This window comes from Coffea arabica, chromosome 8e (genome assembly GCF_036785885.1).
Source record: "Coffea arabica cultivar ET-39 chromosome 8e, Coffea Arabica ET-39 HiFi, whole genome shotgun sequence".
NCBI classification, from domain to species: Eukaryota; Viridiplantae; Streptophyta; class Magnoliopsida; order Gentianales; family Rubiaceae; genus Coffea; species Coffea arabica.
This window is the reverse complement of record NC_092324.1, coordinates 13,706,148-13,778,236: the sequence shown is the minus strand read 5'-3', so window position 1 is coordinate 13,778,236 and position 72,089 is coordinate 13,706,148. Positions and strand designations below refer to the sequence as shown.

Genomic DNA, 72,089 nt, shown 5'->3' with positions numbered 1-72,089 from the left:
CTTTCATTTCTACCAAAAGGCAAATCCAACTTAAAAGAACCAAACGGCCTAGAAAATCGGGCAGCACTTCCCCTAAATTTCTTACTTTTCCAGCCATTAAGGCTTCATTATTTCCTCAAATCAGCCCCAACATTTCACACCAAAGGTCATCTCATTTCCCAAAAGCCGTACAGGGCTCAAAGTGGTACAAGTACAAAAGTTAGCTAGGAAACAACCAAAATGAAAGCAAGCCCTAAGAGAGACTCGACGACGAGTCATAAAACAATGCTGAACACAACCCCAATAGGGTCTCATATGCAAAAATAAGCATGATAGCAAACCAGAAATTAGAAATAGCATTAGTCTTGGCCCCAAATAGAAAAACTGTTTTGCCCTTATTTTGCGGTAATGGCGTCAAATTCACTACGATTATCGGATGGGGGTGTAAGACCCACCGTTTCGAATCCAAGAAACAGAAATACGACAATGTAGAAGGTCACTCAATCCAGTTCCTAACACAACTAGGTCAAATATGCAAAATACTATACCAGAATTCCCAAAACAGGTTTGCAAATCACACAAAACTGTAATTACTATAACTCAGTCTATACAAGTCCAAATTCCAAAATTCCAAAGGCATATGATAGCTAAGACATCCAGTAACATTTCATCAGAAGACACCAACTTCAAAATCCAAACCCAATCCAGTCAAAATAGGCAATTACTATCGCAGTTCCGCACATTCTGTTCACCAAAAACAGCAACAGTAAAAACGGCATAACTCTCTCTATACTACTCCAAATGCCCTGAAATTTTGTAGACACTTCATACTCACCAATACCTACAACTTTCATGTTTTGAGTAAAGTCCAATTCGGCCGCTAGCTATGACCTAAAATTTCGGACAGAATAGGGGTTCATGAACCCTAACTTTTCACAATTCACTTCAAATCCAAAATTGGTTGCATTTATCAACAATTCACACCCACTAGAGTCAAAGCCCCTTATTACCAACCATCAAAAACAACCATACCATCAAAATCATATGAAACCAGAAAATTCATCATAAAATGGAAAACTTCACTAAATCAAGCCAAACCAAGAAATAAATCATATATTCCAACACTCAAGCCACTTCTAAGCATACTATAACCATCATTAGGTGTAGTAGAGGTTCAAGCATCACTTACCAAGTATCAAGAGATGTAGAGAGGTGTTGGCCACCTTAGAGCTTCAAACAAACTTCACTAATACCCTTACTATCACTAGAAGGAAAGATTGTATGGAGTAAAACCTAAGTTAAACACTTGATTTGGTGGATTTGGACAAGTTGGAAGCTTGAAATGTTGAAGAATTTTCTTCCTTCTTGCAAGTGAGAGGTTCGGCCACAATGAGAAGAAAAATGGTGAATTTTGTGATTTTTTTGAGATATATAATCCTTTGGTCAAAAAAGTCAAAAATGTGAATAGTATTTCTTAAGTCAACTCCAATGATCTTGTGACACTTGTCACTATCATAAATGCATTCCTATCCTTTCTTTTCTCTCTCTCATCAATCAAATCTCACTCTCTACTTATCTCTTAACACCCGATAAATTTTTCACAGTATCCGAAACTTAACCTTATTGGCCGAATTTTTCCGAACTTTTCGCACTAGTGGGTCCCACATCTAATAGATAATCTTAATTTTCTAAAAATTCACCAATGCTAGAAAAAAACATCTAAAAACTATAATTGCTCATAAAATTCACCAGGAAAATATTTCTAAGCCAGAAAATGCAAAAAAATTATGTAATTAAGGGGTAATAAACCCTAGGAAAAATATTAGGGTTTTACGGGTTCTCACATTATAGCTCAGATTGTCAACTAAAAGAACATTATGAACAAAGGTCTGACCATTCTTATCAGCATCACCAATTCCAACAGTTTTGGCTTTGTTATCATCTCCAAAGGTTACCTTTCCGCTTGCTTTTGGCTTGAACTTGATGAATTGTGATATATCACCAGTCATATGTCTTGAGCATCCACTATCTATGAACCATTTTAATTCCTTGATAATATTCACCAAGTTTACCTACACAAAAGTTCACAAGATAATATTTGGTACCCTTTACATTTTGGGTTCTTGAGAGTTAGCATTATGCCTAACTATCCACATGCATTTCATACAATTTCTCATATTCTTCCGCACATAACAATTACTCTTCATGTGACCAATTTGACAACAGAAACTGCACATAGTCAGTAAGTTGCTCGTATAGACAGGTTTAATAAATCTGATTTGCCTTCTTTTATAAATGGTAAATTCATTTGCACTAGAATTCAACCTTTTCTCATGAATGCCAAAATGAGGTTTTGTATCATTCTTTTGAAAGCAGTTTTGTTTCTTATGTTGAAGCAACTGATTAAGATCATCCATTTTTCTTTTTAAACTCCCTTGTTCATTTTTGAGCATGTCACAGAAGTTGGTTTTTCTATCGAGTTCAGCATGTAAATCATTTTCAATCCTTCTCAGGTTTTCATTTTCATTTTTCAGATTCTTGTTTTGTCGAAAAAGATTTGCAATGTCTTGAATCAGAAAATTGATCTTTTGTTTCAATTCCTTATTTCTAACATAGGATTCTTTCAAGCTATTATAAATTCTTTCCATAAAAGTATTAACATCATCATCAGATTCATTATCACTATCAGTTTGAGAGTTACAAGTAGTCACCTCTTCATCACCAATGGCCATGAAAGCCATTTGGGCAAATTCCTCTTCTTTTTCGACTTCACCTTCTGAGTTACAGTCATTCCAAGTGATCTGGAAGTTGTTAAACTTTGGTTTTCGTTCAGTTTTTCCTTCTTTCTTTTTCTTCATTGGACACTCGCTCGCATAGTGTACAGGTTGGCCGCACTCGAAGCATTTGTCAGTTTGCTTCTTATTGAACTCTTGCTTCCCTTTGTTCCTTGAGTTGTTGAATTGATTTGGGAATGAATTGCTAGGTCCTCCTTTTCTGAATCTTCTTTTGTTAAGAATTCTTTTGATGTTTCTTGTGATGAGTGCAATATCACTGTCATCACCTTCCATATCGTCTCCATCCAAGGAAGCTGAGTCATCTTCATCTTACGAGGCCTTTAGAGCAATGCTCTTTCTCATCTTTGCATCTTCTTCCTCCTGCACCTTGGACTTGAGTTTTAGTTCATAAGATGTTAGAGAATTAATGAGAGATTCAATAGGCATGGAATTTAGATCTCTAGTTTCTTCAATGGCAGTCACCTTACTCTCCCAATCCTTGGATAAGGCATTCAGAATTTTTCTATTTTTCTCACCTAGAGAGTATTCCTTTTCCAGCACTTCTAAGTCCTTAATAAGATCATTGAATCTATAATACATCTTATCAACGTTTTCATGAGGTTCTATCTTAAAAGATTTATACTTAGTGACCAGAATCGACTTCTTTTGTTCTCTTACATTCTCACTCCCTTCATGGATTTCTCTAAATTTATCCCAAATCGCTTTTGCAGATTTACAGCCTTTGACTCTAATAGACTCATTTGAATCTAGAGTACTGTATAACACATTCATAGCCTTGGTATTCAAAGTGAGGTGGGTTCTATCATCACCAGTCAATTCATTTCTAGTTTTTTATCTTGGTCTATGAGTGACTTCATCAACTATCGATGCATCATATGGACCTTCATTCACAATAAATCACAACTCGATATCAATAGACTGTAAGAAGATAATCATCTTTTCCTTCCAACTCACATAATTTGATCTACTGAACATTGGGGGTCTAGTGACGGATTGCCCTTCAAAGAATATGGCATTGTTGGTTGTCATTTTTACTCCAAAGCTGATTCAGTTTAATCTCTAGGAGACCAAGCTCTGATACCAATTGTAAGGATCGAAGACAACCTAAGAGGGGGGTGAATTAGGTAGGTTAAAAATTGGCCAAGTTATGAGTCACTTTTTGAGTACTTGCTCTCTTTTTCTAAAAGACCACACAATGGAGCAATGAATGAGAAAGCACAAGTGCTTATGAGTAGAAGAGATGAGCAATTTATATATCAAAATAGAAAATAAAAGAAATAAAGTATCAAACCAAATACCAAACTCCTCTTGAATTTGAATGTCACTTTATGGAGCAAGCTTCTTCAAGTTGATCAACTTACAACCAATCTCTTGTGTACAAGGGAAGGATCACTTCCTCCTTACCCCAAGTCACACTTGGTCAAGCAAGGAAGTTTTACTATCACTCAAATAACCCTCACAAAACAACACTATTGAAGTAACTGAAACACACTTGAAGAACTAATCGAAAATTACACAACTAAGAGTACAAATCTTCTTTTAAGAGTATTCTTGCACTTGAATCACTCTAGATATGATGTAGTCTCAATATGCAAAGTTGCCTGGAAGTGGTTGATTTTGTCCTATTTATATGGGACCAAAAAGTTCCTCAATTAATGCTTCCAACGGACAGAAGGCAGCTGAAGAATCAACTAGCTGTTAGTAGTGTCAGACGTCCGGTAGACCACTTTCTTGCGTCCGATCGTAGGCAGTGAGCTCAAGAATTGTTCTTGAATTATTTCGAACGTCCGGTACCTTCAATGTATGCGTCCGAGGGTAGGGGTGAAATTGAGAATTCTTCTTCAATTCTCTTCGGACGTCCGGTGCTTCCAAAGTTTTGCGTCCGAAGTGTCGCAACGTTTGTCGGATGTCCAGTGCTCTGATAATGTGTGTCCGATCGAGATCAGTGAGTTTAGAAGGAATGGCTCAATATCTTCAGACGTCCGAGGGTGAAGTTCTTCATGCGTCCGAAGTTGTACAAAGATTGTCGGACGGCCGATCCAGTCTTCTTGTACGTCCGATAGTAGCTTCAGCATCCTTTGTGCGTAATCTTTGACCCTATTTTGCTCCATTTCTGAAAAGGTCTATTTAGGGAACATTAGTAACATCCATTTGTTTTGTAATCATCAAAAGTTACTGACTGACATAAACAAGAAAAAACGTAACAAATTATGCAAAAATAAAAAAAATCCTAAAAATTGATCCTAACAGAAACCGTGATCGAATTCAAATGCAGATTCTAGGCAGAAAGTAATACAAGCAAAAAACAACACGAGTTACTTGAAGGGACCAGAGCCATGCACAGATCAACTCACGGATCCTCTCTGGATTGTTTTTCCTCAGTTTTGTCATGACTTGTAAAATCCCTTATTTTTTTTAAAAAAAATTCCCATTAATTTGAAATTTATTACTTTACAATAGCTTTACTACTCATTCACTTCCCCAATAGTTACAATTAATCATAGAGCCAAGGGTTTACCCTTTACTTTCATTGTTAAGGTAAACTAGAGTTTTTACGCATTTTCGTAGTGTGAGTAATCCGTGCGGAGTGTGTACTAAATTTGGTGATTAAGAGTGAGTTTTAGATAAGAAAAAGTGTGTGATTAGAAGTCATAATAATAAGTTAGTGAATTATAAGTGAAAACCTTAGTACGTGCGAGTTAAGGAAAAACGGTTGGAACCAATAGGTACCGTTTGTTACCGAGTGAGTGCACCACTTGAACACTACTTTATTACCTTAATAGCCTTGCTTTTATTTCAGTTAATTAACCCCAAAATATCTCTTAAGTTAGCCACAATATTTGACCAAAAGAAATAAGAGAAAAGTCTAGAAAAAGCCAAGTGTCATGAAACCTATGGAAGTTGGACTTTGACCAACTTGTTTTAACTTTCCTAAAACAAAAATTTGACCAAGATGTCTTCATTTTCTTCTTGTTTTGGCTGACCAAGATGCTCCATTTCTCCTTGTCTTGACCGAAAATGGTGAGAGGAAAAACAAGGTAGAGCACTTCATACTACAACTTCAACCCTTGCTTGAATCTTCAAGATTTCATCCTAAGCTTGTAATTCAAACCATAGAAAGGGACTATAAGGAAGGAAGAAGACTTTTGGTGGAGAAAGTTAGGGAGACAAGGAAGCTTATGGTTGCTCTTTTCATAGAGTTTAAAGGTAATCATGATTAGAAACCATCTCTTCACCTTTAACTTGCATTTTAGTAGATTTAATGCTTGTTTGTGGTAGATTCTATGGAAAATTTCATGGGTTGTGAAGTTGGTGGAACTTTTCTAGCTTTGTTTCATATTTTTCCAGCCATGAGATGGTTATATCCATCTTTGTTATAGACTTGAGAGAGCTGATATGAAGATTTCTAGCTTTAATATGCATTTTAGCTTCCAACTAAGAATTTTCCAACTTTAGTAGAGAATTCTGTCCTGCTTCTGGCCAGCTTCATTCGTCCATGTTAGAGGCCGAATTAGGCTTAGGTCAAAACATGAAAATTGTAGAAAATGGTGTTATATAGCTGCCTACAAAATTTAAGGTCAATCGGAGCACTGTATCATGTGAAATGACCGAAATACCCCTGACTGCCAAATGTTTTTTTCCGCGGGCAGTTTACAATTAAATTCTGGTTCTGTAATCTACAAATTCGACCTAGATAAACTATGAACTGGGTTGAGTTGTTTTCATAAAAGTTGTAACTCTTTGGCTTAGCTTCGAAATGGTATAAAGTACACCCCAATCCGATAAGCGTAACTTCGGTTGTGACCGAAACACTAAGAGACATCAAACCTGTTATTTTGTTATTTGTCTTATACATTAGTTCCGATCAATTTGCTAGCATTGTTTTGTAATTGAATGACACTGAACCTATTGAAAGGCTATTGTGGTAAGATTATTTGTGTAAGATTTTGGGGTTGAATTGAGAAAATAATGAAGGCATAAATGGCTGGATAATAGGTAAACACAAAGGGCGTGCTGCCCAAATTTTCACTCGAGAGCTAGGTAGATATACTCGCGACTTGAGTAAGGATTTGAGGACGAATCTAACTTGAATTGTCTAGGTTATTCGAGTCCTCTTTTGTAGAGGTATATAAGCAAGAGTTCGGTCGAAACTTGTACCCTTGGAAAAATGAAAGTAACGACTAATAGAAATACGTTTTTCTCGTCACTTCGACTCAAATGGAGATTTCAAAAGTTTTAAGAGCGAGTATGAGTTTTACAAATATTTTACTCATGTCCTTTGGTCTAAATGTACTCTTTTCACTCCAGAAATCATCTTTATACATTGTACTAGTAGTTATTCGGATTTTCTTTGATTCACTTAAACTTTGGATGGTTGAACCTTAATATTTTCTGTTGGGTATTCTTAGGGTTTGTCGGTAATTGAGGGTATTATTCAGAAGGAAATTTGGACGTTACTTTGCTTAAACGGGTGAGTGTTCTTTGTACGTTATGTTTCCAATGACATTGTGGATTGTTGTGAATGTTTGATTATATGTTAAATGTTTTCAGTGATTGTTAAAAATGAATTTTGCTAGGCGAGTGTGTACTTTATCGCACTCGACCTAAAGGAATGTGAAATTTTCAATGATTAAATGATTAAATGCTACTTGTGTATGAATGTAAGCCTTTTGGCTGAACTGGGCCCTTGCCCTTCATTGCCAATCGACTCGAGCCAGAAGCGGACTCGGTCGTCCGATTGGTGACCCTGGGATAATGTTTGGTATACTCGAGTATGTCCACGAAGATTGGTGGAGACTGGCCAGAGAATTGGCTAGTGGCGGGAAATGAAATGAATGAATGAATGTCAAGAATATTGGAGGAGTTTTCACTTGCAAATGTTTTCTAATGTTAGAGGAATAAGGAAAATGGTTGGGGAACGAATGAACAAATGGCTTCTCGTGAGCATGTATCCTTTTAATGAGTGGGTTATTATTACTTTTATATGTTAAATGTTTTCTGGATTATTTGCTATCAAATGATTAATGTCATGGATTTAATTGCTCGATTATGTGTATGGGAACCTCACTGGGCTTTTAACTCATTCCGTTAGTTTTGTTTTCCTTACAGGGGATGCGAGCGAGGGCGTGAGACTGGTACAGACTAGCCTAGTCTAGTTCTTTTGAATTTTGCGATTATACTCGCGCTAGTGCTTGGTTAGGGTGGAATGTATTAACTTTTGTTTTATTTGGGATTGTATTACTGTTTGAGATAGAAATGTATGTATGTATACGTTCCAAGTTTGGGAACTGTTATTTCCCTTATTCTCGAGGTTATACCTTATTTTGTCTGAAGCAAATGAACGAGTCCTGGCGAGAGTTGGGCAGGCAGTCTACTAAACCCTGGGGTACACCCTAGGGAGAGGTGGGGTCGTCACAGGTGGTATCAGAGCCACTTCGCGTGGTCTCTGCGCTGGGTGAACTTTGGCCAAGTGATATTATGGTCCCGATTACGTGAAAAGTGTAAATGATTAGATACTCTTCTTGAGTGTAAGCTGTGAATCACGAATTTATAGGTATAAACTCTTTATCTTGATACTTAGGGAAATTAGATAGGTATGTCGGGTAGGAATCTCAAATGTGGTGATTTACTCTTGGGACCGGCCGGCTCGAGTTGTGAATTATCTTATTTCGGATTCTTGTGCCCGAATGCTCAAAAGTTAAGGGCAACATTAAGGACTTGAGATCTCCATTGCGTGGAATAAGAACGGGCTAATGTTTTGCGAGAGCAAGTGGAAAGGGTCTAAGGACGGCTAGTTTGGGAAGTAAGAGAAGTGAGAGATCGGATGAAGAATATTTTAACCAATATAGGATAGCATGTTGTGTTTTCTTCTTGTTTTGCCCCTGTGTTGCCACTGTATGTATTTCTCTTTTGACATGTCGATGCTTACATGCATAGTACTTGCTGCACTTGATTTTGTTCAACTTGATATGTATCTTTGTGAATCTGATGTGTTATAGATGTGCTAAGCATGTTTCCTTATTCTTGATTTTATGGTTTAAAAATTGTTTTTATCTTGCCGCTTTAGTCAATTTATTTTGTTTATGTACAATAGTACCTTTTGGGAAAAAAAAGAGAAAAGGGTACGGAGGGGAGACGTAGTCGCGGACGTGGAGCTAGTCGTGCCCGTGGGGTTAGGCAAGCTCAAGAACCAAGAGAAGAAAGAGAAACTGCAGCTGAGCAAGATCGTGAACCGAGGGTTGAAACAGGGGACCAAGTGGCGACAGCGATACAACAGATGACTAATATCTTAGCGCGATTGGTAGACCAACAAGGCCAAATGCCAGTGAATCAACCCTAGAACCCCGAGATAGGAGAGGATAGGACCCTGGAGCAGTTTCAAAAGTTTGTCCCTCCGAAATTCCTTGGAGGGCCTGATCCGGAGATAGCTGAGCAGTGGCTGGAGGCGATTATTAACATCTTCGCAACTTTGAACTACACGGAGCAAAGACAGGTGAACTTTTCTGTATTTCAATTTGAAGGACTAGCCCGAGCATGGCGGAATGTTATTAGGGCAAAGTGGGAGAGAGAACAGACTGTATGGATTTGGGTGAACTTTATAAGGGAGTTTAATGAGAAATATCTCCCACCTTTGGTCCAAGAAAAGAGAGAGGATGAGTTCATTAGGTTGCGTCAGGGAACCCAGAATGTGGCCGAATATGAGATGCAGTTCACTAAACTGTCTAAATTTGCTTCCGAATTGGTGATTACGGAGCGGAGAAGAGTGAGACGGTTTATACAAGGATTAAATTTGGAAATCCAGGAAGCTTTAGCGGCGGTTCAAGTTAATACTTTTACAGAAACTCTTGAGAAAGCTCAAAGAATTGAGGATGCGAAGGCACAGGTAAAAGCTTTCCAAACATGAAAAAGAGCTACATCTTGTAGTATACATGAAGAACCTAGAGAAAAGATAATGCCTTTCAAAATGCAAAAGGTGAACCATTTACCTCACCCACCATGGACCTTAGGAGCACTAGATGAAGGGTTTACAAAAGGAAGTCAAATAGGACAAGAGGAAATTTTTTGAGAAGGCCAAAAAGTGTCTTCTCACTTGGCCTGTGGTATTGTGGGAAGGCAAATCACACTGACAATGATTGTTGGAGGAAGGGGCGAAAGTGTTTGATTTATGGGAGTAGCAATCATCAAATTAGCAATTGCTCGAAAAAACAAGCACGAGAGTATAGTGCACAACAAGTGGATGGAACCAAACCGAAACAAGCTAATGAAAGAGGGAACCGATCCAAAGTACCAGCACAGGTATATGCCTTAGACAAGTAACAAGTTTTGGAGTCATCTGTGGCGATGGAAGGTAAAAATTTCGAGGACGAAATTTTCTTAAGGGGGAGAGAGTATCATGACTTGTAAAATCTCTTATATTTTTTTAAAAAATTCCCTTTAATTTGAAATTTATTACTTTACAACAGCTTTACTACTCATTCACTTCCCCAATAGTTACAATTAATCATAGAACCAAGGGTTTCCCCTTTACTTTCATCGTTAAGGTAAACTAGGGTTTTTACGTCTTTTCGTAGTGTGAGTAATTCGTGCAGAGTGTGTACTAAATTTGGTGATTAAGAGTGAGTTTTAGATAATAAAAAGTGTGTGATTAGAAGTTATAATAATAAGTTAGTGAATTATAAGTGAAAACCTTAGTACGTGCGAGTTAAGGAAAAACGGTTGGAACCGACGGGTACCGTTTGTTACCGAGTGAGTGCACCACTTGAACACTACTTTATTACCTTAATAGCCTTGCTTTTATTTCAGTTAATTAACCCCAAAATATCTCTTATGTTAGCCACAATTTTTGACCAAAAGAAATAAGAGAAAAGTCTAGAAAAAGCCAAGTGTCATGAAACCTATGGAAGTTGGACTTTGACCAACTTGTTTTAACTTTCCTGAAACAAAAAATTGACCAAGATGTCTTCATTTTCTTCTTTTTTTGGCCAACCAAGATGCTTCATTTCTCCTTGTCTCTTGACCGAAAATGGTGAGAGGAAAAACAAGGAAGAGCACTTCATACTACAAATTCAACCCTTGCTTGAATCTTCAAGATTTCATCCTAAGCTTGTAATCCAAACCATAGAAAGTGACTATAAGGAAGGAAGAAGACTTTTGGTGGAGAAATTTGGGGAGACAAGGAAGCTTATGGTTGCTCTTTTCATAGAGTTTAAAGGTAATCATGTTTAGAAACCATCTCTTCACTTTTAACTTGCATTTTAGTAGATTTAATGCTTGTTTGTGGTAGATTCTATGGAAAATTTCATGGGTTGTGAAGTTGGTGGAACTTTTCTAGCTTTGATTCATATTTTTCCAGCCATGAGATGGTTATATCCAACTTTGTTATAGACTTGAGAGAGCTGATTTGAAGATTTATAGCTTTAATATGCCTTTTAGCTTCCAACTAAGAATTTTCCAGCTTTAGTAGAGAATTCTGCCCTGCTTCTGACCAGCTTCATTTGTCCATGTTAGAGGCTGAATTAGGCTTAGGTCAAAACATGAAAGTTGTAGGAAATGGTGTTATATAGCTTCCTGTAAAATTGCAGCTCAATCGGAGTACTGTATCATATGAAATAACTGAAATACCCCTAACTGCCAAATGTTCTTTTCCACGTGCAGTTTTGAGATTTCACATTTTTTGCTACATTTTTCACTTTGATCCGTATCAAATAAGCCTTTGATCAAAACACAAAAATTTTATCCCTACATTTTAACTTTCCAACACATCTAGAAACGCCTCAATCGGAATTTTACAGTTTGAGTTATTGCCATTTAAACCCACTGCTGATAACCAGACTGACAATGAAATTCTGGTTCTGTAATCTGCAAATTCGACCTGGATCAAATGTGAAATGGGTTGAGTTATCTTCATGAAAGTTGTAACCCTTTAGCTTAGCTTCGAAACGGTGTAACGTTCACCCCAATCCGATAAGCGTAACTTCAGTTGTGACCGAAACGCTAAGAGACGTCAAACCTGTTATTTTGTTATTTGTCTTATACATTAGTTCCGATCAATTTGCTAGCATTGTTTTGTAATTGAATGACATTAAGCCTATTGAAAGGCTATCGTGGTAAGATTATTTGTGTAAGATTTTGGGGTTGAATTGAGAAAATAATGAAGCCATAAATGGTTGGATAATAGGTAAATACAAAGGGCGTGCTGCCTAAATTTTCACTCGAGCGCTAGGTAGATATACTCGCGACTTGAGTAAGGATTTGAGGACGAATCTAACTCGAATTGTCTAGGTTATTCGAGTCCCCTTTTGCAGAGGTATATAAGCTAGAGTTCGGCTGAAACTTGTACCCTTGGAAAAATGAAAGTAATGACTAATAGAAATACGTTTTTCTCGTCACTTCGACTCAAATGGAGATTTCAAAAGTTTTAAGAGCGAGCATGAGTTTTACAAATATTTTACTCATGTCCTTTGGTCTAAATGTACTCTTTTCACTCCAGAAATTATCTTTATACATTGTACTAGTAGTTATTCGGATTTTCTTTGATTCACCAAAACTTTGGATGGTTGAACCTTAATATTTTCTGTTGGTTATTCTTAGGGTTTGTCGGTAATTGAGGGTATTATCCAGAAGGAAATTTGGACGTTACTTTGCTTAAACGGGTGAGTGTTCTTTATATGTTATGTTTCCAATGACATTGTGGATTGTTGTGAATGTTTGATTATATGTTAAATGTTTTTAGTGATTGCTAAAAATGAATTTTGCTAGGCGAGTGTGTACTTTATCGCACTCGACCTAAAGGAATGTGAAATTTTCAATGATTAAATGATTAAATGCTACTTGTGTATGAATGTAAGCCTTTTGGCTGAACTGGGCCCTTGCCCTTCATTGCCAATCGACTCGAGCCAGAAGCGGACTCGGTCGTCCGATTGGTGACCCTGGGATAATGTTTGGTATACTCGAGTATGTCCACGAAGATTGGTGGAGACTGGCCAGAGAATTGGCTAGTGGCGGGAAATGAAATGAATGAATGAATGTCAAGAATATTGGAGGAGTTTTCACTTGCAAATGTTTTCTAATGTTAGAGGAATAAGGAAAATGGTTGGGGAACGAATGAACAAATGGCTTCTCGTGAGCATGTATCCTTTTAATGAGTGGGTTATTATTACTTTTATATGTTAAATGTTTTCTGGATTATTTGCTATCAAATGATTAATGTCATGGATTTAATTGCTCGATTATGTGTATGGGAACCTCACTGGGCTTTTAACTCATTCCGTTAGTTTTGTTTTCCTTACAGGGGATGCGAGCGAGGGCGTGAGACTGGTACAGACTAGCCTAGTCTAGTTCTTTTGAATTTTGCGATTATACTCGCGCTAGTGCTTGGTTAGGGTGGAATGTATTAACTTTTGTTTTATTTGGGATTGTATTACTGTTTGAGATAGAAATGTATGTATGTATACGTTCCAAGTTTGGGAACTGTTATTTCCCTTATTCTCGAGGTTATATCTTATTTTGTCTGAGGCGAATGAATGAATCCTGGCCAGAGTTGGGCAGGCGGTCCGCTAAACCCTGGGGTACGCCCTAGGGGGAGGTGGGGTCATCACAAGTTTTCTCAACCCGACCAACGTGAACAACTCATCTTCACATGTTTCCACTTTTGGCTTGGACTCATACATTCCAATTTGCTCTTGTTTTGCATGAAACATAGCTTAAATTGAGCTTCTTCGTATCATATTTTGGCTTTTATTGTTAAATCTCTACTAATGTATTTTTGACATTCTTGGTAATATGTTATTGTTTTTGGCTTATTCATTGTTCATGTAAATGGTCATTTCCATGGTGGTCTGTAAATTCTTTATTTACTTGTTAATACTTATTATTTAATAAATATCTTTCATTTTCTAATTCTTTTAATTTTTTATATCTCTGGTGACAAGTAGAAGGTTACAATTATTTAAAGTAACATAAATCCATCTACCTTCATAATATAAAATTCTTTCTTTCAATTCTTATAATTGATAGGCATACTCTTTTATAAGGAATAACATAGCATCACATATTGAACATTCTTCCATCTTAAGGAGAAGGATAATGCCAATCCGAATCATCAAATTCTATTTCATTATCAAAATATCTAATAGAAGCTGGGTTTTCATCATATTCTTCATAAAAAATATAATTATCCTCATTATTTAAAGAAATATGTAGACCATTATTGGGCACCTAGCTACCAATGAGATTTTTCAACAAACTTCTTGAGTACTTTATTAACCCATACAATAATGGATTGAAAGTGGTTTTTTCAATTTTAAAGGATTTTCTAGTGGTTAATAGAAACAAGAAAGATGGTTCTTTTTTGCTGCCAAATCTTGATAGATTTACAAGGTAATTTCTAAAGTAATAAATGATTTTTGAAGTACATTTCTAAAGATAAAACATGATTTCAAAGTTTGAAGGAATTACTTTGAATCTAGATATTTTGAGGATTTATTGAAAAGTCTAGAAAGATTTTCACATATGTTTTGTTGAAAAATGGTTTTATGGGAAAAAAACCCCATAATAAACTGATGAACTTCTAAGCTTTGAAATGTCATAACTCACTCTAAGAATATCCAAATTGAATGTAGCTTCTACTTGCTATAAAATTTTCACGGTCGAAAAATGTCTGTGCAAATTATAGTGATTTTTCAAAAAAAATTCAAAATGTAAAGTAGGTTTTGGTGACAAAAAGAATTGCAACCCTAAACTTTAGTGATGATGGGTTGAAGAATTTTTGAAACAGTTTATTTATAAATGTTTTAACATTTTGAATGTAATTTCCATCAATATCTTTAGATTTTCAAATGATTTTCTATCTCAACTTATGGTCAATTTACTGAAGGTAGGTCTATCAATAAATTTTTTTGCTTCAATCTTAAGTCAAGATTTTGAGGTCAAAAACCCTTAAAGGCTTATGTGGATTTTGCATGAAATGCCTAAGGGATGTTTTATACTCAGTGATGGGCTAGGCATGGGTGTTTTTCTGATTATTGCATGTTTAAGGTTGTCTTAAAGTAACATTTCCAAGTATAGAGCTGTAAAATTTATTAAATTTTTTGCATGCATCATTTCCTAAATGTTTTCAAGGCTTATAAATGTATGCAAAAGGAATTGTCTTGCAAAAGTATATTTTCTCAAATGAAGATTTTGGTGTGCAAAAGTGGTCCATATATGAATTATTTTTACTACTGTTTTCTAGGGTTTGTTGTCTAGGGCTTCCTTGGTTTTATACCTTCATGGCTGCCCTCCAAGCTCCTGCTGTGGGGCCACATCCTTCCTCCCCTACATTCTAGTGCAAATCATTTTCAGAATTGTTTTCACTGAACTCGACTCAACTTGTTTTGTCCATTAAGGCTGCATCTTCCACCCACAAAGGGGAGCCTGCAGTTATCTTCTCTCAGGATGTGCTAGATACATTGTCTGCTCCATATCGATTTGCTTTGGTGGGTAAGTTTTCTAGAGGGCAGCCAAAAATGGAGGATTTGAGACCATTTTTCCTTTCATTGGATTTAAGAGAGCTAGCCTCTGTGGGTCTCCATGATGTGCGGCACGTTCTGATTAAGTTTCATAATCAGGTTGATATCCATCGGGGTTAAAAACAAAAAAGCCCCCTGTGATAAACCTAATACACAGAAAAGCTCCCCATGGTTTCAAAATATACAACACGACCCCTCATGCTTTGAACTAAATTGTAAAGGTGACGGAATCCGTTAAACTTAACGGAAATGACATATTGGAACCTAAAAAAAATTTTTTATACCTAATTTTTATCAAATATACCTATTCTACCCCTTAACTCTCAATTCTCTCTACTTAGAAAATAAAATAAATGATTTTTTGAGCTGTTTTTTTGTTGAATTATATCAGGGTATTTTGGTCATTTTGACCATTTTCGTTAAGTTTAACGGATTCCGTCACCTTTACAATTTAGTTCAAAGCATGAGGGGTCGTGTTGTATATTTTGAAACCATGGGGGGCTTTTCTGTGTATTAGGTTTATCACAGGGGGCTTTTTTGTTTTTTACCCATATCCATCGTGTGTGGTCTCGTAGTATTTGGTATGTCTATGGTTTCCCGATGAGAGTCTTCAAGTGGTCTCCAGCTTCTTACGCGGACAGAGAACCATCGGTTGTTCCAGTGTGGTTTCAATTGCCCAAGCTTCCATTGCACTTATTCAATAAGGAGGTGCTTTTTCAGATTGTTGCTATTTTGGGAGTTCTGTTATTTCTTGATGCTGCAACCTTGGCTATGTCGAGATCGACTATTGCTAGGGTTTGCATAGAAGTGGATTTGCTTAAACCATGCCCCACGAGGGTCTGGGTTGAGAATGAAAATCATGAAGGTTTTTGGCAGGAATTAGTCCCTGAAAATCTCCCTAAATATTGCTCCCATTGCTTTGTCAGGGTCATCAAGAGGGGAGCTGCCATGTTTTGAATCCTGAACTCCGGCCCTACAAGATGGAAGGGAAGAAAGCAGTGGAGCATGCTCAGAAGATGGAGTTTAGGCCCAAAGAGATTAGTAAACCTGACACTGCTTGTACTACCTCATTTGGTGCTACTGCGGAGGCACAGAAAGTTTCATTGGTTGCAGTAGTTGAGGAGGATCTTCGACGAAATCAGCCAACCACGTGTTTAGTTGTTGACATGCCTGTTGTGGCTTTTGTTAATGCAGTGGAGCGGGGGCATTCAAAGAAAAACCTCGCTACGACATCAGAACCTGAACAGTAGCAGAAGCAGTCGTCTACTGCTTTGAGTCTGGTTGCTAAAGATCTTGCTGCATCTACTTTTGAAGAAGTGTGTGAGCTTTTAGAAATACAGAATCCTGAGATGGTAAGGTTAGATGAGGGGAGGACAAACCCTACTGTACCTGATGCGAATAAGGTTGCGTCGGGTCTGCTAGTGGTGCCCGAAATGGATAGGAGCTTGAATGGTGGGGAAAACTCCTCAATTGCAGATGATCTTCGTGAGGTGTAGGGAAGTGTAGGCCATCTTTCTCCTAGGGGCGGAGTAAAGATACACCAGAATAGAGCCGAAGCACCTTCACTAGTCGCGCTAAATCTTGATCCAGTGATTGTTGCTGTTAACCATGCATAAACTGCTGAGAGTTTTCAAGATATTTCTAATGCTAAACAATGAGGTATCTGAGCCAAATTTCCATCATATCAAACTTTACGCTCGATGACTACTTCTTCAAAAAATTCATTCTCCATCTTGTCTGATGATTAATATGCTGTTTTGGAATATAAGAGGTGTCTCTCGCTCCCCTAATTTAAAAAGGCTTAGAAAGTTGATTAAATTATATTCTGTTCATTTGGTGGCAATTTGTGAACCAAAGATGGCTCTATGTGGTTTTGATTTGATTAGATTAAAATTTGGGATGGATTGTTGTTTAGCGAATCAGTGGGGTACTGTATGGATTTTTTATCAGTCTCCTTTTAGGTGCCAGAGTGTGGGAGAATCAGATCAACACTTAACACACTACATATACATTCTCAATTCTTTCCTGCATCAGTTTGTTTTTCCTTTGTTCATGCAAAATGCACAACTCAGGAGCAGGAGAGCATATGGACTGAATTATTACTGGATAAACCAAGTTCGATGCCCTGGTTTCTGGTTGGGGATTTCAACGTGATAGTGAATGGAGAGGAAAAGCGTGGTGGTTTGCCATTTAGACCTACTGAAGGGCTGGAATTCTTGAATTTCATGTCATTGGTAGAAGTTTGCGATGCTGGTTTTTCTGGCTCAAGATTTACATGGTGCAACAACAGGCAGGGCAGCGCTCAAGTTTGGAAGCGCTTAGATAGATTACTTCTTAATTCCATTGCAACGAGGATGGCTAATAGTGTCCTCATCCAACATCTGGGAAGAGATCCTTCGGATCATTCTCCTCTGTTGCTATCTACATCAACTAGGTTGGATAACAAGCCGAAACCATTTTGCTTTTTGAAAGTATGGACTTCCAAAGAGGGGTTTTTGGATGTCATTAACGATAGCTAGTCTCAGTCATTCTCTGGGTCCCCTTTGCGCATATTGGCAGATAAGTTGCAGAGTGTTAAGCAGGCTCTTAAGCAATGGTCCAAGAATTCTTTTGGTGATATTTTCTTGGCTATTTGAAATGCAGAGTGAGAGGTGTTGGAGATCAAGACTGCTTATGTGACGACCCCACCTTCCCCTAAGGCGTACCAAAGGGTTCGGTAGACCGCCTACCCAGCTCTCGCTAGGACTCACTCACTCGTATCACGTGCATACATCCGTGGACCATGAATAACATTGCAATTCAAGCTTATAATTTACATTGATGCACAATCAAGATACAAAACCTCAATATACACAAACTAGTTCAAAGTGTATACAATCCAGATACAAAACATTCTATTCGAGTAATAGCGCGAGTACAAGTCAAAAGTCAAAACAACTTGACTACGCTAGTCTTTACACGTCTCACGCCTCGCTCGTACCCCTGTAAGGAAAACAAAACTAACGGAGTGAGCCAAAGCTCAGTGAAGTTCCAAATATCAAATTGGCCATCAAACAAAGTAATAACAGTGTAATAGTGCAATAGCGAGCAAACAAGTCCAATCAAAGAAATAATACTTCAGGTAATCAAGAATATATGGATCATATTCACATGTAAGGATACAGTGGCTCATGTCTCGGCTCCATCCCAACTTGATCGATTGGTAGTTGACACTCCGTCAACTTTCAAGTGATAACTAGTCCAGAAAGAAAACCCCACTTCACGCCAGTCTCCGTCCACCGATCAACCCCCTTATCCGGGCCCGCACGCCACACGAAACACGGGTGGTAATACTCGAGTATACCGATTAGCCGAGGAGATAACACTCCACTCGACATTACTAGTTACCCAGGGTTCGTTATCTAATCGACCAGGCCCTTGCCGGCTCGACTCGATTAACTAGCCACAGGGTTTCTGGAATTTCAGGCAAGATATAATTCATACACATGTAAAGCAAGTCAATTGAAATTGATGAACAAGTACAAGACTCATTAGGGCAAGTGCGATAAAGTACACCCTTGCCCTGTCAAATCACTTATATATCATGTAATCACATTTGTCAAAGAGAAATCACAAATATCAAGTTCAATCAGATATTTGGAAGCACTCACCAAAAGTAGTGCCTCTAGTGTTCACGTCTGGGTGGTACTCCGGGTTTGGAGTCCAAATCTGCGATAAAACTTGATTTAAGAACTCTGAAAATCAACTAAGGTTCGAAACTTAGACGTTTCGTTCAATAAGAATCAAGAAATTGAAATTCACTTGGAGAATAGTCGTGAAACAGTTGCTCGCTTTTCAAACTGAAAAATTTTGTAACATGTATACTTGGAAATAACTTTTGAGTCGAAAGTGCAAGGAAAATGGATTTATAGTGATTATTACCGCTTTTCCTAAGGGTACAAGTTCGACTAGGTTCTAACGTATAAACCTCGATGACCAAAGTAGCAAAAGTCCTAGACGGTTCACGTGATATTCATTTATCAACTTTACCCAAGTCGCAAGTGTAATTCTCTAGTCCTCGAGCGTAAATTTGGGCAGCATGCCCTTTGTATTTTCTTATTTCCAGCCATTTATGGCTTCATTATTTTCCTCATTCAAACCCAAAGACACACACACAACAATCTAATTTCAATAGCCGTTCAATAGGCTCAAGACAATACAAGGGCAAAATCAAGCTAACAACAAGTGCGGAAATGAAGTTTAACAAGAGACAGATTTGATAGAGTTTTCCGTAACGGACACAACCGAAGCTACACTTATCAGATTGCTGTAAAATTTATATTTTTTCGAAGCTAAGACAAGGGTCTACAACTTTTATGAAGATCACTTAGTCAAATTTCCAGTATAACCTAGTCAAATTCCCAATTCACAGAACCAACTTCCAACTAACCGGCTAGTTAACTGTACTACATTTAAATGGCCATATCTCAAGCTATCAAAGTCTGTTTAAGGCGTTCTTTGAGGCGTTGAAAAGATAAGACAGAGTACTAAAACTTTCATGTTTTGGAAAATGGCTAAATCAGCACGGATCATAGAGAATAGACATGGTCAACTAGATGAACTGTCTAAAACGGATCACTGGATACATCCTAGGGCAGCGAGGGTATTTTGGTCTTTTCACAGGTTACGTTGCTCTGATTGAACTAAAATTTTGTAGGCATCTATAAAACATTATTCTCTACAACTTTTATGTTTTATGCCAAGCCTAATTCGACCTCTAACATAGTGCACTGAAACCGGACAGAACTGAAGCATACAATTCCAGAAATCTGAAAATTTTCATTTTCAAAGGAAACTTTCTTCATTTCTTGCCTCAATCACCACCACAACCTCTTATATGAGCTTAGATACAACATATACTATCCATAGAGCAAGTATAGGCAGAAATTCCTTCAAACCCTAACTCATATAACTCAAGAAAACATACACTATATCCATCCAAATCATTATAATAGCTATCATCCACCACAAATTTAAGGTGCTATGCCAAGTTAAGCAAGATTGAGAGTAAGAAATGGGGAAATCAGCATTATTACCTTGCTAAAGTGACTACCAAGAGCAGCCCTAGCTTTTCCTTCCAAAATTTCACCAACACACCACTAGCTAAACACTCAAGGAAGGTTTTAATCGGTTTAGCTTCTTGTTTCCTCACTTAATACACTCAAACTCAAGATGAAATGGTGCAGCTCTCCCTTGGTTTTTTCTCTCCCTCTCTCTCGGCCAAAGCAGCAGAAAAATGAAGAAGAAAGGCAGCTCCAAGGTGATAAGAAGGCAAGACAATTGGTCTTGGTCAAGGCCCTTAGTTGGCCAACAAGTGTCACTCCAATTTCCACATATTTTTTTTTGTTTCTTCTCCTTGCAATTTTGGTCAACATTTTCGGCCAAAGAAAGCTGGAAATGAGGGGATATTTTGCTCAAATACTACTGAAAGAGGGTTCCATAAGCATACATAAGCATTAGAGGAAACCAGAAAAATCCGGAAAAGATTTAGCTTTAGCCCTGAAAAAAAAAGTTTTTGACCTCATTTTACGGTAATGGCACCTAAGACACTACGATTATCGGATGAGGGTACAAGACCCACTGTTTCGATGCTAAGAGATAGGGCTACAATATTGCAGAAGGCAACTCTGTCTAGTTTCGCGTGTAACCAGGTAAAAAATGCAAGATACTACACCAGAACCGGAAAAACAGATTCACAAAACGCGTTCTGGTGTACACATCATAAAACAGGCTACCTAAGTCCAAATCCAGAAATTCCAAATCCATCCGAAAGCTTAGAAACAGGGCTACAATTCATCAGAAGACCTCAACATCCAATTCGGAAGCATTCCTAACCAAAGCAACCAATTACAAAAGCAATTCTCAATTTCGGGTAAAACCAGGACAGCAAGGGTAATTTCGACTTTTCTCATTCTACGCTACTCCGATTGACCTGAAATTTTGTAGGCGCCTCTAAAATGTCATTGCCTACAACTTACATGTTTTAATCTAAGGCCAATTCGGCCTCTAACTAGGAGCTACAAATTCGGGCAGAATGAAGAACAACAAACCCTAACTTTTTCAAATTTCTTCCAAACCAGAAATTGGTTGCAATTAATCACTTTTTCCACCTCCTAGAGTCATTACACATCATTTCCAATCATCATAGATAGCCACACAATCATGTTCATAATAAAACAGAAAAATCACCAATAAATAGAAAACTTCACCAATTCAACCAAAACTCAAGATGTAATCCATAAAGTTTCATCTTCTACCACCACTAATCATAAATTAGGCATCATTAGAGGAAGGAAAGTGGTTCTTCTCAACTCACCTTAGAAACAAGAGAGAGGGAGCAATTGGTCCTCTTAGCTTTCCAAATAACTCCACACAACACCTCACTAACACTTACTTAATGTTTTCTATGGAGCAAAACCAAATTCCAATGGTTGATTTAGAAGATTGGAGCAAAGATTGAAGCAACTTGGAGAGCTTTCTTTCTTCCTTTCTTGAGAGAGAGAGCCAGCCAAAGAGGAGAGAAAAATGAGGAATTTTTGGTGAATTTTTAGTTATTTAAGTCAATTGGTAAGACATGGAATAGTAGTCAAATGGTCCACCCAATAGCCAAGTGACACTTGTCACTTAATTTAATGCTTGCCTAACTTTTGTCTCTCTTATACCAATCCACTTAGTATCCTCTACTTATCTCTTAACACCCGATAAATTAATTCCAGTATCCAAAACTTAACCTAGTTGGCCGAATTTTTCCGAACTTTTCGCACTAGTGGGTCCCACGTCCAATATATGCTCTTAATTTCTCAGAAACTAACCGATACTAGAAAAATCATCTAAAGACTATATTTACTCATAAAATTTATTTTCACAATTTTTGAATAAATAAAATGTGGAAAAGCGTGCAATTAAAAGAAAAATAAAACCTAGTACTTAAGAAAGCTACGGGCTCTCGCACTCTGGGCACCTCCTCTCGGTGCACCTCCCCTAGATGCACTCGAAAACCGTCCATCTCCAGCCCCACGATCGGATTTAGCGGGTGGCATGTTCCGATCACTCCGCACTGACTCTTGGGCTCCATAGGTACCCCTTTCTGTTTTGCGTGGAAATTTCTCACTTGTGCCCTGGCAGTCTCTATCCTTTGGGCCTTCTCCAGAACCTCCGTAAACGTATTAATCTGAGCTGCTGCCAAGGCCTCTTGTATCTCCACGTTGAGCCCTTGCACAAATCTCCGTACTCTTCTTTGCTCCGTAGCTATCAGTTCAGGAGCAAATTTTGATAATTTCGTAAACTGAGTCTCATACTCAGCTACACTAGAAGTTCCCTGCCGGAGCTTAATAAAATCGTCCTCTCTCTTCTCCTGGACGATAGGCGGAAGGTATTTCTCGTTAAATTCTCGTACAAAGTTTAACCAGGTCCATGCAGTTCCTTCTCTCTCCCACTTGGCCCTAATTACATTCCACCAAGCCCTGGCTGGACCTTCAAACTGGAAAACAGCGAATTGTACTTGCCTATCCTTTGTATAATTTAAAGCGGCAAAGATGTTGATCATGGCCTCTAGCCATTTCTCAGCTCCTTCCGGGTCTGGTCCTCCCAAGAGCTTAGGTGGGGATAACTTCTGGAATCTCTCTAAGGTCCTATCTTGCCCCATATCGGGGTCTCTAGGTTGATTTACGGGGACTTGACCCTGTTGTTCCACTAGACGGGCCAAAATATTAGTCATTTGTTGGATTGCGGTCGCCACTTGATCTCCCCCTACAGCCTGGGGTTCAAGTTGTGGCTCAATCGTTGCCTCTCTCTCCTCTCTCGGTTCTTGCACCGGCTCCTGTGCTTGTCTACCCCCACGGCCCCAACTAGGCCCGCGTCCTCGGTTAGTTCCCCTGGCTTGACTTCTTCTACCCTCCATGTTTTGGATTTAACCAACTATGGACATATAAACAAAGTAAGGTATGGCTCGTATCGCACGTTGCAAAAGGATAAATAGAGGTAATAAAATGCATAATAAACAAGTACTTTATATACATAGCAAACAAGTCACATATACATGCCAACCTAGGCAAGTCAAAGGCTATACTAGCCAAGGAACATAGAACAGAAGAAACCCTATTTACATCCACCGTGATACGTCAAAGTCAAAAACAAAAGAAAACGTATCGTCCAACTATATTCCTAACTACCCCACAAAAATCTCCTCAATCCCCGATCCTAACAAGTCGTCTGGCTAGACGCCGACCCAACAGACTCTGAGGATGCACTCGGCTCCTCCTCCGGGTCCTCCTCAGGATCCTCCTCAGGAGCACCAGGAACGTCAGGGGCTACAGGCACTTGACCCTCCTCTGCCAAGTCCTGTATCACATCATCCACCAATGCCTCGCACTCAGTCAGGATATGGCCGGTCCGGTCTCTGATATCCTCAACTACTCGCATAAGGCGTCCAGTCGTCACCTGAGCCTGCTCACGGAAAGCATCAGTCTGCTGCTGCTTCTCCAAAACCGAGGCCTCCAGCTCTCGGATCCGAGCTCCCTGGTCTCGGAGAGTAGCCTGGAGACGCTCTATCTCCGAATAGCACCTACGATTGGCGCTACCCAATCGTCTCCGCTCGTCGTCCACTGCGAGTACTACTCAATCAGGGTAGGAGTAGGTCTTCCAGCAGTCGCAGCGTCGGATCTTGCGCGTTGGGGACCACTGCTGCACTGGCCCACCGGGGCTCTCCTGATACGTGATCAAGCGACAGACGGGTCCCTCCAGATGTGGCTCGTCAATAGGAGCGTCAGTAGGTACGGGCTGAGACGGCCCAGCACTCCCAGATGCATCAGTACCCGCCATCACCTAGGTTTGCAAATAACATTGCAAGGTAAGTACAGGAGACGTAGAAAACAAGGCTAAAGGCTAAACTCAAGGATAAAACTCTAGCCTATCGTGTCAAGCACTCAATCTATCCAGATCAATTCACAACCTAGGCTCTGATACCACTTGTGACGACCCCACATTCCCCTAATGCGTACCAAAGGGTTCGGCGGACCGCCTGCCCAGCTCTCGCCAGGACTCACTCACTCGTATCACGTGCATACATCTGTGGACCATGAATAACATTGCAATTGAAGCTTATAATTAACATTGATGCACAATCAAGATACAAAACCTCAATATACCCAAACTGGTTCAAAGTGTATACAATCCAGATACAAAACATTCTATTCGAGTAATAGCGCGAGTACGAGTCAAAAGTCAAAACAACTAGACTACGCTAGTCTTTACACGTCTCACGCCTCGCTCGTACCTCTGTAAGGAAAACAAAACTAACGGAGTGAGCCAAAGCTCAGTGAAGTTCCAAATATCAAATTGGCCATCAAACAAAGTAATAACAGTGTAATAGTGAAATAGCGAGCAAACAAGTCCAATCAAAGAAATAATACTTCAGGTAATCAAGAATATATGGATCATATTCACATATAAGGATACAGTGGCTCATGTCTCGGCTCTATCCCAGCTTGATCGATTGGTAGTTGACACTGCGTCAACTTTCAAGTGATAACTAGTCCAGAAAGAAAACCCCACTTCACGCCAGTCTCCGTCCACCGATCAACCCCCTTATCCGGGCCCGCACGCCACACGAAACACGGGTGGTAATACTCGAGTATACCGATTAGCCGAGGAGATAACACTCCACTCGACATTACTAGTTACCCAGGGTTCGTTATCTAATCGACCAGGCCCTTTCCAGCTCGACTCGATTAACTAGCCACAGGGTTTCTGGAATTTCAGGCAAGATATAATTCATACACATGTAAAGCAAGTCAATTGAAATTGATGAACAAGTACAAGTCTCATTAGGGCAAGTGCGATAAAGTACACCCTTGCCCTGTCAAATCACTTATATATCATGTAATCACATTTTTCAAAGAGAAATCACAAATATCAAGTTCAATCAGATATTTGGAAGCACTCACCAAAAGTAGTGCCTCTAGTGTTCACGTCTGGGTGGTACTCCGGGTTTGGAGTCCAAATCTGTGATAAAACTTGATTTAAGAACTCTGAAAATCAACTAAGGTTCGAAACTTAGACGTTTCGTTCAATAAGAATCAAGAAATTGAAATTCACTTGGAGAATAGTCGTGAAACAGTTGCTCGCTTTTCAAACTGAAAAATTTTGTAACATGTATACTTGGAAATAACTTTTGAGTCGAAAGTGCAAGGAAAACGGATTTATAGTGATTATTACCACTTTTTCTAAGGGTACAAGTTTGGCTAGGTTCTAACATATAACCCTCGATAACCAAAGTAGCAAAAGTCCTAGATGGTTCACGTGATATTCATTTATCAACTTTACCCAAGTCGCAAGTGTAATTCTCTAGTCCTCGAGCGTAAATTTGGGCAGCATGCCCTTTGTATTTTCTTATTTCCAGCCATTTATGGCTTCATTATTTTCCTCATTCAAACCCAAAGGTACACACACAACAATCTAATTTCAATAGCCGTTCAATAGGCTCAAGACAATACAAGGACAAAATCAAGCTAACAACAAGTGCGGAAATGAAGTTTAACAAGAGACAGATTTGATAGAGTTTTGCGTAACGGACACAACCGAAGCTACGCTTATCGGATTGGTGTGAAACTTATACTGTTTCGAAGCTAAGACGAGGACCTACAACTTTCATGAAGATCACTTAGTCAAATTTCCAGTGTAACCTAGTCAAATTCCTAATTCACAGAACCAACTTCCAACTAACCGGCTAGTTAACCGTACTACATTTAAATGGCCATATCTCAGGCTACCAAAGTCCGTTTAAGGCGTTATTTGAGGTGTTGAAAATATAAGACAGAGTACTAAAACTTTCATTTTTTGGAAAATGGCTAAATCAGCACGGATCATAGAGAATAGACACGGTCAACTAGATGAACTGTCTAAAACGGATCACTGGATACATCCTAGGGCAGCGAGGGTATTTTAGTCTTTTAACAGGCTACGTTGGTCCGATTGAGCTGAAATTTTGTAACCATCTATAAAACATCATTATCTACAACTTTCATTTTTTATACCAAGCCTAATTCTGCCTCTAACATAGTGCACTGAAACCGGACAGAACTGAAGCATACAATTCCAGAAATCTGAAAATTTTCATTTTCAAAGGAAACTTTCTTCATTTCTTGCCTCAATCACCACCACAACCTCTTATATAAGCTTAGATACAACATATACTATCCATAGAGCAAGTATAGGTAGAAATTCCTTCAAACCCTAACTCATATAACTCAAGAAAACATACACTATATCCATCCAAATCATTATAATAGCTATCATCCACCACAAATTTAAGGTGCTATGCCAAGTTAAGCAAGATTAAGAGTAAGAAATGGGGAAATCAGCATTATTACCTTGCTAAAGTGACTACCAAGAGCAGCCCTAGCTTTTCCTTCCAAAATTTCACCAACACACCACTAGCTAAACACTCAAGGAAGGTTTTAATCGGTTTAGTTCCTTGTTTCCTCACTTAATACACTCAAACTCAAGATGAAATGGTGTAGCTCTCCCTTGGTTTTTTCTCTCCCTCTCTCTCGGCCAAAGCAGCAGAAAAATGAAGAAGAAAGGCAGCTCCAAGGTGATAAGAAGGCAAGACAATTGGTCTTGGTCAAGGCCCTTAGTTGGCCAACAAGTGTCACTCCAATTTCTACATATTTTTTTTTGTTTCTTCTCCTTGCAATTTTGGTCAACATTTTCGGCCAAAGCAAGCTGGAAATGAGGGGATATTTTGCTCAAATATTAATGAGCTTGTACGGTAAGAAAGTAGTGATCAAGTGGTGTGTTCAATCGGTAATGCACGGTACACGTCGGTTCGCACCGTTTTTCCTTAAATCACACGTACTAGGGTTTTTACTTTCTATTCACTAACTTTTTATCATTGCTTCTAATCACATATTATTTCTCACCTAAAAGTCACTTTTAAGCACCAAATTTGATCCTTACTCCATACCGGATAATTACACTACGGATACACGAAAAATCCTATTTCACTTCGAATTGAAATCGGAAAGGAAAACCCTAATTTCCTATGATCATTGGCACTTTTCTAGGGTGATTGAGTAGTAGGATAGTGTAGAATAATAATTGCCAAATAATTTTCAAATAAAAGGGAATTTTCAAGAAATATATATGAAATTTGCAAGTCCTCACAGCTTATGATAATAATCTTACGAATCAGTTGCTATTTCAGCTGCAACAAGCCCGTGAAAGACTTCAGCATTCATTGGTTATTGAAAAGGGTTTTTGGAAGCAGAAAGTAAGAATGAAATGGCTGTCTGATGGTGATAGGAATACCAAGTTCTTTCATTTAGCTGTAGCAGAGAGGAGGAGAAAGGCTATCATTCATCGGATTAGGAAATCTAATGGAGATTGGATAAAGGCAAAGTCGCAAAATTGCACTAAAGTATTAACCTTTTTCCAACACTTATTCACGGAGGAGAGTGGTCCTACATCAAATGACATTCCACATGTTATCCCTAGGACAGTTACTGATCAAGAAAATTTGCTGTTGACAGAGATTCCTTCATTCCAAGAAGTAAAGAGTGTAATTTTTTCAATGGATAAGAGAGTGCTGCGGGTCTAGATGGATTTACAAGGAAGTTCTTCACTTTTGCATGGGATGTAATTGCCAAGGATGGTCATATGGTAGTAGTTAGTTTTTCTATGGTAAGGAGTTGCCAAGGAACATTATTACAGCTACCTCAATTGTCTTACTCCCAAAAGTTCAAAGCTTGCAAGATTTCACACAATATAGGCCGATAAGTTTGTGTAATTTTATCAACAATGTTCTTTCTAAAATTTTATCGGAGAGATTAGCTAAGGTTTTTCCTCAGATTATTTCTCCACAACAGAGTAGTTTTGTTCACAGAAGGCAAATTTCAAATAATTTTCTATTAGCTCAAGAGTTGTTGTCTAACATCAAGAAACCAAACCGTGGAGGGAATGTGGTGATAATCAAGTTGGATATAATGAAGGTGTATGATAGAGTGTCCTGGTGCTTTCTCTTGCAGGTGCTTTGGCATTTTGGGTTTAGTGAGACTTGGATTGATATAATTTGGAGGTTGATTTCGAATGTCTGGCTCTCGGTAATTGTTAATCGCTTGACACAAGGTTTTTTTAAGTCCAAACGTGGTTTGAGATAGGGAGACCCTATTTTTCCAGCTTCGTTCGTTATTGTAGCTGAAGTTTTATCCAGGTCTCTGAATGCTTTTATCTATACAGAGACGATTTATCCCTTTCAAAGTACCTGTTCGCTCATTCTAGTTAAGATGCTTCAAGGGTCTTTTGCATGTCCTTGGAGGTTACAAAGGGAGTTTGAAGAGCTGCTTAAGTTTAAGCATCTTTTTCGAGTGATATCGCATTGCTATAGGGAGGCAAATAAACCAGCTAATTGGCTTGCAAACTTTGGTGCTGACTTCAAATGAGAAAGCTTATTTGATAGGTTTATGGAATTGCCAAAAATGGTTTGTGGAAATGTCAAATTGGATAGATTAGGGTTTCCTAGTTTTCGAAGAAGGGTCTGCTGATGTTCTTTGTATTTCTGAATTCCTTGTATGTTTTTGATCTTTAATAAATTGGGGCTGGCATCCCAACCTCGCATTCATCGAAAAAAATGCTAAGTATGAATTGCTTAATTGTCTGAATTGAAATTATATGAAGTTATACCCTAAATGGCTCCATTATGTTTATACCTTATCGGAGAATTATAGTTCACCATTTTTCTTTTATTGATCAATCAGAATATCGAAATCTTGACTTATAGGGCATTGTGAAATTGGGCGTCTGCTTGGCTACCTTCTTAGTTAGATATATATATTAGGTTGAGTACTCAGAAACTAATAACAGCTTCCTCCTGTGATTAGGATATGAAATGACTATTGATTTTCAAATGCTAAGCATGAATTGCTTAATTGTGTGAATTGAAATTATACTCTAAATAGTTCAATTATGTTCACGTCTTATTAGAGAACTATAATTCACCTCGCATATTGACCAATCAAAGTATCAAAATCTTGACTTATAGGACATTGTGAGATTAGCCGTCTACTTGGCTGCCCTTTTAAGTGGGTTTATATACTAGATTGAGTGCTCAGAAACTGACAAGGATTAGTTCTGTGACTAGGAAATGAAAGGTTTTCATGTATCATATAGAATGAAATATTAGCTTATCATCTATCGGGAATTGATTATTTGCCACTCATATGAAAAATAATAATTGTGCATTATGTAAATTTCTATATATGATATTGTATGTTATGACAAATGAATGATTACCAAAAATACTAAATATAACGCATACTAATCCACAAGGATAGTCGAGGATCCTTGACCCGCAATTTTATTTGCTCACCATACATTACCAATTGTTTTGCAGATTTAAATAGCTACGAGCTTATTAAGATTAGTTGAAGTGAGGAATGAGCAGACCTTTGGATCAAACGGACATGCAAAATGTTTATGCTATCAAAAATTTATCTAGACTATATTACCTTCCCTATAATGCAGCAAGTGACAAGTTTTATACACACTAGGACACGAAATTTTACGCTTTTGCTAAATTTTTACTTAACTTCTAGAATTTTTAAAGTTCAAATTTTATACAAATTTTCAATTCTTGATTTAGTTAAAACAAGATGCCATGCATGTTTAAGGGATTTTATTTTCCATAGCGTGTTACAACTTACATTCCATTTTTGAGACGGCGGTTTATTCACTTCAACGACACTCCTCAACACTCCCCCCCCCCCCCCCCCCCCCCTTCAAAAAAAAAAAAAAGAAGCTCTAGGCCCACAAACACACGAAAGGCAATCTCCCAAAGACTGATGGCAGAAGCAAAGAAAGCAAATGATAATTTTCTCTTCCTGTAACCACAAAGGGATATATGAAAAGATTTCTAGTCAGAACCCATTAAAACAGCGTTGAAGCTGTAACATAGAAACTACATCGAGAAAACAAAGAAATGGCAGGCTGACAATCATTATTCAAATACAAAATACATATACGCTCTAGACCACCTTAATTACGCTACCAAAATACATTCCAAAATTAAACTTTTCTGTCGACCAGTCAACTATTGCACGGCAGAATGAAGAAATTGTAAAACATAGCAGCTTTCCAATCAAGGATAGACTTCGAAGCAAGATACAGGACCAAACAGTTGCCAAAGCCAAGCGAAGCAAATTGACAACCCCCGTCTGCAAACATTGTTGAAATTGGATCATAAGGAACTGAGGATATGCTATAAAGGTGGTGGTAAATGCTGAAAATACTTGGTGCATATGTACCTTTAATATTAAACATGCAACTGCAGCAATCAAAAGTAACATCCTTAAATGGGAGCAATTTCAAGATGTTTATAATTTTATTCTCCACAATCTTTGCAATTTGGATTAGATGAGAAAATTTGGATACCACAATGCAAAAACTCAACCTCAATGTCCCTCAATTTATGATTGAGCAAGAAACTCGACTTCTAATGCACAAATCGAAAGTCTCAATGGCTCTCGTAGGGCCACTTCAAGCGTGCAGCACAACTGAACCTAACAACTAGTAGAGTGCATTCCTCAGCAAAACAATTATTGGAGCGGTGACTCTCAACAAACAAAGGGAATAAGACAAATCATTTAATCCAACTGAGCTGACCCAAATGTAGACAATCCTAGTGAGATTATTTTCCCAATATGCCAGGAAGTTCTTATACAGCTATTAAATAAATAATTGATGGCACTGCCCAAGAGATCTGGGCCTGCACATTAAATAATCATCAATAGGCCTTAATTAACATGATAATAGAGCTAATCAATAATTTGCTCAAATTCTCCATTATAATCCACATACTTCTGGAGAAGACAAAAAAGAAGAAAAGCTCTGCTCCAACAGCAAAAATTGCAGTAGTGTAACATCTCAGGCGTAGACAAAATCTATACAGTTATTACAAACAGCTGCGCATGCTGGAGTACATGTTTGAATTTGTGCAGTGAAATGCTTCCCTTGAAGTACAGAGGCATACCTTGAATTCATAAACCATGAAATTCGCTAGGCATCACTTGTCTGGATGACTCCGTTTAGCCCTGCGACGCAAATGGTTTGAATGGCCATGTCGATTGGAATGTTTTGTTTTTTTCCTGCAATATGTTGGTAAAAACAAGGAAATTCAATAAAATATAAATTAAAAGACTATGAAGTACAATGAGTCATCGAGGCATTTGTTTCCCCCATAAAAACAAAACGATAAAAAATTGACAAATCAAGAAGTAGGCTAAGACTAACCAGCAAATAGCTGAACAGATTTTAAATCCAGCTATTATGGGTAAAGCCAACAGAGCGGAAGCCTAACCAATAAAAGTTGAGCAAGTTAAAATCCAATCGGATACTAGTTGAATGAAACAAAATTTAGAAACTATGAAGAAATAGCAACTGCAAGACAAGGTTGCTTAAAAGAAAAAAGAAAGAGAAAAGTAAATAAAACATACAATAAACCACACTAGCTCTTTCGTGGCAAGAGGTCTTGTAAGATCATGCATCTGCAGCTTTTCTTGGACAGTGCCCTGAACCTACAAACCACATGGCCGTAGACTGTCAATTGCAAATCATTTTCATTAGCACATGTGCATATGCAGAAATACAGAAAAAGGCCTTCTTTTCATTTTATGTTGCAGACAGAAGTCACTAAATTCAAAGAAAATCAGGTTAGTTCAAGGTGGCCTCCCCAAAGAAACCTCCATGAGGTCTCTGTAAAACCTCCTGTACTAGATGCAGTTGCTTCAACAAAGTTGGTCATGCCTTTGAACTGCAATGCCAGTTTCTTTAATTGTCCTTTGGAGGTGGAATTCAAAAGTTAGGGGATAACTAGCTAATGATGCAAGGAAAAATAAGTGCATCTTCGGGAAGATATGGGCTGCTGAAAAAGAGAAAAATATGGTAAAGATGTAACTTTCAAATACACGACTAAAATAGAACTCCGGAGATTTGAATTGAGTTACAAATTCAATGATCTCTGATCAGTTATTCTGAAATCAAATCACCATCAAATTCCATAAACCTTTGGTACCTTTTAAAGTTGCCAACCTATCATCTTGAAAATTGTGAAATTAAGCTTTAAAGACTAAGAAAAGAAAGTGTCAGAACCAATAAAATGCTTATACAATATTAAGTGTGATGAGGAAGGTCATTGTAATTTCAACAAACCATCAAAAGGCCCTTGTAAAAAATGACAAAACTTGAGAGATATTCTTATAGCTCGATCTACAACATGATCTAATATGGAATCTTAAAGGATTTGCAGTTCACACGGTCTTACAAATCTGCTATGCTGCTAAACAGTTACTGCACCCTGGTTGATATTCATGACACCATCTCTCTCTCTCTTTCTCTCTCACACACACATGCACACCTCAAACACACTCTCTCTCAAACACTAAAGAAACTTACACTGAAAAGGCAAAATTTTGGATAATATTTGAATGGAATATCTACCCTACATGTCCAATTAAGTAACTAATCAATACGATCTAGGCTCACATAATTAAGATAAAAGATGCTTAAACAGAAAAGGGAACTTTTTGATAAAATACTTTCAAGTAACTAACCATAGGGTCGCAGGATAACCTAAACTTGGCAACATAAAATAGAAATGACATCAACACAATCAGAATATGGAAGTTCACATCAATGAATGCTCGAAATATAAAATGACATCAATGCAAGTAGACTCTGAAAATTCAATAACTAACTACCAGAATTGCAAACAGAAAAATTCAGAAATCAAGAAATAATCACCTGATGATGATAAGTACTGGCAGACTCAAGAAACTTTCCATAAACATGAAAAGCTTGCTCAGTATAAGGCTTCAGGACAACTCGTACATTATCAACATGGGGTCTTGCTGCAGTGGCAACTTGGTCAATATATGGTTTGCTGTACTTCTTAATTTCCTGCAAAATATTCCAGAATACTAAAGCATGGCAACTTTCTTTATCTTTTGTTTATTTATTCTTGATTTTTGTTTTTCAAGGCAGTGCAATCAGCTTTCTGGTGTTTATATATGTGCTTTCCTATAGTTTTGAAATCTGGTTCAGCTGGGACTATCAGGAATTGGGCAGGTCTTTTCTTCCCCAAAGGAATGGGGTAAATTAAGCCTGCCAAGTTGAGATGTTTTACCTGAAAATAAGGATCTGCGAGTTCTTGAACTTTTATAACATGTGGCATTGCTGCAATTTTAGATGATTCATAAATCTCCAGCGCTTTTGTACTTAGTGACTGCACATGTGGTTCAGCTTTAGTGACTAGGATCAGCCACTGCTCTTTTATGACCGGGATCCATTTCTACAAATTTCATGACAAAAGAAAAGAAAAGGTATATCAAGAATTTTATTACTAGGCCAAAGACAATTTAGTCTTCGATTCATGATTACTACAAAGCTTATCCTTCTCCCAGCAGCAGTTACAAATTTAATACACTAGCCCAGCAAAATTAATCAAAGCTACACTCAATTAAACATCACTTGATCTTGTCCAAATAATATTAATCAATTTGCATTACCTGGGTAAAGGCAGCCTACTTAGGCTCAGCTTAAACTTGTAATTACCCAAGTTTCATCCGAGTAACCAACAATAACAAACTCTAAGAAGACGAGGCCAACACAACACAAATTAACGAAATGCTGATAATCATAATGCCAAACATATAATTCGCATTTGAACCAACCACACAACCAGAAACACAAGCTACATGAACTACTAAGGACCTATATTACAGTGAGAAAAATTCAATGCAAATGAACCAATTTACAACCCCCAGTAAAAAGGAACCAGTTATGACAATCAACATCAAATGTTAACCACCTGAATGAGCAGAACAATGCACACGTGTCAAATTTCTCAGAAACAAAGGCAAAAGCATTACAAATACAAGGGTTCTTTAGCACTTCAAGGAAACTTGATTCTTACTGTGTGAATGGTTTCAATATGCGGCCCAGCCCAAATTTCGGCCTTCGCCTTTCCTTTGATAGCCTAAATAAATGAACAAATAGCACAAACATTGGTTGGTATTCAAGCAATCTTACCAACACCAGAAAGGGAAATAAAAGATTTGAAGTAAAATAAACAAATATACCTTCTGTAACAATGCATCTGCAGCAGGTTTACCATGTTCTTCCCAGTGCTTCTCCAGAAGCATCTGTTAAAAATCAATAGTCACAAAACATAGTATAGTGAAGAACCCAAGTCTCATGCTCCAGAATACCTGGTAACGTGTTAAATGAACTGCAAGCCAAGGTGGAAGCCATGCACCATGAACCTGATTTTGCATAAACAAGAAGCATGTTAGCTTGGAAACTGAGATAGATCATTGTCCATTTAAATATTATATTCAGTGATATTGTCTTACAAGCACTGCCAACACCAAGTTTTTCAAGGAAGTACACAAATTAAAACATAAAAAGGGAAGATTCCACAAGACCTCAACAACATGCAGCGTAGATACCAGTAGCATATATCAAACTTTACCTTCTAACATTTCAGGGAAAAAAAGGTATATATCAACACTTGCGCTGAAGGTTGTGTAACTTAAATTATTAGAAATTTCTTTTGTGGAAAAAGAATTTAAAAGTTAATAAAAAAGATAAGGCTACCAGCATTTCGTGAGAGTTACAAAGGCACCAAAGACAAAACTTTCATCAAGCAGAGACCAAAAAACATCACTTGCAAAACACCATAACTAGCAAAAAATTCTAAGAAATGGAGGACAATGATAAAAATCCGTACTATTATAGAATATTCTACCATTGACTAATCTCAGAACTTGTGGAACCAACATATTTGATTGCAAAAATTAGCTAAAGGAAAAAGTAGTGGCCCCAATTTTGCCAATGCCAAAATTTATCAAAAGAGCAACAATTGCAATTCATTGAAAACTTTCTTGTAAATACAAATTCTGGTCCCCTTTCCTGTGACTTGAAGCTTTATGCCTGCTTGTGCCAAAAATGAGCGGTGCTTAATCGACCCTCACATGAATCAGGACATACATACTTCTTGCTCTAGACCAGTCCTCTCAGTGAGTATATTTTCTGTTCCCTATAGCATCGTATATTTACTTTTTCAAACTTCAATAAATCTACTATTAGAAGAACAATGTCAGTAAGTCAAAGCTTGCTATCCATATCCTGCCTCTATATCTAAGATCCCCTTTTTGCCATGATTTTGCAGTGGAGGGTAAAATAATTCAAGAAGTCAAAGAATAACAATTTTTATCAAGTCATGAGACCCCACTTCATCTTGCCCACCACCAGAGGGACTACTTAAAGTGAAATAAAAAAAAAAAAAAAAAAAAAGTACAGAAAGTTACCTTTCAGAAATCATTAATCGATTCCTCAGTAAAGCATTCTGGAAGAGAATTGAACATACAACAGAGCTCAAAAATGGAGTTTCGATGGGCATTTCCAGCATCATAACATGTTTTTGAGCATTAGGATTCAATTAGGATTCAACTTTCTCCTATGCTATCATTTAACAATAGATTTGAGCTACAATCCTCGCTTCAGCAGTTAATAATAGCTTCTACTTCAATGAAATCTAATTTTCTACATTCCCAAAGCTCATTTGTTTCTAAACCATCTTTGTACAGAGGATAGGTGTGTAGTTAATTCAGTAAAACAGAAGCACTGGATATTTTTAATTTATTCATGTGTACGAGGAGAGCTAGATTGTGTAAAAGCCTGTAGAAATGTAATAAGTGACATTACACACCAGTCTCCCCTTCCACTTTGGACAGAAATATTACCATCAGCATTATTGTCAATGTTGAATATGTCTAGATGCATTAGCTAACATGTCCAGACACATTAGCTTAATTAGAGCTAATAGTTTAGTTGTAGTAATTAGCTTAATTATAGTGATTAGATAGCCTAATTATAATAGCTTGATTTTAGGATCTTGATTGCTTTCAATCTTGTATATACCGCTGTATTTCTTATTCTATACGAAAAAGGTTACTCCCAAAATATATCTCCCCTCCTTGTCTTTCATGGCATCAAAGCTATGAGAGAGAAACTTTTAGAATTTTTATTTTTCGATCCTCTCCCCCGGTGATTTTACCTGATGTTTTTTTTTTCTGATCTATCATCATGTCTATATCCGACACATCTGTAACATCTACATCCCAATCCACTACAACAACTCCTCTTATTGTTAATCCATCTATTATTGATTCTACAATTATCACAACTGAAAGATTGAAAGACAGTAACTACTCTCCTTGGGTCTCCAATGTCAAGTTATGGTTTTGGGACAAGGATACAGAGATCATCTCACTACAAAATCTAATGATACTATGGTTAATCGATCCATGTGGGAGAAAATTGATGCCCAATTGTGTAGCATGCTTTGGCAAACTATTTATTCTTCGCTAAAGCAAATTTTTCATCCACATAAGACTTTAGTGTTTGGGAGTAAACCAAAGCATTATACACCAATGATATCTCCAGCGTTTATGCTATTTGTTCTGATCTGGTGAACCTTACTGCCCCATGAAGACTTGATATGTCCATGAGCTCTTACTTAGACAGAATTCAAGTTATCCTTTCATATTTCAATGAGTTGCTGCCTCTTGCTACACTTCAACAAGAACAACTCTCTCAAAGAGGTACCTTTTTTATGCTTTTGGCTCTTTTTGCCAAATATTTGGCCATCTGTGATCAGATCCTTGCTAGCCCTATCTCAAGCATTTTTTAGACTTCTACGAATTCTTAATGAACCACTATCATCTACATAAACTACAATGTTGACTCATCTGTTTTGGCATCTCAATCTACCCAAAGAGGAGGCTGCAGTCATGGCTGCGACCGAGGTGGTTACAATGGTAATAGAAACCGTCCTCATTGTGACCATTGTGAAAAGGTTGGGACACACAAGATCATTGTTGGCTCTTGCATGGACGTCATCCACCACAAGTAGCGAATGTTTTCCAATCTGAGAATTGTGAAAGTTTGAGACATTTAGGGTTTTCAAACAAGAAGCCTGAGTATTGAGGATTTTGAAGTGGTTTGCAGCCAAACAGTCTTCCACGCTTACTGCCTCTGTAGTACAAATTTGGTAATGCTAGCACCTATGTTTCTCAACTCCTTCTCTTGGTCCATAGGTTTTAGATTCTGCTGCCACAAATCATATTTTTGGTAATCCACATCTTTTCTCTTCACTTAGTAGTTCTACTTCTCTACCTAACATTACTCTTCCTTCCATGCCATTTGAGCTTGTCCTTACCTAGCTGTCCTTTTAATTTAGTATTTATCCGTCACTTGTGTCATTGCCTTAAATGTTTAGTTACATTTGATGAGAAATCTATTATTGTACAGGATCGCGGTACGAGACGAACGATTAGCATAGTGTGAGTCACAAGGTCTCTACCATCTCTCTTTGCCAACACCAATAATTTGTTCTGCAGTAGATGATCTTTTACTAATTCATAGTCGTTTGGGTCAGTCAAGTTTAAATAAACTTCCGAAGATGCTGTCATCCTTTACTATGTCTTCTTTAGAGTACGAGTCATGTCAAACTTGGAAAACACACCCATGGTCATTTCCCAAAAAGGGTTAAAAATAGAGCTGAATTTCAATTTTCTTTAGTCCATTCTGATGTTTGGGGACTAAGTTGTGTTACTTCCACTTTAGGATACAATATTTTGTTACTTTTATTGATGATTATTCACGTACTTGGTTGTTTCTTATGAAAAGTAAATCTAAAGTGTTTTTTGTTTTTCACAACTTTGTTTCTGAAATTCAAACACAATTTGGTGTTCCCCTAAGAACCTTGTGAAGTGATAATGCACGTGAATATTTTTCCACTCCTTTTTAACCATTTATTAGTTCCAATGGAATTATTCACCAATCATCATATTCTCAATACCTCACAAGAAAATGGATTTGCTAAAAGGAAAACTAGATATTTGGCAGAAACATGTACTTCACTTATTCATGCGAACGTTCCACTACGTCTTTAGGGGATGTTATTCTCACTGCATGCTATTTGATTAATTGCATGTCATCATCCGTTCTTAATAATCATCTATTCTTGAGTATTTTTCTACTCCTTTTTAACGATTTATTAGTTCCAACGGAATTATTCACCAATCATCTTGTTCTCGATACCTCACAACAAAATCGGGGAAAACTAGATATTTGGCAAAAACATGTATTTCACTCAGTCATGCGAACGTTCCACTATGTCTTTGGGGGGATGCTATTCTCACTGCATGCTATTTGATTAATCGCATGTCCATCATCTGTTCTTAATAATCAAGTTCTATGCTCTCTTATATATACAAGTCAACCTCTATTTTCTATTTCCCCTTGTACATTTGGTTGTACATGTTTTGTTCATGACTTAACTCCAGGGAAAGACAAGCTATCTTCTCCTACTCTCAAATGTGTATTTTTGGGTACTCTCGAACACAGAAATGGTATAAATGTTTTTTTCCTAATCTCAAACTATACACCATCTCTGCAAACGTTATGTTCTTTGAGACTGCTCATTTCTTTTCTCATAATAAGTCCAATCATTCTACAATCACCGAGGATATTCCTGTCTCTACTTATTTCGTTCCTCTTACCCATGATATCGATGCTAGTCAGTAGCCAATGAACCTATCAATCCATCCAGATCACCGCCACTTATCAACGATGTGATCGTCCTTAAATAAAATTCTGAATGATGGTGTTGAAGAATCTACTGAACCACTGTTCTGACTCCACCTACCACGGTCCCACCTACTATTATTCCACTTATTGCTGTCAAAAAAGATGTTTGTTCCACTCGAAATTAATTTCTAAATGATAATTGTTTGAGTTATCATCGTATTTTTTCATCCCATTATGCCTATCTGTCATTGTAGACAAGAGAATTTGTTTAATATATTTAGTCAAGATTAAATGAATTGAGTTAATCTTGATTGAATTAAATTAAGTTAAATTAAACCATAGAGGTCCCTTATGTTTTGGACTGACAAATAGGGCCAGTATCATATCAGTTGTTAAATCAAATCAAATTTATAATGTCCATTTAAACTGAAATGGATTAATTCACAATTGACTATTTGGGCCAGCCTATCATAATAGTCCCAATTAAATGGGTTTTTTGAGTCACAAGTCACCCAAATACAAGAAGATTCTAGAGAATCTCCTGCATAGCATTAAATCTGTAATGATTTTAGATTGCCTACATATCTTGGCTATAAATATAGGTCTTCCCTCAAGGCGAAAGACACATTGAAATCCCTAAATTCTAGAGAAAATCTATCCAATTTTCTTAAAAACTTTTTCCCTTAAATCCAAATCCAAATCAAGTCGGACAAATCCTCCTTCCATTCGTGTTGAAGACTAAAGATTCAAGTATTCAATGCCATTATCAAATCATACGTTTTCTACGCCCAAATTGAACGAAACACCCTCTTGATCGGAGGACAAGCCTCTTCCGCCCTTCTATTGAAATCTTTTGAAGAGAAGAATTAGGGGATTAATTTCTTTGATTCAAGAAATTTCAGAGATATGTAATCATTTTATTATTTGATTTCGTTTATTTGATATTTGTGTAAGTTTTCTTGTTTTCTATTTTAGACAACAAAATTTGTGCTTACAATCATTTGTCGTCTATATCTATTTTTAAAACCATAGGTGAGGCTTTATGCCATTCTGGGTGGCATCAGACAAAGGATGAAATGGCTGCTATCGACTCCAATAACACTTAAGAGTTGGTTCATCTCCCACATGGTAAATCAGTTATTGGTTGTCATTGAATTTAAACTATTGAAGTTGGTCTCGAAGGTAAAATTGATCGTCTTAAAGCTCGTCTTGTGGCTAAGGCATATACTCAAATTTGCAGTCTGGATTATACTGACACCTTTTCTCCAATAGCCAAGATGTCCTCTGTTCGTCTCATACTATTCATGGCTACTGTACATCACTGGCCATTGCACCAATTAGACATAAAAAATGCATTCCTTCATGGTGAATTGCAAGAGGAAGTTTATATGGAACCACCACCAGGCTTTGTGGAATCAGTGTTTTATCATCATTCTCCATCGAAAGGTAGCATTTATCCTGTTTATGTGAATGACATTATTATCAAAGGACAGGATCATGAAGGGATTGTTTAGTTAAAAAAATATCTTTTTGGCCATTTCAAAACAAAAGATTTCAACAAGCTTTGTTATTTCTTGGGCATCAAAGTTGCTCAATCTAAAGATGGTGTTATTATTTGTCAACAAAATATGCCTTGGATATTCTGGAGGAGGCAAGCATCTCAAATTCTAAGCCTGTTGATAGAAATAAGTGGCAAAAATTCACTAAGGTTTATAGGAGGCATGGATAGGATGTGTCAAGTGCCCAAGCATTGATTTGGCATGCTTTTGATAACAAGGAACCAACTTGGGAGTTAGTTTGAATCCTATCGAGTTTGTTTTTTGATTTTCACCAATATGGGTTTTTTAGTAACTTGGTTGACTGCAAGAATTTTATGTTTTTGGTAATTTTCTGTTTACTAATTCTTATTGGTTGTTAGTATTTTAGTTATTATGAAAAATAAAAAAGCTTTCTAACTTTCTACTAGAATTCTATTCTAATTAGGAATCCTAATTACGATTTTAGTTGGCTTTGTTCTAGCACCTATAAATAACAATTTTTCCACAAAGAGAAGTTAGATTTTATCGTTAATAAAATTTTCCAGCAGACTCAATGTCTTTCTTAGGATTGTGTGATACATCCTAACTTTAAGTGTGATGCCTAAAGATTCCTAGGAGTGATTTCTAGAATTACTAATTAGATTTTCATCTTCTTAAGCATATTTTCTCATCCTACTCTTCCAAGTTGCTATTTTAAATTACGGTGAAATTCGATATCTGAGCTTTTCTACAAAGCTGTTGTGCCTACCAAGTCTTCATGCTGCGTCACCTATGTATACCCCAATGGATCCTAATGTTAAATTATTGCTAGGACTGGGGAAGCCTCTTAATAATCCTAGAAAGTATCGAAGGCTTGTTGGACGATCAAACTATCATACAGTAATGCAATCTGACATATCTTCCATGTTTCAGTTATCAGTCAATTTTTGGACTCCCCATGTGATACTCATTGGAATGCAGCAATTCACATCCTTAAATATATCAAAGGAGCACCAGGCCAAGTATTGTTAGATATTGATAGAGCAAACATGCAAGTAATTGGTTACACTGATGTATAGGGAGGATCACCTATTAATCGTCATTCTACCACAGGGTATTGTTTTCTTTTAGGTGGAAAACTAATATCCTGGGAAAGTATAGATTTCTAAGGTGTTTGAGGTCGCATGCGATGCTTCTCATGTTGGGATTGGTGGAGTTCTTAGTCAAAAAGGTCATCCTATTGCTTATTTTAGTGAAAAGTTGAATGACACAAAGCAGAAATACTCTATTTATGACAAGGAATTCTACGTTATTATTCAATCTATTCGCCATTGGCATCATTATCTTATTTTATAAGGAATTTGTGCTATATTCTGATCAAGAGGCCCTCAAATAACTAAATTCTCAGAAGAAGTTGAATCATCGGCATAGCAATCTTTCTTGCAACAATACAATTTGGCTATCAAACACAAGGCAGGCATTGAGAATAATGCAGTTGCTGCACTTAGTCGTGTGCATCTTATTCTTACTGCTATGGCTATTCAAGTGGTTGGTTTTGATTCACTTAAGCAAGATTAGCCTTGTTGTAGAGATTTTTTCATCCATGATGACTATCTTTACAAGGAGACTCTGCTTTGTGTTCCTAGTGCTTCACTAAGGGAGGAATTAATTCGGGAATTAGACTGGTGGAGGTGCTGCCGGACACTTTGGGCATGACAAGACAATTGCCATGGTGCAAGATCGTTTATATTGGCCAAGTATAAGACATGATGTTGGCAAGATTGTTGCTAGATGCCGAGTTTGTCAATTGGTCAAAGGGCGAAAGAAAAACACTTCTTTATATGCCACTACCCATTCCACATGAACTGTGGCAGGATTTGAGCATGGATTTTGTTGTTGGACAACCAAGAAGATTGCAAGGTAATGATACTATACTAGTAATTGTGGATAGATTTTCGAAAATGGCTCACTTTCTCCCATGTGCTAAGACTTCGAATGTTGTCCATATTGCTAAGATTTTCTTCAAAGAGGTAGTTAGACTTCACGGACTACCAATGACTATAGTTTCAGATAGGTATGTGAAGTTTATGAGTTATTTTTGGCGGATTTTGTGAAAGATGCCGCACACAAAACTCAAGTTTTCTTCTTTCCACCCACAAATAGATGGTTAGACAGAAGTTGTTAACCGCAGCCTTGGTGATCTACTTCGGTGTTTGGTTGGTGATCATGTTTCCACTTGGGATCAAATGCTACCAAGGGCAGAATTTTCTTATAATAGTTCAATGAATCGATCAACTAGTTATAGTCCTTTTGAGGCTGTAACGGGAAATAATCCTCACAAACCAATTGATTTGCTTCCATTATCAGCTAGCACTCATCCAAGTGCTAAAGTTGAGGCTTTTCTAAGCATATTTTGGATATACATGATGAAGTTCGGCGCCGGATTGCTATCAACAATGAAAGGTACAAGGAACATGCAAATTTGAAGAAGAAATTTGTAGAATTTGAAGAAGGGAATGAAGTTATGGTTCGTATTTGGCCAGAGAGATATCCTAAGGGCGTCTACAAGAAGCTACATTCAAGAAGTGCAGGTCCTTTCAAGGTTCTCAAGAAAATCAGCTCAAATGCTTATGTTTTTGAGTTACCTGCAGATATGGGGATTAGCAACGTGTTCAATATTGAAGATTTGACTGCTTAGAATGGTCATTTAGATGATTCAGCAAATACGACTTCAAAGGCTGCTCTTCCACCTCCTACATGCTTACGTGAAGCAATTGAAGATGTTCTTGACCACCAAATTGTGTCAACTAGAGAGGGCCGCTACCAGAAGTATCTTGTTCATTGGAGGGGCCGACCACGTACAGATTGTACATTAATTACCGAATCTAAATTTCAAAATCAGATCCAAATTTCTATGAGAGGTATCAGGCTGTTAACTTGCTAGGGTCGAGTTTTCTCAAAATGGGGAGAGATGATAGAGATAAGTGGCAAAAATCCACTAAACTTTATAGGAGCCGTGGGAGGGATGTGTCACATGCCCAAGCAATGATTTGGCATGCTTTTGATGACAAGGAACCAACTTGAAAGTTGGTTTGAATCCTATCGAGTTTGTTTTCTGATTGTCACCAGCAAGGGTAATTTAATAATTTAGTTTTCACTAGCAAGGGTATTTTAGTAATTTGGTTAGCTACAGGAATTTTATGTTTATGGTAATTTTCTGTTTAGTAATTATTATTGATAATTAGTATTGTAGTTAGTATGGGAATAAGAAAGTTTAGCTTTCTAGCTTTCTGCTAGAATTCTATTCTAGTTAGGAGTCCTAATTAGGATTGAAGTTGGCTTTGTTCTAGTACCTATAAATGGAGAAGTCCAATTTTATCGTTAATAAAATTTTCCTGTAGAGTCAATGTCTTTTTTAGCATTGTGTGATACATCCTAACTTTAAGTATGATGCCTAAAGATTCCTAGGAGTTATTCCTGGAATTACTAATTAGATTTTCATCTTCTTAAGCATATTTTCTCATCCTACTCTTCCAAGTTGCTATTTTAAATTACGGTGAAATTCGATATTTGAGCTTTTCTACAAAGCTGTTGTACCTACCAAGTCTTCATGCTGCGTCACCTATGGATACCCCAATGGATCTTTAAATTATTGCTAGGACTGGGGAAGCCTCTTAATAATCCTAGAAAGTATCGAAGGCTTGTTGGATGATTAAACTATCTTAAAGTAACGCAACCTGACATATCCTAGAAGGCTTGTTGGACTGGGGAAGCCTATTAATAATCCTAGAAAGTATCGAAGGCTTGTTGGACTATTAAACTATCTTAAAGTAATGCAACCTGACATATCTTCCGTGTTTCAGTTATCAGTCAATTTTTGGACTCCCCGTGTGATACTCATTGGAATGCAGCAATTCACATCCTGAAATATATCAAAGGAGCGCAACAGGCCAAGTATTGTTAGATATTGATAGAGCAAAGATGCAAGTAATTGGTTACACTGATGTATATTGGGCAGGATCGCCTATTGATCGTCATTCTACCACAGGGTATTGTATTCTTGTAGGTGGAAAACTAATATCTTGGGAAAGTAAAAAACAAGATGTGGTTGCTAGATCTAGTGCCAAAGCTGGATATCAAGCTATGGCTATGGCTACATGTGAACTAATATGGCTCAAACAATTGCTCAATGAATTGCATAGGGGACTCCTAATCCAATCAAGTCGGTTTGCGATAATCAAGCTACATTCAACATTGCCTCCAATGTAGTCTTTCATGAGATGACTAAGCACATTGAAGTTGATTGTCACTTGTGAGAGAAAAGTTGATTTCCAAAGTCATTAAGATATGGCTTCTTAGTTCAAATGATCAACTTGCAGATTTTCTCACTAAGTCACTCAGAGGTCCTCGAATAAAATATGTGTGGCAAGTATGGTGCACATGATTTATATGCTCCAGCTTGAGAGGGAGTGTTGAATATGTCTAGCTGCATTAGCTAATATGTCTAGATACATTAGCTCAATTAGAGTGAGTACCTTAGTTATAGTAAGTAGCTGAATTATAGTGATTAGATAGCCTAATTATACTAGCTTGATTTTAGGATCTTGATTGATTTCAATCTTGCATATATATGGCTGTTGTATCTATTATTCTATATGGAAAAAGATTACTCCCAAGATATCTCTGTCCTCTTTCGGTCAAGAAACATAGTAAACACTACTAAGAGAACTCTTTAGCCCTGAATTATTATGAAACGTCAACTCAATTGTATCTAGATGCAAATCTCCAACTCCTCTTGGCACTAGTGGCTTAATGTTGTTTTAAGCTAAATATTGGTAGTTGCTTTAATCCATAGCCGCTGGTTCCAATAGAAACTGGATGAGAACAGAATGGGGCAATTGACTGCTCAAGACAATTCACCACTTCCAAGTTTTCTTAACTCAGGCATATTTTAAACGCGAAGAAAGTGAAGGAAAGGTAGCCACTCTTTCTTTTCTGTGTCTGGTTTGCTAAAAAGTTATTTTATTACCAACATTTTTCTACATTCTGTTTCCCACCATATCATAGGAAAATTAAGTTTGATACACTGTTTAGTAATAACCACCAACTCGTCAAAGTTTTCCTTACCAAACAAAGATATAAATTAGGGGTAGCAATTCGGGTCAAAATCAAGTTGGCGGGTCGGGTTCGGGTCAACCCCTCAGAAAATCTGTTGACTCGAGCCCGACCCGCCAACCCGTGACGGGTCAGGTATGCTGACCCGAACCCGAAAATTTCAGGTTGACGGGTTGACGGGTCGACCCGAAATGACTTGAAACTTAATTTTAATTTATTAATTTATCACTGTAATTTATAATAAAATCAATTTCTCACAAAACTAATTACATAATCAAGTAATAAAAATTTAAATAAATAATTCCAAACCAAATCTAAAATAAATTAAACATCGTAAAAGTGTTTTATCCCAAACAAAATATAAAATAAATTAAAACAGTATAAAAGTAAAAAATAATATAATATATTATTTGTCCAAATATAATAATTTCAACTTCACACAAATTAAATAAATTCATTTAGGATTAAGTAATTAATGCCTTTGAAAAAAAGAATAACTTAGTTTAGTTAGATAAAATTATTTTTATGTTTATTAAATTATTTTTAATTCATAAACGGGTCATATCAGGTCACCACGGGTTGACCCGAAATCGACCTGTTTTCTTTTCGGGTTCATCGGGTCCAACCCGATTCTGACCCGAATTCCCGAAACCTCAACCCAAACCCATTAATTTCGTGTTAGGTTCGTGTCGTGTTTTCAGGTCGTGTCGAAAATTGCCACCCCTAATATAAATCTTACCAAACAAAGATATAAAGCAAATCAAATTTTGCTTCAGTGCATGTTATTTCTCACATATCTTTTCCTCTAATGAAAAGCCTACAGCTAAATCCATTAGGAACTTATTTGCACTTAACGTTTTGCCTTAAAATGCTAACCAACCGATCTGTTCAAGGTTTAGACCAACTAATTGCACTCAGCATATTGAACCAAATAATTCAATTGAAATTAAGATTAAGTGCAATTCAATTCCAAAAGGGTGAAGTATGCCATTTACTCAATACAACATTTGATAAGCAATAATTGAGAGAAAATTGGCTCCATTCTGTAATAAGAAAGGAAGGAAAAATCCTAGCATATCCCACCCATAAAAGGTAAAGAAAAAGTAATGGTCAAAAAAACAAGCAGCATCCATAAAAGGAACAGAAATCATCAGAATTGAATAGATACTCATTAAATATAGTAAAACAAATAAACTAGCTTGGTTACCTCAATCAGCGCAATGCTTCTTGATGTGGCTTCAAACTTTGCTTTCATCATCTCCTCCTGTACAGAGAATAACATGAAAAACACATGTGGTCAATTGTTCGAACCTCATGAACAGAGTTACAAAAATACTTTAACCACCACATCAGTTACATGCCTCAGCCATTTGAAGAGCACGTTCAGTTTTTTGTAGCCTAGCCTTCTGTTGACTAACAATGTTTTGGAGCTGCAAAAAGGAGACAGAAACACCAAAAATATTAGCTTGTGACTCTAGATTTGTTTAAAGTATAATTAAATGCCTGATCTTTCAGAAAACAAACTCAGATATCTAATACTTCTGCATAATTAACAATTAAAAACCATAACACTTTTATATATAATATATATGTGCACATTAGCATGGCATACCGTCTACTGTTCTCTATTGCAAAAGATTCAAAAGCATTTTTTTGGATGTAATTTGCCTTTCTTGATTTTCTACCGGCTCTATAACACAGTTCTTTTAGTATTTTTATGAAATCTACATAGTAGTTTAGTCTTTACCCACCCTTTCCAAAAGAAACAAATAACAAGAGAAGAAATCAAACAGTATAACAATCTACCCTACATAAACCTGCAAAAGATTGAATGTGTAAAAGGTTACATGTACGTCAAGGAACATGCCTAAATTAGTTGTAAGAAGCCCATACATCAGGGTACATGCCTAAACAACATCCACTACAGCATAATTATCTCAAAATTCTTCACCTGAACAAAATGAAGATTACAGAATTGGAATTCATCTGTTGGAGGGTAAATCGCCAATACAAGAAGTCGCAATAACTGACCCAATCGAAATAAAGCATACAAGCATGCAATCAGCTAATACCACTAAGCTCATCAGATAGAAAGAAACTTAAGCAAGATTGTAGGCATTTGCATATACTACTCTAGCTATTGGCGTAAATGGTGGTGGTTTATAAAATAAGAAGTGGATAGTATAGGCATTCAAAGGGACCCACAAGATGAAAACTATCCTATTTGACTTCAACTGTTTAAGAAAAGAGTAACTATAGCAGGTTTTACAGCCTTAGCTAATCCATATGAAATAGTTATTCACTAGCATTTGCAGCAGTCTCTAGATGTTCAAGGAAAATTACATTTAAAAAAAAAAAAAAGGGACCAGAGTTTCCTTCTGACCAAGAAATTAGAACATATTTGGAAACACTCGCAAAGTGTAAGACCTGGACAAGCTAGTTACCTCAAAGCTTTGTCTACTTGAGCCTTTTAAGAAATTAACCAGGTGTTCAATATGGGGAAATCCTTTGAGGAAACACATATAACAGCCAGGAGCTAGTGTAGCTTTGAAAGCAGGAAGTCAAGAGATAGAGCCTATAGGGGAAGCATGTCTTGGGATTACTATCAATGTTAATACAATATTTTTTGTTCGACTCTCTGCTAGGTTTTCTTCCTTTTGATGGTCTTTGGCCTATTGTCACAAATGCACATAATCGTCTTAAGTTACCTTTCCCTCCAGCTGTTAGCTTTATCGAGGACTAGCATCTCTTAGTCTTAGTTAAGCTGCTCTTTCTGTAGTGGAAGTCAGCTTTATCTTCCCTGTCTGAAAGAAGGAATTCGACAGAGTCGGTCTTCGATGAAACGGTTTCATTTCTACTATGATGCTGTTGCAAATTTTGGTGGTTAATGAAAACTTAACATTCAACTACTAATAATTTTTGCAGTTTGTCTGTAAAGATGACTAGATGAGTAGATAGGGCTCTGTTTTAGTTTAATTGGTCAAAAATAGTTCATGCTTAAGGGCCATTTTTTGCTGTTGTTTATGAATTACAGTAATATGGGGACAATAATTGTAATTTCTAGATTTGATATAACAAAGCTTGGGAAGATTTTTGGTGGTGATTTTGGCCTCTTCTCTCAGGCTTTGGTTGATTTTAATATCAAAGATGAGAATAGAATAGAACTTGAAATGCAGTCATGCAGATAATGTTGAGAGTTAAAAAATTATCAGGGTATTGAGAAAGGTTGACGACAATGACAATAATGGGTAGCTGTTGTTGAATTTACCAGGTGTAGGGTTATCTGTTTAACACATGAAGTAAAGAAGATGACCATAAAATAGCAAAACAGAAATGAAAAGGAAAAAGAAGAAACAAATTAAAGAGGTGGTTAATTCCCACTGCAGTGGAAGTAACAAACATGAATTTTCAGAAAAAGGAATTCTAAAATACCTATTGCTATTAAGTGTTGATTGTTGTTGCAGTTCCAGAATGTATCAAAATATAGAGATACAAAATGGATGAAAAGGGGGGGAAAAAAAGATAACATTAGTTTATGCATGAGGAGGTCATTGTGTGGAGTTCTTGAAGCCCTCACCAGAGTACCATGACATGAGCCGCTGATGACCAAGTTTCAGTATTCTTCTTCTTAAACTTTGCTCTATTTTCCAGGTTCTCGAGATTATTGATGGGAATAGGACTAATAACTTTTACCCTTTTGTGCAGTAATTTAATATCAAAATGTTTGCCAAAGATAGTACATTTCAATTCATTTGGAGGAAGTCATTATTTTCTTTTATCCTTTCAATAATATCAGCTTTTCAAAAGCTTTTGTTTTCTAACAAAATTAAGCCACCTACAATATACAAGTTCTTTTTAAAATGTTGAAAATCCGAGCTTCTTGGTATTGTTCCACTAATCGTATATTTCCACCCACAAGAAGTAAAGCGTCTTAGCCTATGCCTTTGCAATTCCAAACTAAATAGTAGACAGGGAACAGCTTTTCTTCTGATCTGCATACAACTTAATAGATGCCTGATCAGTTTTCTTTCAAAGTTCATGAGATGCAGCAGTAAAATGCAGGCAAGGTATAAGAAACTGCTGGATGTAGTCTTTGTAAGACAGCTGTCAAACACGACAAAATTCTAGGTGCGGAAAAATGTTCTTGAAGCTATAGTTTACAAGCTCTTACAGGATGACACAGACTAATCCTACTAATTCCCATGTCGTCCCTTGTTTGAGCGGGTTTTCCACATGGTATGACTTATACCACTAAACTAATAATAGCAGCCAATTCGTGGGATAACATAATCGCTAGAGGGTACCCTGGATAACAAAATAGTTTGACATGGTTAAAATATAAAATGACTTTTTTACACTCCTTTGAACTTATTTTCGTACATACAACAGTAAGTCTACGCCAACCAAGTATAATATCAACAGTCAATGAGTTAACCAGTAGGAAACTGTTATCTTAAATAGGATGAAAAATCCTAGGACGAGTCTTCTCAGGACACAACCAATCCCAAAATGACTCATCCTCCCTTATCCAATTTGCAAAGCAAATAAGCCCTTAGTGCTAACGTGAAATATACTTTAAAGTTGTTTTGCATGATTATAAGAGAGGTGAATATAATTCTTTTTTTCTATTTGGTGCCATAAGGGCACACGATAAGCTAACTAAAAAAGGAAGGCGGATTCAATATTAACGCTTAAAATTACCATCTCCCCCCCCCCCACCCGAATTGCAACCATTCATGGATGAACTAAGACTGGGCCCACTTCTTATTGTGTACCCTTATGGCACCAAATAAAATAATGCTATACAATTTAGCAGAAATAAATAGTTCTTTAACCTTATAACACTCAATTTTGCCATTCTCATCTCCCCTGTGTAATTAGTCCACCCCATATAGAAGGCATAAAGTTTATAATTAAGATTACCACTGATGTCCAAAACCATTTAATTGGACACCACAATATCAGTATCCAATTCAATATCATCCTATCAATAGAACTAGTGCTTTGGATAGCAGTAGAGTATATAACCAGCAGTACCTCACTTCCGTGACCCACTCATGCACGAAAATCAAACTTCCGAAAACAAGAAACATATTGGATATAAGATCTTTAACCTCAAAGAATGATGCCACTATTAGGTCCAATCCCAAAGTAGAAACTCATTTGTTTCTTCAAGCTAAGTCAGCCACTGTAATTACATGTATGAATGGTACTGTTGTAGTCAAACACTTAACAATGTGAGGTCAATCAATTGATCGCCAATCTGATGTAACCTAGGAGATCATTTCATAATGAAGTAATGTCAATGAATGACCAATGAAATGGATACTATGCTATGAAAAGACATGAAGCTCATTGTACGGGGAGCATTTTTTCCAACATATCATTCAGCTTTGCTATTTCTAGTGTAAAACATCTCCTCTGAAGAATTATTTGTCAAATTTTTGCAGGTAACAGTCCTACACCTTCTAGTTGCTAGATTATAATCTTCTTAAATTGACGCAGCACGAAAACTTGGTAGGCACAACAGCTTTGTAGAAAAGCTTAAATATTGAATTTCACCCAAGCTTATAGTAGCAACATGAAATAGGATAAGAGAATATGCTTAAGAAGGCAAAAAATCTGTTTAGTAGGTCTAAGAATCATTCCTAGGAATCTTTAGGATGTATCACACAACCCTAAGAAAAGACATTGAGTTTGCAAGAAAATTTTATTGACCAAAAGTCTGACTTCTCTTCATGGTGAAGTGGTTATTTATAGACACTACAGCAAAGCCAACTCCAATCCTAATTAGGACTCCTAACTAAATAAAATTTTAGTAGAAAACTAGAAAGCTAAGCTTTCTTATTCCCCATAATAACTAAAATACTAATCGCCAATAATAATTACTGTTAACAGGTATTTTCGGAGGAAAACATCTAATCACTGTATTATGAGTGACCAACTAGTATTTATAAGAGTACAAACCTAACAAACTATTTACAAGAATGCCTTTACTAATTTATTATCTACAAGAATACTAATATTCTCTTAACACTCCCCCTCAAGTTGGAACATATATATCATAAGCACCCAACTTGTTACAAATGTATTTCACCCTATAGCCCCCTAAACTCTTGGTAAATACATCAACCAATTGATCTACAGACGGTACATGAAATGTCTTGATGACTCCGTCAAGCAATTTCTCTCGAATGAAATGACAATCAAATTCAATATGTTTTGTCCTTTCATGAAACATTGGATTAGACGCAATATGAACAGCTCCCTGATTATCACACACTAAATTCATAGGCTGTTTATGCTCAAACCCAATTTCAAGTAACATGCTCTTCAACCAAACCAACTCACACAGTATGAGCCATAGCGCAGTATTCAGATTCTGCACTTGATCTGGAGACAACTGTTTGCTTCTTACTCTTCCACGACACTAAATTATCACCAACAAATACACAATATCCTGTGGTCGATCTTCGATCTGAGGCAGAACCAGCCCAATCTGCATCACTATATCCTTCAATATCAGTGTGTCCATGATTTTGATACAGCAATCCTTTTCCAGGAGCACTCTTAAGATACCTGAGAATTCGTATAACAGCATCCCAATGACTAGTACGAGGGGTATCAAGAAATCGACTCACAACATTCACTGCAAACGAAATGTCAGGTCTCGTTACAGTGAGATAATTTAATTTACCCACAAGTATTCGATATTGCCTAGGATCATCTAGTAATGTACCTTGATCTCCTATTAATTTTACATTAGGATCCATAGGAGTATCCACAGGTCGGCAACCTAACATCCCAACTTCACTCAGCATATCGAGTACATATTTTCTTTGACATAAATAAATCCCATGTTTAGACCGAGCTACCTCAATACCCAGAAAATACTATAGATGACCTAAATCCTTTGTCTGAAAGTTTACCTGCAAATTGGATTTAAGTTTCTGGATCCCCACAATATCATCACCTGTAATCACAATATCATCCACATAAACAACTAATAAAATTTTACCAGCATTAGAATGCCGATAAAATACACAATGATCTACTCCACATCTTGTCAAACCGAATTCCATGACAACACTACTAAACCGGCCAAACCAGGCCCTTGGAGACTGTTTCAATCCATATAAGGATTTTTTCAAACGACAAACCAACCGCGAATTCTCCCCCTGAACAACAAATCCGGGAGGTTGTTCCATATATACCTCTTCTTTCAAATCTCCATGCAGAAATGCATTTTTCACATCCAACTGATGCAATGGCCAATTGTAAGTTGCTGCCAAAGAGATAAGAAGACGAACTGAGGTAATCTTTGCAACAGGAGAAAATGTTTTTAAATAGTCTATTTCATACACCCGAGTAAATCCTCTAACTACCAGACGAGCCTTCAATCTATCAATAGAACCATTAGGCTGCACTTTTATAGTGTACACCCATTTACAACCAACAACAGGCTTACCTGAAGGACGAGGGACAAGATCCCAAGTACCATTTTGTTCCAAAGCAGACATCTCTTCTTGCATAACTAATCTCCAACCAGGATGATTAAGAGCATAGGTAATAGACTTAGGAATGGAGATAGAATCAAGAGAAGCAACAAAAGAAGTATATGACATAGAGAGACGAAAATAAGAAACAAAATTAGAAATAGGATGGGAAGTACAATGTCTCTTACATTTGCGTAAAGCAATACGAAGATCTAACTCAGAGGAGGGTGTCATATCTGGATTTGAAGATTGAGAGTTAATTGGTGAAGTGCGTGGCATATCAGGAACTTTCTCAACCATGGAACGACGAGAGTAAACTTGAAGATGAGGACGAGATAATCGAGCTATGGAATCTGGTGGACTAGATAACTCAGGTAATAAAGGGGAAGGGACTGGTAAAACAGGAGAGGAAAAAGAGAGACACTGGTCTAACTCACAAGGCATACTGTGTTTGATTAAATATGGAGTGGATTCAAAGAAAGTAACATAGCACAAGTAAAAAATCGATTTAAAACTGGACTGTAACATCTATACCCTTTTTGCGCTCGTGCGTATTCTAAGAAAATACACTTAATAGCACGAGAATCTAATTTATCCACCCCGGGAGCAAGCTGATGAACAAAGCACACACATCCAAAAATACGAGAAGGTAATTTAAACACAGGTTCATGAGAAAAAAGAATGGAGTGAGGTAATTGACCTCCAAGAATATTAGATGGCATGCGATTAATTAAATAACATGCAGTTAGAACTGCATCACTCCAAAATTGTTTGGGCACATTCATGTGCAACAACAGTGTTCGAGCAATTTCGATTAAATGTCCAATTTTTCTTTCAGCAACTCCATTCTGTTGTGGAGTATGAGGACAAGAGGACTGATGAATAATACCAGACTTAGTCATAAAGGTATTAAAAGGAGTGGAAAAATATTCTTTCGCATTATCACTGCGAAGTATACGTACAGGAACACCAAACTGATTCTTTATTTCTGTAACAAATGCACAAAAAATGGAATATAGTTCTGAACGACCTTTCATTAAATAAAGCCATGTAACTCTTGAAAAATCATCAGCAAAGATTACAAAATATTTAAAACCTAACTTTGAAGTGACTCGACTAGGACCCCAACATCAGAATGAACTAACAAAAAGGGTTCAGAAACCCGTTTATTGACTCTAGGAGCAAAAGAAACACGATGATGCTTCCCAAACTGACAAGACTCACATTCTAATGAAGACAACTGACTCAAAGTAGGAACCAACTTTTTCAAATTTTGTAGAGACGGATGACCCAAACAACAGTGAATTTCAAGAGGAGAAACAGTAGCAGGACATGCAATCGGACTATTAGAGTTGAGAAAATAAAGACCATTTCTATGGGAAATAAGAAAGCTTAGCTTTCTAGCTTTCTACTAGAATTCTATTCTAGTTAGGAGTCCTAATTAGGATTGGAGTTGACTTTGTTCTAGTGTCTATAAATAACCATTTCGCCACAAATTCCTAAACCTACTAACCAGATTTTCGCCTTCTTAAGCATATTTTCTCATCCTATTCCTAGTTACTAATTCAAGTTCAAGTGAAATTCAATATATGACTTTTTCTACAAAGCTGTTGTGCCTACCAAGTGTTCGTGCTATGTCAGTTTTGATATCAGAGCAAGGCTTTCCCATGACAACAAGAAGTGGGTTGAATTTTAGGGGTCGATACACAGACAAGGAATGGGATAACATCATTAATCTTCTCTTGAAGAGGGTTGATGTGTTAGAAGACTAAAGCTTTTAATACTGAGCAACAACAAATTCCTGAATCTAGAGGCCACAGTGGGTCCGAATATGGGGTCAAAATCAATGGAAAGGCACCAGAGCATCCCGAACAGCCTAAAGACATAACCGGGAATCAATCTGGTAGGAGTGAAAATAGATTAAATCAATCTTTTGGAAGGCCACGAGCTTCTCTTCTTAACATGGTTGATGAGATTGTTCAATCGGCAAGGCAAGGGGGACAAGACTCTTATCATTTTGCAGGAGACATCACAAAAAAGATAAGAGTTGATATTCCTGATTTCGATGGAAGAATTGAACCCAAGGTTTTTTCTGATTGGCTTGCTACTTTGGAACACTATTTTGATTGATATGATATGATTGATGAGAGAAAAGTTAAGTTTGCTATCATGAAACTTGCTGGACAAGCCCAAGTGTGGTGGACAGGAGTTGAGCATGATCTTCAACTTGCTGGATAACTAGACTTAACGTGGGAAGAGATGAAGCTGCATTTGAAGAGAAAGTACGTGCCTCTACATTATGAAGCTGATCTTTTTGATGATATGAATAGCTTAAGGCAAGGAGGAATGACAGTTGCTAAATATATGAATAAGTTTGAAGTGCTGAAAATTCACTACGGAGGCACCGAAAGTCCAGCACAAGCTTTATCCAGATTTAAGTTGGGTTTGAGACCTGAGATTCGCAAAGAATTGATGGGACGTGATATCTACACAGTTGATAATGCATTCCAAGCAGCTCTTGGATTTGAAAAGAACCTGCAGTAGCCACTAATTCAGAGGTTCAATACTCAAGGTGGGGAGGTAGTTCCTAAAAGATTTGCTGCAAATGGAAAGCCATATAAATCAGTAGCAACTCAAGCAACTTCCCAGCATGCAAAGACAAAAACTAAGGCTTCCACAATCGATGAAAGAAACAAGAACAAAGATGGATGTTTCAAGTGTGGTTTGAAGGGACACATGGCATGGGAGTGCCTGAACAAGAGAAACTTGCACATTGGTGCCGATTTCGGATGTAAGGAAAATCTAGAGGTCGAGGAAGATGAAAATGCTGATTATTTGACTGAGTGGCACGACTTAATGTTGATGATTTGGAAGAGGAAGAAGAAGACATGTCTTATCTCTCGGTTGTGAGCGTATCCTCAATGCACCAAAGTCACAAAAGGAAGACTGGTGAAGAACTTCAATCTTTCAAAACTTAGTTTGCTATGGACAAGAGACTAGAAAGCTCAGTATTGATGGTGGCAGTAGCATGAACGTGCTTTCAGAATCTACTGTACAACGGTTAAATTTGCCTACAGATCCACATCCTGAACCTTACAAGGTTGATTGGATCAACAGTAGCTCTATTCTGGTAACGAGATGTTGCTTGGTGTCCATTAAACATGGTCCTTACAGTGATTCTATATGGTGTGACGTTATTCTAATGACTGTTTCCCACTTACTTCTTGGTTGACCTTGGTTATATGACCAAGATCTGAATCATAATGGGAAGTTGAACACTTACTCATTCAAGTTTAATGACAAGCAGATTGTCTTAAAGCCAGAGTGCTAAAACTATGAAGTAGTTTCACAAGAAGAAACCAACCAAACAAGAGAATTCAAAGGATAATGAAGTGATCGAGACGAGGAAGAAGCCTCTTCAGATTTTGAGCAAGAAACAATTTGAAAGGGAGAGCAAGGAGCAAAAAGTTATCATGGTATTAGTCTTCAAAGAGGTGAAAATTTCAGCAGTTGTCAACTCTCAAGAAGTGCCTCCAGAAATTGTCAAATTGCTGTTTGATTCTGATTTTGCTGATGTAGCTCCAGAAGATTTGCCGCATGGACTACCACCTATGCGTGATATCCAGCACGCAATAGATTTCATACCAGACTCGCAACTCCCTAACTTGCCTACCTATCACATGAACCTGAGTGAATCTGTTGAACTTAAGAGACAAGTGGATAAGCTCATGGACAAAGGACATATTCAAGTCAGCATAAGTCCTTGTGTAGTGCCGGCTTTATTGATTCCAAAGAAAGACGGAATCTGGAGAATGTGTGTAGATAGCCGTGCAATCAAGAAGATAACAATCAAGTATAGGTTTCCCATACCTAGACTTGATGATATGATTGATATGATGGCTGGTTCAACTATCTACACTAAAATTGATTTGCAAAAGGGGTACTATCATATCAGAATTTGTCTGGGTGATGAGTGGAAAACAGCCTTCAAGACAAAGGATGGTCTCTACGAGTGGCTAGTGATGCCATTTGGCCTCTCTAGTGCTCCCAACACCTTTATGAGATTCATGACATAGGTATTTCAGCCCTTTATTGGCCGTTTTTTGGTTGTCTATTTCGATGATATTTAATTTACATTAGGAACAAAGAGGAGCACATTAACCATCTTCAACAAGTAATGAGAGTTCTTCATCAAGAAAAGCTCTATATCAACTTGAAGAAGTGTACTTTCATTGCTCCTAGTGTTGTATTTTTGGGTTTTGTCGTTTCAAATGAAAGGATAGCTGCTGACCCAGAAAAGGTGAAGGCAATAGTAAATTGACTGGTTCCTACTAATTTGAAGAAGGTTCGCTGCTTCCATGGGCTAGCTTCGTTCAACAGGCAATTTATGAGGGGGTTTAGCTCTATTATGGCTCCCATCACTGGGACAAAAGCTACAACTAAGGCTTATGAAGAATTGAAGAAGCAAATGACTGAAGCTCCAATGCTTAGGCTACCAGATTTTTCTAAGGTATCGCATGTGATGCTTCTCATTTCTTAGTCAAGAAGGTCATCCTATTGCTTATTTTAGTACTCTACTTGTGACAAGGAATTCTACGCTGTTATTCAATCTATTCGCCATTAGCATCATTATCTTACTTATAAGAAATTTGTGCTATATTCTGATCATGAGGCCCTCAAATATATAATTCTCAGAAAAAGTTCAGTCATCGGCATGGCAAATGCGTTTCTTTCCTGCAACAATACAATTTTGTTATCAAACACAAGGCAGGTGTTGAGAATAAGGTGGCTGATGCACTTAGTCGTGTGCATCTTATTCTAACTACTATGGCTGTTCAAGTGGTTGTTTTTGATTCACTTAAGCAAGATTATCCTCGTCGTAGAGATTTCAAGGTCATATATGAGGATTTAATAGCTGGTAAGCAAGCAGAATATGCTGGTTTTTCCATCCATGATAGCTATCTTTTCAAGGGGACTCTACTTTGTGTTCCTAGTACTTCACTGAGGGAGGAATTAATTTGGGAATTACATGGTGGAGGTGCTGCTAGACACTTTGGACGTGACAAGATAATTGCCATGATGCAAGATCATTTCTATTGGCCAAGTATAAGACATGATGTTGGCAAGACTGTTGCTAGATGCCGAGTTTGTCAATTGGCCGAAGGGCGAAAGAAAAACACTAGTCTTTACATGCCACTACCCATTCCACATAAACCGTGGCAGGATTTGAGCATGGATTTTGTCCTTGGACTACCAAGAACATTGCAAGGTTATGATTCTACACTAGTAGTTGTGTACAGATTTTCGAAAATGGCTCACTTTCTCCCATGTGCCAAGACTTCAGATGCTGTCCATATTGCTAAGATTTTCTTTGAAGAGCTAGTTAGACTTCATGGACTGCCAATGACTATAGTTTCAGATAGGGATGTGAAGTTTATGAGTTATTTTTGGCGGACTTCGTAGCAGATGCTACACACAAAACTCAAGTTTTCTTCTTCTTTCCACCCACAAACGGATGGTCAGACAGAAGTTGTCAACCGTAGCCTTGGTGATCTACTTCGGTGTTTGGTTAGTGATCATGTTTCCACTTGGAATCAAATTCTACCAATGGCAAAATTTGCTTACAATAGTTCAGTGAATCGATCAACTAGTTATAGTCCTTTTGAGGCTGTAATGGGAAATAATCCTCGCAAACCAATTGATTTGCTTCCAATACCAGTTAGTGGTCGTCCAAGTGCTGAAGCTGAGGCTTTTTCTAAGCATATTTTGGATATACATGATGAAGTTCGACGCCGGATTGCTATTAACAATGAAAAGTACAAAGCACATGAAGATTTGAAGAAGAAATTTGCAGAATTTGAAGAAGGGGATGAAGTTATTGTTCGTATTCGGCCAGAGAGGTATCCTAAGGGTGTCTACAAGAAGCTACATTCAAGAAGCGCAAGTCCTTTCAAGGTTCTCAAGAAAATCAGCTCAAATGCTTATGTTTTTGAGTTACCGACGATATGGGGATTAGCAATGTGTTCAATATTGAAGATTTGATTGCTTATGATGGTCATTTAGATGATTCAGCAGATAGGACTTCTAAGGCTGCTCTTCCACCTCCGACACGCATACGTGAAGCAATTGAAGATGTTCTTGACCACCAAATTGTGTCAACTAGATGGGGCGGCTACCAGAAGTTTCTTATTCATTGGAGGAGACGACCACATGCAGACTGAATTTCAGCAGTTGGATCTAGATTTCTCTGAGAAGTATCAGGCCATTAACTCACCGGGGTCGAGTCTTCTCAAGCCGGGGAGAGATGATAGAGATAAGTGGCAAAAAATCCACCAAGGTTTATAGGAGGCGTGGGAAGGATGTGTCGAATATCCAAGCATTGATTTAGCATGCTTTTGATGACAAGGAACCAACTTGGGAGTTGGTTTGAATCTTATGGAGCTTGGTTTCTGATTTTCACCAACAGGGATATTTTAGTAATTTGGTTAGCTGTAGGAATTTTGTGTTTATGGTAATTTTCTATTTAGTAATTATTATTGGTAATTAGTATTTTAGTTATTATGGGGAATAAGAAAGCTTAGCTTTCTAGCTTTCTACTAGAATTCTATTCTAGTTAGGAGTCCTAATTGGGATTGGAGTTGGCTTTGTTCTAGTGTCTATAAATAACCATTTCTCCACAAAAAGAAATCAGATTTTTGGTCAATAAAATTTTTCTGCAAACTCAACGTCTTTTCTTAGGATTGTGTGATACATCTTAACTTTAGGCGTGATGCCTAAAGATTCCTAGGGTGATTCCTAGACCTACTAACCAGATTTTCGTCTTCTTAAGCATATTTTCTCATCCTATTCCTAGTTGCTTATTCAACTTCGAGTGAAATTCGATATCTGTTTTTTCTACAGAGCTGTTGTGCCTACCAAGTGTTCGTGCTGCGTCATAAATTCTATCAGTCAGCTCTTGCTAGCACTAATGTGGAATCTTAACCATAGATTCAAGGTCAAAGTGCGATTAAGAGCAGGGTAGACGGGGGTGAGCGCCAGTCAAGACCGACAAAAGTCTTAAACTGCAGTACTTAAAGAAGTTTTATTAAGACATATCTCACCCATCCCTATACCCATGATGTTTCCAGATAATTATCGACGTGCAGCACACACCACAGAAAAATGCATGATCATAGAAACAGTACCATGAAGGGATTTTTCTTCTGCATACAAGGCATGAATGAAAACATGCAAAGTAGTTTCAGCAACAATCTAATTAAAACTCACATTCTCAAATTCTGAATTTAAGTTAAGTGCCTTCTTTTCCTTTTCATTCACCTGAGCTTCTAATGCCTCTTTTTCCTTATTTTTCAGATCAATCTCCATTTTAAGTTTCTCCACCATTTTCTCTAGTTCAGCAGCTCGTGCATGAGCCTTGTTGACCACTTCCTCAGCATCTAGAGTTCCTTTTTTCTAACCAATAACAAGAAACATGGTTATTGCAACAATAAATTTTTCCCAAATCTTCAAGTTTTTATTTTAAAAAAAATGAAAACACACATGCAAGATTAAAAGGAATCAATTATTCACCTGCAGAGACACTATCTCACTCTGCAATGAAGAAATGCTATCAGATTTCTCTTTAATCTTCTTCTCCAGCTCAGAAATTGCATCATCCTTCGCTTTCAACTCTTCATTCTTCTCCTTGATATGGAACTCTGCAGATGTAAAAGCCAAATTATCAAGCTATGCTAAAGCAACTAAACATTTCATCCATCATATTGCACATAACCAAAAAGATGAATCTACATCTCAACTCCAAAGAACAATTGATGAAAAGAAGTCAAGCTACTAACAGAATCAACTTTTCAAAAAATTTAGATATTTGAGAATACCAATGTTCCCCCCAAAAAAAATTTTTGTGGAGGCAAGACATAGTTAACAAACTAGCATAACATGCATAAACTCTGCAGGACATATCCAACACTGGAAGCATAATCAGTTTTACGCTGAGATTTGAAGAGTTCTTAGATTACCATGTTGCAGTATCAACTTAACTATTTGCCATGTATGGATGTTTAAAAGAACATAATCTCATGCTATTAGGCCAATAAATAAACCATTAATAGAGAGTATCACACATCACATCAAATATTACATTTCTTGGAAAGTTGCACAAAAAGTTACTAGAATCATTAGCATAGCCATCTTTAAAATCCACTACAATCCTAGGATTAGGAGAATATCTCAAGATCTTTTTTTCCCTAACCATGATCACATCAACTATTACGTTTCAGCAACAACAAGTGCCTAAGCCATATTAAGATTATGAGCTTCAAAAATTTTTGTGCTTGAGCTTTTCCTTCAGTACCTTCTAGATTGACATGGAGAATAGGATACTCCACACCAGTAGAATTCAAAAACTACAAAAACAACTGGTTTGACAACAGGAAAATAAAATCCACTACAATGCTCAGATTAGGAGAATATCTCAAGATCTTTCTTTCCGTTTTTGGGGTCATAGAACAGGTCATTACGCTTACCAAGAATCCTAATAGTATAGCAAAATCAGATTACTGTCAAAGCAAGATGCATGTTTTGACATCGTGTCTTGGAAGAAATAGGAATTGTATTTTCACTTAGATAACAGAATATCTTGAAAGATTCAGGAATACCAATAACACATCAAGAATCTATTCCTTTAGCACCCATATTCTGCAGAACACCTAAAAGTTATGTGCTAGAAATATTAATAGTGTGACCAGTGGAAATTGTTACTTTTTACCAATTTAAGTTCATAAGCATTAAAGTGACTATTACCATTACTAGTCTTTATTGAAGTAAGGGTTTCTTTGCATGTAGATACAAATCTTAGGAGCTTTTGGAAAACAATTATTCAATAACTACTTATTAAAGTAACTCTACCATCAAATATCCAAGCTACTACCGTTAAATATCCAATGATGCTAGGAAGATAAGACATGTATAACCATTTACATTAATAATTATCAGCACTGATAAGAAGGAAATACCAGAAGAATTGATTTCAAAGAAATGAATACAAGATCTGATCAGCATAATTTAACTACTCAAAATGGGTTAAGACAAATAAACCTGAGGGAATTCCAATGGTGTAAGCAATAGATATTCTCTTTTATAGCTGAAAAGAACTAAAGCTAGAAACTACAAGGGAGGCAAAATATGACACTAGTAGTGTGAGGGAGTGACAAAGTTAACTTTTCCAATTAATGGAAATGGGAGGGAGATGTGGCTGCTATATGAGTGTGTTGTTAAGGAAGCAGAGAGTTGAAAACTTTTGAGATAATTGAGGAAGAGAAGAGATAAAGCAAAGCAGTACGTTTTGGGTTTTAATTTGCAGAAAACAGAGAAGATCTTTTCTGATTTTATGTTGAAGCAAGATGTGAAGATCTTGTATTTTATCTTCTCTATCATAGGATCCTATGGACTTCTTATAGTACTGTCATTTAAAAGAGTATTAGTTAACGTTAATATGCAATTTTGGTACTTATTACTGTCAAGTTTTGAGCCCTAATCAGAACTAGGTGAATGACTAGCCTAATTTCTGCCCTGAAATTGTTTGGCCATTACATATTCCCTCCTAGGTGAATGACTAGCCTATAGTGTGCTCTGAAAAGGTTTGGCTGGTACATATTCCCCCCTCAACCCACTATCATCTCAAGAAATATAAAGCGTGAAACCTTGTAAAGCACTATATAAGCCATGAAAAGTTTCAGTTCATAGAATCAGATTTGAGAATAACTTTAAATTTCCATTTCTGATCTTCAATAACTTGGAACTTCAAGTGTCGACGCAGGAGCAACAGCCTGAGAATTTGATAATCACACTATCTCCAGTAAGTAAACTTTAAGACCATCAATCCCAACCCTCCCCCCCCCCCCCGGCCCAAAAAAAAAAGGGGAAAAAGTCCAAGAAGGAAAATACAACTCAACTTTTCGGAGTCTGACCACGTCATCCTCTATCACCTCTCCTCTTAATATAGAGATTCCAAAGGAGGAAAATACAACTTGGCTTTTCAGAGTCTGACCACACCAATATAGAGATTCCAGAGAAAAACACAACTCGGCTTTTTGGAGTCTGATCATGTCATCCTTTACCACCTCTCCTCTTAATATAGATATTCCAAAGGGGTGGGGAATGAAAGCAACAAAAAGAATTCACTTTTTGCAAAGCTTTTACTTTTCCCAGAAATTACTCCCAACTCAAGAGCTAAAATATTCAACCATAATATAGTAAGTCAGTGCTCCCATAGAAAACTGTACTCAAAAAGTAATTCTGGTGCAGTAAACAAGAAGAAAAATTACACAGCCAAAAGTAACAAAAGATATTAATTAGCTAAACAAGTTAGAATATCACCAGGAATGACGTAATTCACACATACCACAGTCAAAGATCATGTTTGTTGGAAAATGACTAGAAACGTTACTAGCTTCATGTTTAGAGTGATCTCTAGTTATAAACATTGTTCCCCTTATTATGATGTCAGTATGAACACGGTCTGTACAAAGTTTTCCTTTTCAAGCAATTCTTTCTCTCATGTTTTTCCTTTTCAACCTTCTAACCGTAGGCCATAGAGACCTATGGATAGGTGACTTATAAGACTATAAAGCCAGCTGATTTGACAGCCAGAAAACAAAATCCAAAATAATGTCCCTATAGGATTGGGAAATTTCTTGAGACAAACTTTAAGCATCCATGCATCCAAAATGTTAAAAGATCAACTTTATTGGAGCCCCTCGATATAGCATAACCTCCTACAGGCAAAAGGAGGACTTCAGTCTGTTGTTTCAAGCACTAAAAGGTGGATAGTATTTTCACTCGGAGAGAGAAGAAAATTTCGATAAATTAAAGTACTTATAGCAAAATGGTTTATTTCCTCACCACCAACATTCTTCATAAGGTGCATGTAACCTGAGCCCATCTGTTCCATTCTAATTTACCAATTGAATACTCCATTCCAACTAGGTGCATCTCAGAAAAACCCTGTGAAAGGTGCCTTCTGTAGGGCCCAATTAATTATCACTTCAACAACCTCATCTTTAGCCATCCCTCCAGTGAAAATTAACAGGGCCATAGTCCATTTAATTGGAGATAAAATCTTTTCCTTGGAAAAATAATTTCAGTGGAAGACAGTATCAGGGAAGTATTTAATTTGTTGGTCGTTTTCAGGTGTTTGGTTACTGTTGGAAAATCAATGTTTTCATGAATCATAAATCCATTAACTCCATACCCTCAAGAGCTGTTCAAACCCATATCTACCACCTCAATCACACCACTCTCCTGAGTATCATCTACACACCATACACCACAACCACCCTCCACCACATCTACACCACCCCTACCATCGTTCTCAGATCAAGTACAAAATATATATATATATATATATATATATATATATATATATAGCAACAGCCACATGAGGAACCAGGATTCCTTTTCAAATCAACCATAATCATTGGTAAAAAATTAAAGATGATGATAAAATTATTCAAAGATATAAATATCTCACCACAAATCCAAATTTTCAAAAGCATATTTGGTAGCAATATTTATTCCTCTCCTTTGTGGCAAATCTCAAAAATCCTTCTCCCTTCTAAAAAAAAAATTCTCCAAGTTTTCTTCTCCCTCCTCTACCAACAATCTCCACCTTTTCCTCTCCAGAACTTCCTTATTTCCACAGGTATAATTCATTTTTGCATGTCTTCCATGAAGATGTAGCATGGATATGTGATAGGTTGGATTGAGTGGGTATGAAAAGAAAGGCTCACAATGAAAAGGGGAGGAAATGATTGCCTGCAATGTTGCCGATGAACTTTGGGAAGGAGTTTCCTTAAGAACTTGACTATGTCTAGATAATGTTTCTCAATTCTTATCAACCTCTTTCCAACAAGACAAAGGCCGCCAGACGGGGTGAGTGAGTGGAATATAACTTCCGTAGGTTTAATGCTGAAGTTGTTTTACACCCACTTATGTAAAATATTTCTTCAGTGTAAGTTATTTTCAATGGCTTAAAACGAACTAAACAAAGGGATGAAACATTTCCCGGAAACATTTTTAGTCGAAAGAAACAGACCCTAAATGGTCAGAACTCCCTGAGATTTTCACACTTATTCCTTGACCTACGAGAAACCTCAATTATTCAGCATAAATCTATGATCTTCTTTGGGATTTATTAGTTGGACATTGACGGCCCAGAAAACATCATCCTTTCCATTATCCCACCTCTTAGTTAGAAATTTCACAAAAAAAAAAAAAGAAAACAGTAAATGCATAATTGTCAACCCTCTTGACATACAAATTTTCCTGCAGACCTACTAAACAGGCTACAAATGTCAATGATTAGTGATAATTTTCCATACCAGAGCTCTCAAATGAAAACAAATTCTAAATATAGAGCAACAAGAAAAAACAAAGCACTAGCTTAAGCCAGAACTTTAGTACTAACCAAGAGCATCAATCCTGGATTTGAGTAGAGCCAATTCAGCTGACAAATCAGAGCCATCCTTGGAGAAATCATCGACAACACTCCCAACATCATCTGCAGTGCTCTGAAGGAAAATTAGGGCAAGAAAAATAGAGAATAGGAAAACGGTGTTGCAGGAAGCCATCTGAGACAGTGGAGAGGAGACCAAAGCCAAGGCTTCGCCGATCAAAACACCAATACTGATTCTCGAATTTCAGATGGAATCCTTTTTCATCTTATAATATTAGCATACAAGTACAGCTGGCTGTTGGGGAAATAATTGTCTTAATGGCATTAAATAACAGTTTTCCTGATTTTCTTAAATACCTTTTACCACTGGAGTCATGTGAGCCGAGTCACCCGATTTGGAAAAATATAAGGGTTAATTATATTTACTGGCCCAAGTGTTTGACTAAACTGCTAGTCCGTCTCTGAAATTTGGCCAAATAATAAAATGAACCTTCTCAACGAACAATCACTCCCTCACCATTTATCGATAAATCCAAACTTCTCGTTGTCGTGTCTCATTTTTCATAACAAAAAGGCTTTTACAAAAAAATTTGTTTTTCATTTTACAAAAATAAGTAAAAAGAGGCCTAAATGGGATTTTAAAAATACGACAGTTTAGACTCAAAATTTAGGGCTTGTTTGGAAGTGAAATTTTTGGCCAAGTTTTTTAGCTACTAGTTTTTTAACAACTTTTGCTACAGAAATCCCAAAAAACTTATCAAAGTTTTTTACTTACACACTTCAAAATAATACACAAAAAACTTTCGTTTCAACTTTTCTTCTTTTTCCTCCCCACCCAACCGGCCACCACCTCCACCACCGCTTCCGCCGCCGGTAACTATTCCGGCCAACTTTTGCCGGCCTTCCTTTTTTTTTTTTTCTCTCCCTTCCCTCCCCCTTTGACCGATATATTGGTTTCCAAAATCTCTTTTTTCTTTTTTTTTTCTTTCTCCCTTCCCCCTCCCCTCTTTCCCCCTATCTTTTCCCACCACCTTCCCCCTCCCGCAGCTTGGGGAGAAGGAAAATTGCAAAAAAAAAAAAATTAAAAATTACACTCGGCTGTTGCTGCTTATTCTACCGGCAAGATAAGGAGAGGAGAGGGAGATGGAACATTGGAAAAAAAAATCATTTCTGTTGCTGCAAAACTCAGGTGGCGGTAGAGGGAGAGCGAGAGGGAGGGGTGGCGAGGAAGCTTTTGTAGGGGTGGCGGGAGAGGGAGAGGGAGGGGTGGCGGGGGAGCTTTTGCAGGTGTGGGGGAGGGGGGTTGAGGGCATAAGGGTGGCGGGGGAGCTTTTGCGTTGGTGGGGGAAGGGGGTTGCGGGCAGAGGGAGAGGGAGGGGGAGCTTTTGCACGGGTGGGGGAGGGGGAAGGCGGGGCAGAGGAGGTGGCGGGGCAAAGGGCGAAGGCGCAGAGGGGGGTGGCGGGGCAGAGGGGATGAGAAGGGGAAAGGGAGGAGAGGGGTGGCGGGAGGTGGCATTGGTGGAGTTACTGTGACGCCCCCACTTCTCCCTAAGGCGAACCAAAAGGTATCCGCAGGACGCCTGCCCAACTCTCGCCAGGACTCAAGTAAACACCATTCAAACTTATAACGGTGCCAGAAATCAACAACCATAAAAGATAAATACAATTAGTACGGAAGCATTCAAGTTTAACGAAATGTAACAATCGTCCAATCCTTACATCGGGTTTCCATAATACAGCCCAAAAATATACAATATCCCAAAAGTCTAGACAAAAGAGTTGGAACCCTATTACATGAGCACACAAAAGAGAAATTCCTCCGAATCTCACTCCAAGCACAAATCCTGTTAAAGAAAACAAATCTACAGAGTGAGCAAAACGCTCGTGAGGCCAAGAACACACATACAGGCACATAGTTCAAGTAACACCCCCAAATTAATCAATTTACAACAATAACCATTCAATAAAGAGCACTTTACTGAAAAGTAAACAGAAACAATTCAAGGATATGGGAGCTCTCAGGAGATATTTTCCACTTGCACGATCATGAACCTCCACGCGTTGACACTCCGTCAACCGGGTAGGTTTAATCCATAGAAACATCACTTACACTTCCCCTTCTCAACCTTACATACCACATCGGGCCCGCAATACATTTATGAGGCGATATTTCAGCGAGTATGCCAAGCAAGATCTCTCAATAGGTCGAGCTTATGAAATCTCATGGTTCACTGAGGAGTTCAACCAAACCCCTGCTGGCTCGAGTCCAAGGCTAGCCAATAAGAGAGTTTGGGCGTCCCCCACTTTTACACTTTTGTATCGAGGAGGTTCACTCCAACGACTTATGCAATCACAGCATAAATAATCACTTAAGCACTTCACATATATTCACTTAACCAATTATTTAAACAAGTAAGCACTTCACTTTACTAACTCAAGTTCACTTCGTTTAAATGAGGACGAGTGTGATAAAGTACACACTCGACTCAAAGGTTTAAAAGTCCAAATTTATATAACACTTATCAATTTGCAGATATTTCACATAATTCACACGCTTGACACTCACCAATATAAGAAATGAGGAAGAAATGTCCCTCGGAGTTTTAGGCGTTCACTGTGAGATCCTCTTGAAGGTCGTCGTGTGCGCCTGAGCAAATAATAGTGAATTATCATTCACACATCCCAATTATCAAGGAAAATCGTGCACGAGTACAATCTAGGAAAAATTTCATGATAATGAACCTCAATTACTCGTAAATCGAGATTCAAGTGGAGTTTCTTAAAGTATAAGAGCAATCGAGTCTTTTGTCTTGGAAATCAAGTATAAACGTTCAAGTACTATCGAAGGAATAAGGAGTACTTGAAAAAAAACTTCATTTCCTTGAAGTGCGGAAAATTTCAGTTTTTGATATGATATTTTGAAAAAATCGTATCTCACATTTCGCATGTCGAAAATTGGAAAACTTGGTACCGTTGGAAACTTCTTCCAAGGTACTAAAAGTTCTTAGAATACACTTTTTTAAGATTCCAAATGGAAAACTTTCAAAAATGAGCTCAAAGTCGCTATTTTGGTTCATAAGGCAGATTTAGGTTGGTTTTTGGCCAACTTTGAAATTTCGGCAAAATTCACTTGATTGGAATTAATCTTTGAAATTTGGAACTCTACTAGAGTTACAATCCAAGTTTACAACAAAACAAGCGGAACGAAAAACGGAGTTTTGAGCACTAAGATACGGCAACTCAAAGTTACCAAAATTTCCTTGTGAAATAAAGATTTTCCAAACTCGAGTCATGAACTTTGGTAATTTATTTGAGCCATGAAACGGCCTCGGAATAACACCATAATTAGCAGTATAATACTACCATATAAGGGTTGTCCCTCTACCAAATTTCATGGAGAAATAACTTCGGAAAGGTAGTCAACCAAACAACCAAAATTTCGAAAAATCCTAAGGCAAATCTGCCTTGAGCTTTTTCTTTTCCATTCCAATCATTTGGCCAAGGAAAATCCTTCAAACATGGTTCATTTGTGTAGGATAAGCCTAAGGAACATTCATGGTATATTTGATAAGTGTTTTAACTCCAGAAAATTCAATTGGCAAGTCCACACCAAGTCTAGCATCAATTCTGTCCAAAATTTAGGGTTTTCAAGAACAGGGCAGGTTTCGTATTTTGATTACAAATCACTCAATTCAACTCGGAATTAAGATGGTTGGTGGCGTTGGAAAATACATTCATAAAACTATAATTTCACAGAAGAAATCATTTTGAAATTCAGCTCACAACTAGTTCAAATTCAAGCCTCAAGTTGTAGCTTCTGAACTTCGTTCTAGGAAAACAGAGAAACAGGACAGTCATCTTTAAACGGTTGGTACGGGGTACTCAGGTGGAATTAGGGGTTGCATTTTATACCGTTGGAAAGCTGGAAATATCTAGTTTCAAATGCCACTGATGGCACTTGATTTCGACATTGGAGCACAGAGTTATGGCCAAAACAAGAAGGCTGTCTGAGCATTACGGGAAAATTTTTCCAGATTTGCTAGTTTCGTGAGATTAATCCATTTGACCAACCAAACCTCAATATTTTTCGATGAAACTTTATACATCATCTATACAACATATAAACATCATATCAAAGCCATTAAAACCTCAAAATTCCGCATAAAGAGGCACGATCATAACAGGGACAGAATTGGAAATTTTTCATCCATGCATTCCTTGAAGTTTATACTAGCTATGCACCATTAATCTACCAATTTGAACACTAAATCAACATTAAATCCATCATCAAACATCATATCAGCCATCAACCCAAGAGTGAAAGTTCATAGAGCCCACATTCAAAATTTTCTATCAATTTAAAACTACCCATGAGAATCCAAGAGCTCATGAGTGTAATCTATCTTCCATAAATCAAGAATTAAGTGGTTGATCATTACTTACGTTTGTTGATGAGCTAAGCAGAAATTTCGGTCCTTCCCTTGGCCAAAAAAACCGTGGTTTGCAGCTCTCCTTTGTAGCTTAATGTGATCTCCAAGTATTAAGCTAAGTGTAGTTCAATTTTGGTTGAATTTAGTGAAGGTTTGTGCAAGATTTGGAGATGAAAATTTGAGAAACTTTGAGTTGTTTTTGCAACTGATGGTTCAGCCAAAGTGAGAGGGAAAGAGAGAGTGTGTAGTGCTGAAATAAAGCTTCTAAAGTAAGCTTAAATGTGTGGCCACAATTCACCTGAAAGTCAACTCTCTCTCGCGCATGTACGCGCGCATTTTGGGCTCGATTCCTCTCGAGTTTATTTCACTAGTGCACTAAACCTCCAATACACTTATATTCATATTATTATTCACTCTTAATAGTCCCAAAATAATGGTCTAAAGTCTCTCAATTAATCGCGCACGTGAAAACGCGTATTTCCAATTTAGGCGTGATAGAGTGAAACATTCGAGAAATTCTTATAACGATCGTATCACTAACTATCACTTGAGTACTTAAATATAAAATTACCTATTTTAGCACCATTGTATATGTCTCCAATTTTTCGAACTTATTGTACTCCCAATTGGTTAAAATTTTCAAACACGTTTTCACTATTTTCATTAATCAAGTTTCCAAAAATTAATTTTTGAAACGAGTCGTTTTAAAAATATAATGAAGTCATAATTCCATGTATTTAAGTCTAATAATGTTAGAAAATGATAATCGGAGCAAATATTCAGATAAATAATTAAATAAGCAAAAATAGGAGTCGAAAAATAATAATTTTTACAAGTCCTCACATCCTCTCCCCCTTAAGAAAAATTTCGTCCTTGAAATTTACCTTGATTGGTGAACAGGCCTGAATACTTTTCTCGAATTGCTTCCTCGACCTCCCAAGTTGCTTCCTCCAACCCATGGTTCTTCCAGAGGACTTTTACTAATGGTATCTGTTTATTCCTCAATTCCTTCACCTTCCTATCCAGAAGTTTAACCGGTTTCTCCTCATAGGTCAGGGTTTCATCAATTTCAATACTCTCCGGTTGCAAAATGTGAGAAGGGTTTGGATGGTACTTCTTAAGCATAGATACATGGAACACATTATAAATTCGGGATAAACTCGGCGGCAACTCCAACTTGTATGTCACATTCCCCACATGTTGGATAATCTTATAAGGTCCTACATATCTCGGTTGTAACTTCTTTCCTTTCCCAGACATCAAGCTCGCTTTCAGCGGTGTGATTTTAAGAAACACTAAATCTCCAACCGAAAATTCCAAATCCTTCCTCCTATTATCTGCATAACTCTTCTGACGACTCTGCGCGGTTTGAATCCTTTGACGTACCAATTTTACCTTCTCATTCGCTTCCTCAATCCAGGGCACTGTGGTCGGGTCTAAGATCTTCCGTTCACCTATTTCATCCCAACAGATCGGAGACCTACATTTCCGACCATAAAGCGCTTCATACGGAGCCATTTGTATAGAGGAGTGAAAACTATTATTATAGGCAAATTCCACCATAGTAAAAAACTTACTCCAACTTTCCCCAAAATCCAAAACACAAGTTCTCAACATATCCTCAGGAGTTTGGATTGTCCTCTCAGATTTTCCATCGGTCTGAGGATGATAAGTGGTACTAAAATTCAATTTAGTCCCTAACACCTCTTGTATCTTTTGCCAAAACCTTGATATGAATTTCGGGTCTCTATCAGACACGATACTCACAGGAATTCCATGTAACCTGATGATTTCATCCATGTACAACTTAGCTAGATTCTCCAATGGGTACTTCATATTAATCGGCAGAAAATGAGTCGATTTGGTCAATCTATCTACTTTTACCCAAATAGCATCATGGCCTCTTTGTGTCCTAAGTAAACCCGATACAAAATCCATAGTAATGTTTTCCCGTTTCCATTCAGGTATCTCTAAAGGTTGTAAATGTCCCGATGGTCTCTGATGCTCAGTCTTAACCTGTTGACAACCCAAGCAAGTCTGAACAAATTGGGCAATTTCTCTTTTCATATTCTCCCACCAATACAGACTCTTTAAATTTTGGTATATTTTATT

At 37.4% G+C, this 72,089-nt stretch overlaps 3 protein-coding genes across 4 annotated transcripts in view; 1 reads left to right on the top strand and 2 right to left on the bottom strand.

Moving 5' to 3' along the window:
• The first annotated feature begins 16,632 nt into the window (after positions 1-16,632).
• Positions 16,633-17,802, top strand: LOC140012667 (uncharacterized). Its single transcript, XM_072060948.1, has 2 exons — positions 16,633-16,773; positions 17,356-17,802. Exons 1-2 carry the CDS (start codon positions 16,633-16,635, stop codon positions 17,800-17,802), a joined length of 588 nt encoding a protein of 195 aa, XP_071917049.1.
• Positions 17,803-30,173: 12,371 nt separating this feature from the next.
• LOC113703687 (uncharacterized) lies at positions 30,174-65,874 on the bottom strand. 2 transcript variants are annotated; one of them, XM_027225134.2, is made up of 14 exons: positions 65,560-65,874; positions 60,666-60,793; positions 60,363-60,548; positions 46,962-47,030; positions 46,808-46,864; positions 34,582-34,635; positions 34,453-34,515; positions 34,287-34,349; positions 33,498-33,662; positions 33,116-33,271; positions 31,810-31,890; positions 31,607-31,668; positions 31,347-31,461; positions 30,174-30,531 (listed from the first exon to the last, which is right to left on the bottom strand). In XM_027225134.2, exons 1-13 carry the CDS (start codon positions 65,720-65,722, stop codon positions 31,380-31,382), a joined length of 1,329 nt encoding a protein of 442 aa, XP_027080935.1. In that variant the 5' UTR covers positions 65,723-65,874; the 3' UTR covers positions 30,174-30,531; positions 31,347-31,379. The 2 variants fall into 2 exon arrangements, with proteins under 2 accessions (XP_027080935.1, XP_027080936.1); XM_027225135.2 differs by having other exon boundaries at positions 60,414-60,548.
• Positions 65,875-71,727: 5,853 nt separating this feature from the next.
• The window catches only part of LOC140012666 (uncharacterized), a 776-nt gene continuing 414 nt past the window's right edge, over positions 71,728-72,089 (bottom strand). Inside the window, exons 2-3 of the mRNA XM_072060947.1 lie at positions 71,862-71,993; positions 71,728-71,760 (exon numbers count right to left, since the gene is read on the bottom strand). Of these exons, the coding sequence (XP_071917048.1) occupies positions 71,728-71,760; positions 71,862-71,993 (165 nt within the window). The remainder of the gene's footprint in view (positions 71,761-71,861; positions 71,994-72,089) is intronic.

What these genes read in the sequence shown, in the direction of transcription:
- LOC113703687 (XM_027225134.2), bottom strand. Translation starts at nt 65,722, where the DNA reads ATGGCTTCCTGCAACACCGTTTTCCTATTCTCTATTTTTCTTGCCCTA. An exon ending in TAAATTCAGAATTTGAGAAT is followed by an intron (nt 47,031 to 60,362) that starts GTGAGTTTTAAT and finishes TCCTTTTTGCAG; the next exon opens with CTCCAAAACATTGTTAGTCA. An exon ending in GAAGCATTGCGCTGATTGAG is followed by an intron (nt 34,636 to 46,807) that starts GTAACCAAGCTA and finishes ATGCAAAATCAG; the next exon opens with GTTCATGGTGCATGGCTTCC.
- LOC140012667 (XM_072060948.1), top strand. Translation starts at nt 16,633, where the DNA reads ATGGTAAGGTTAGATGAGGGGAGGACAAACCCTACTGTACCTGATGCG. An exon ending in TTGCAGATGATCTTCGTGAG is followed by an intron (nt 16,774 to 17,355) that starts GTGTAGGGAAGT and finishes TGCACAACTCAG; the next exon opens with GAGCAGGAGAGCATATGGAC.